We start from the raw sequence: 72089 nt of genomic DNA on the forward strand, positions 1-72089 counted from the left end.
CTATTGTTTACAGGAAACTCATTCAACAACTTTAGATGAAGTTTTGTGGAAAAAGGACTGGGGGGGCAAAATATATTTCTCACATGGGCAAAGAAATTCAAAAGAGGAGATGATATTAATTTACAGTAATTTTGATCCAAATGTGCAAATTGGCCAAATAGATCATCAAGGTAGATGGATTATTTTAAATATGTTATTGGACAATAAACAGATATGGCTTATTAACCTATACGGTCCAAATAATGATGATCCAAGCTTTTTTGAAAATATATATAAGAATTTATCAACTCTACAAGCAACACTAGACTCTATTATTATGGTGGGAGATTTTAATACGGTCTTAAATATCTTTAGTGGACCGGAAAGGAAATAACACTACAAACTATCACCCTTAGGGACTTAATGAAATCATGAATGTCATGGATATATTGGAATTAGTAGATATATGGAGGCTTAAATACCCTGACCTAGTGAAATATACATGGCAGAGGCTTAATCATGCTAGTGGTCTTGATTACTTTCTTATGTCATTCTCTCTGGCACCAAAAATTAAAAAGGGGTTGATAGGGGACAGAATGCGGTCAAATCATCACATAATTGGTATATATATTTCTCTTAAAGAATTTCCACGTGGGCGAGGATATTGGAAATTTAATCAAAGCCTACGTGATGACAACTTGTTTATAACTAGGACAGAAGAATTTATAACTGACTTTTCCCGACATTACATACGTACAGCAAATCCCCTTATTGTATGGGACACTTTTAAATGTGCCTTTAGAGGCCATGCAGTTCAGTACCCTTCTATAAAACAAAAGCAATTTAGATCAAAATAGTCCATATTAACAAAGGAAATTAATAACTCATGTACTGATTACCTCAATTACGTCCACTAACCTTCATTGACTCTGTACCGGTACCACCTGTTTGTAGTCTCGCTATTGTTATATTACTGCTGCTCTTTAATTACTTGTTCCTTTTATTTCTTATTATAATTCGTATTTTTTAAACTGCCTTGTTGGTTAGGGGCTTGTAAGTAAGCAGTTCACTGTAAGGTTGTATTCGACGCATGTGACTAATACAATTTGATTTGATCTATTGATCAAAAGAGGCGGCATTTTACGCCACCTGCCATGTACACCCGCTTGACCAGAAGCGGTTCAACTCGTGAATGTGCTGCCCTGCGCTCGCTTACCGACTGGAGTCTGGGGTATTCAGGACTGCTTTCTTTTCGTTTTCAAAAGCATCGGGAGGGAACTGCGTGTCCTTGAGTCCGTGATTGACGTGAGAAATCGTGAGGATAAGTTTATAATTTTTGTTAGGATCGACAGCAGCATTAGGCTTTTCATTCAGACTAGGGCAAGGATTCTACATTCACCACCGGACCATGACAGAGGATTTAAACATGTAAAATGCATTTAAACATTTAGAAAACGCCTGCTGGCAGACGACTGGTCCAAAACGGCACTATTCATCCCAAGCCGTGAGTCGGGACTTTTTGTCCGGAATGGAAATGTTTTATCGGAAAGCCTTGATGATCTGTGCTGAACTCACCCTATCCTATCCTTAAAACATGAAACATAAATGATGTTTAATATTGCTACAGATAGGGGAACGTCCAGGTCATTCTCTAATACTTTTGAGGATTTTGATTCCATACGCAGGGTGCTTCTATACAGGTCAGTATATTGATACATGCTATGCTATGGCAACGACGAAGGGAGTTGATATGAACATGTTTAGGTAAACTATTTGCACTTTCTTTGTCTTTCTTTTCGCATTCATTGCACTTTTGTTTGACTGTTGTTGCTTTGTCCAAAGCACTCTTAATGCCATATGGGATTTTAAAGGGATTTAAAGACCTCGTGCAGTTCGTGAGGATGGGGAGGGGGCGAACTAAACATAATTGGTGCTCCTGCCCATCTATTCAGAGTGAGATAGCGTGTTAAAATGTCGCAATATTTTTGATTTAGCTGCGTTTGTGATTTTATTAGATACTTTGCACATTTGAGATACATTTTTATCTCATATTTCCAGAGCGTTTCAGACAAATGTTTCGCTTAGTTTAGGCATAGTCAAGAAGAGGCACCTAACACTAGTTGACATTTTTGTTACTATTAACGTTGTTACACTGAAACATTTATTCAGTCAATCTTTTTTTATTGCACGCGTATTAGTGGCTAGACGGGGGCACGGGTGATTCTGTGTCCCTACTCCCTTGTCTGTTTTCTACCCTGCTAACGGAAAGCTTCCATGTTGTCAAGGAAACATGAACATCAGCCAACCACACTGAGACAATTTGCGTCACGTGGCATAGTTGAAGAGCCCGTATGCAGACAACATGGCGATAGACTGCCAATGCTCACAAAGTAGAAAGTAGCTCAAACGTATTAGCTTAATGTTTAGAGTTATGACCTGTATCATCTTGTCGAACATATTTAACGAATGGAATTATGACTACTAAAGATTATAGCGGGACGCTCGAGCCCCATGCAGATGCGCGTAAGCACCCGAGACGGGAGGGCGACGACAGGGAGGAACTGCATGACAACGGGAATGATAGTGAATCAACATCATCAAGTTACTGTCAGTCCGACTACTCGGAGTAAGATAACCCTGTACATTATTGCTTGTTGCTTCCAAAGAGAAACCCTATTTTTCAGAGGGCTATGGTATTGAAGGGCTGCCTGACTGTTTGCAAAATACAAATCATATCAAATTGTTTTGGTCACATACGCATGGTTAGCAGATGTTAATGCAAGTGTAGCGAAATGCTTGTGCTTCTAGTTCCGACAATGCAGTAATATCTAACAAGTAATCTAACAATTCCCCAACAACTACCTAATACACACAAATCTAAAGGGTTGAATGAGAATATGTACATATAAATATATGGATGAGCGATGGCCGAGCGGCGTAGGCAAGGTGCAGTAGATGGAATAAAGTACAGTATTTATATGTGATATGAGTAATGTAGGGTATGTAACATTATTAAAGTGGCATTGTTTAAAGTGACTAGTGATCCCTTTATTAAAGTGTCCAGTGAGTGGGTCTCAATGTAGGCAGCAGCCTCTAAGAGTTAGTGGTGGCTGTTTAACAGTCTGATGGCCTTGAGATAGAAGCTGTTTTTCAGTGTCAAGGTTCCAGCTTTGATGCACCTGTACTGACCTCGCCTTCTGGGTGGTAGCGGTGTGAACAGTGGCTCGGGTGGTTGTTGTCCTTGATGATCTTTTTGGCCTTCCTGTGACATCGGGTGCTGTAGATGTCATTGTGGGTAGGTAGTTTGCCCCCGGTGATGCGTTGTGCAGACCGCATCACTCTCTGGAGAGCCTTGCGGTTGAGGACGGTGCAGTTGCCGTACCAGGTTGTGATACAGCCCGACAGGATGCTCTCGATTGTGCATCTGTAAAAGTTTGTCAGGGTTTTGGGTGACAAGCCAAATTTCTTCAGCCTCCACCACACTGTCTGTGTGGGTGGACCATTTCAGTTTGTCTGTGATGTGTACGCCGAGGAACATAACTTTCCACCTTCTCCACTGCTGTACCTTCGATGTAGATAGGGGGTGCTCCCTCTGCTGTTTCCTGAAGTCGTCAATCCTCTTCTTTGTTTTGTTGACATTGAGTGAGAGGTGTTTTCCTGACACCACACTCCGAGTGCCCTCACCACCTCCCTGTAGGCTGTCTCGTCGTTGTTGGTAATCAAGCCCACTACTGTTGTGTTGTCTGCAAATGTAACCGATGTGAAATGGCTATCTAGTTAACGGTGGTGCGCGCTAATAGCGTTTTAATCGGTGACGTCACTCGCTTTGAGACCTTGAAGTAGTGGTTCCCCTTCCTCTGCAAGGGCCGCGGCTTTTGTGGAGCGATGGGTAACAATGCTTCGTGGGTGACTGTTGTTGATGTGTGCAGAGGGTCCCTGGTTCGCGCCCGGGTCGGGGTGAGGGAATGGACTAAAGTTAAACTGTTACATTGATGCTGTTGACCCGGATCACTGGTTGCTGCGGAAAAGGAGGAGGTCGAAAGGGGGGTGAGTGTAACCGATGTGAAATGGCTATCTAGTTAGCGGTGGTGCGCGCTAATAGCCTTTCAATCGGTGACGTCACTTGCTCTGAGACCTTGAAGTAGTGGTTCCCCTTGCTCTGCAAGGGCCGCGGCTTTTGTGGAGCGATGGGTAACGATGCTTCGTGGGTGACTGTTGTTGATGTGTGCAGAGGGTCCCTGGTTTGCGCCCGGGTCGGGGCGAGGGGACGGACTAAAGTTAAACTGTTACACAAACTTGATGATTGAGTTGGAGGCGTGCAGGGAGTACAGTAGGGGGCTGAGCACGCACCCTTGTGTGGCCCCAGTGTTGAGGGACAGCGAAGTGGAGTGTTGTTTCCTACGTTCACCACCTGAGGGGGGCCCGTCAGAATGTCCAGGACCCAATTGCACAGGGCGGGGTTGAGACCCAGGGCCTCCAGCTTGATGATGAGCTTGGAGGGTAATATGGTGTTGAATGCTGAGCTGTAGTCAATGAACAGCATTCTTACATAGGTATTCCTCTTGTCCAGATGGGATAGGGAAGGGTGCAGTGTGATGGCGATTGCATTGTCTGTGGACCTGTTGGGGCGGTATGCAAACTGAAGTGCTTCTAGGGTGGTTGGTAAGGTGGAGGTGATATGATCCTTGACTAGTCTCTCAAAGCACTTCATGATGACAGAAGTGAGTGCTATGGGGCGGTAGTCATTTAGTTCAGTTATCTTTGCCTTCTTGGGAACAGGAACAATGGTGGCCATCTTGAAGCATGTGGGGACTGCAGACTGGGATAGGGAATATGAATATGTCCGTAAACACACCAGCCAGCTGGTCTGCGCATGCTCTTAGGACACGGCTAGCGTTTAAATGTTTTACTCATGTCGGCCACAGAGAAGGGGGGGCAGTCCTTGTTTGCAACCTCAGCTGTCTAGCTGTCTAGTTATCTTTATCAGTTGCCACCTCAACTTTATAACTTGACAACCGAGGCAGCTCACTGGAAGCGACTTGACAGGTGAAGCAGGATGCACACCGACTGTAAAGTGGTCTAGAGGTGGCTTACTGGCTACTGTTATTCTTCACCAATGTGTGGACAGTGATCGATGCATGGCTTTGCAGTATCAACATCTGTTTCATTAAGCTCATGGCATACATTCTTATTATAAAGGCAAGGTAGGCCTTTGCTATGTTCACCTAACAAATTCTGTGTAGTGTATGGATTCTATGAGATTAGTTTAAAAGTTTATAATTATAATTTATTACATTTCTATAGCGCTTTCATAGAATCTTAATGTACTTCAAGAGCAAAAAACAAACAAGCAATATATCATGACAGATCAACCAATAGAGGCCAAGTCTTTGAAAGCTGCATGGTTGATGATGGTGATGGAGTCTGCTGTTGATCTTATAGCCACTGGACTTCTCTTCCACTCTGTGTAGCAGACACTTGATGCTTCATCAGGTCTGGGCGCCAGAAAGATCACCACTCACAGTTCAGAATAGTAGCCAGTCGTCCTCACTACGTGCCCTCTGCCTCAGCACTGCTGTAGTCCTCTATCTTACGCTTCAAGCGACTCTAGCAAACAAAAAGCTAGCCAAGCCAAAAAGTGCTAATTTGTCAGTCAATATGGAAATCCGGGGCTCAAAAACAGCAGATACTGTATATATACAATTAAAACTCTTATGTTATCAAAAACAAAAGAGCTGATTTCAAATTCTATAATTAAAAACACCTAAAAAATAACTAAATATGTAGCTACACTTTTACCAGAGTTCTGTGCTGAGGCTGCTACTAGGGCTCCATGGCAACTATATGTTATTATTTGTATGTTTTTATTGTTGTCTGGCCGTCTCATTGACTTGGCCATTGTTTGCCTCTAGTCTACCAATTCCAAGCAATCCAAATACAATCAGTTTAAATGTTGAGTTCACCGTATCCAAAGAGCCTCTCAGAGTATGAGTACTGATGTAGGATCAGTTTAGCCTTTTAGGTCATCGTGAATAACATTATATGGACTGGTTGGGACCTGATCCTAGATTAGTACTCCTACTCTGAGATGTTTTGAGGATAAGGGACTAGAGCTCTATCTGCACTGCTGCACTGGTATGGACAGATCATCAGTGTAGTTGCACTATTCTGGGCCTAGTATACTACTCTCCTCCTCTTTTCTATCAAAGTTTGGGGAAATGTATTTTTCCAGTTTGGAAACTTAACCTTCATAAATAATTATATGCTATTTACCATCCTTAGTGAATTTATGGATGTGTTTTCCAAGAGTCTACCAGAGGCAGCACAGCTTCATTTAGAGGGAGACCGACTGACAGAAAAAAATGCCTGGCAGAATTTTTTTGGTTTTCTTTTTTGCTGAGTTAGGGCATTTTCTCCCTCGGGGCGGTGATGTGGGTTTCCCTTTTTCTCGTCTCTGCCTGTCTCAAAAAATGCCATTTCTAGTCTTTCTCCAGGCGTGTTGTTTTCTTTTCCCCCAAATGCCACACGATAAATTAGAACAGAAATGCACTCCACTGGGAATGAGTAAGAGAGAAGATTAGGGGATAATAAAACATCTTGTAAATGTAGTTGTTTTGAAGTATTATTAAATTAAAACAACAATGTATGTCATACAACTTTACACCTGTAGCCTACATGGTGGTTGTCCTCTTACAAATGTGCCTTTCAGTCATCGCTCTCTCCTTGACTGGAGTTATTCACTGACCCAGAACACAATACAAGATGGGCTATCAGAGGTTCTGTCTGTTTGACGGAGTTTCACTTGTTACACAGTAGTATAATTGTGTTACTAACCCGTTTGAATAGCATCATACAAGACTCATACAAGACTCATGTTTAGATGGGGATTGAAGTCGACAAGGGCTAATCTGACATACTGTGATGAAAGCCAATGTGCTCTAAATTGATTAGAATATATGCACTTTTAATCCTCAAGCGAGCCTTACGCCTCTACACTGTAGTTCTTGCCAAATTAACCTGACAATCCCTATCAGATGGGTTCACTGGGGAGGCAAACCATCACTTTTGACTCTGCTCTCAAACAGTTTCACTCAGTCTATGCTTTTTGTCTGTTCATTCCTAGCGACCTAGAGCCAGAATGGCTGGACGATGTCCAGAAGAACGGCGAGCTCTTCTACCTGGAGCTGAGCGAGGGCGAGGAGGAGGCGGCATTAGCTCAGGCTGCCGCCAATAACGGCCTCTCCACCAATCACGTGCACTTCAGCGAGAAGGAGGCAGAGATCATCAGTGAGGAGTGCAGGAAGTGTCCTGATGGCACTCCAACCAAAGGAGAGCCCAAGCTGAAAAGACTGGCCAGGATACTACGGAGGAAGAGGCGGCCATCCCAGCGGAGTGGGCCCGACGGAGGAGCCAAAGACTCGTCATCGCTTCCGACGTCCATCTTGAAAAACCAGGCGGGGCAGAGGGCGGGGCTGGTGGTCCAGCAGCAGCAGCTGAAGGAGGTGTGTGTCTACCTGAACCCCAAACGGCTGGGCAGCTGCTCCCCTCCTCCCCCGGAGAGAGGGGGTCTACTGGAGGCTCTGCTGGGGGTGGTGCATCGCCCGTCCTGGGGCCAAGGAGACCCTGCAGGGGGGAGGGGGGAGAGGATCACTGTCCACGGCCTGGTGCCCAACAGCCCCGCCATCAAGTGTGCACAGATACTGATCGGTGAGTGTTCAAAACCTCACTGTGGGGATGTCCGAAATGGTACCCTATTCCCTATATAGCCAACTGATTTTGACCATAATCGCCCTGGTCAAAAGTAGTGCTCTTTTAAAGGGAATAAGGGTGCCATTTCAGACTCACCTAATGTGTCTGTCATATACACATTGCCAGACCTTTGGATGGGCACTGGCAGAAATCCCAGAAAGACTGCAAGACATTTTTTATTGACATAATTGACATGATATTAAGTACTTATAAAATTGTGTTTTACAGCAAATCGTTTCTTTTGTGGAGACTGACGTCGACACAGTTGCTTTGGGCAGACCAAGGAATGCAAAGAAACTCCACATGAGTTAGTGTTTAAAGCCATGCCTTTCATGTAGCCTACCACTCCATGCTAAAACAATTAGCCTAGACTCGTTAAATACTTGAAATAATTGAGGTGAAGTCTTTGTTAGGGAGATAGGAATGGATAGAGGTCTGCACAGGGGCAGGTGAAACTCCTTGATATACAAAAAGAAACAACAGCACGTTTGGCTATTTCTATATCCGTGGACTATATCTCCAGACTGCTCCTCTACTAAAACCGTACTATTTGGAAAACAGATGACACAATACTTTTTCGCCGTACCAACCAAAGTTGTTAGGAATTCGACTTAGTGCAGCTCATTTAAAACAGGGCCGAAAAGATACACGCATACATACAGTTGAAGTGGGAAGTTTACATGCACCTTAGCCAAATACATTTAAAATTTTTAATCAGAGTAAAAATTCCCTGTCTTTGGTCAGTTAGGATCACCACTTTATTTTAACAATGTGAAATGTCAGAATAATAGAACAGAGAATGATTTATTTCAGCTTTTTATTTTTTCCATTACATTCCCAGTTGGTCAGAAGTTTACATACACTCAATTAGTATTTGGTAGCATTGCGTTTAAATTGTTTAACTTGGGTCAAACATTTCAGGTAGCCTTCCACAAGCTTCCCACAATAAGTTGGGTGAATTTTGGCCCATTCCTCCTGACAGAGCTGGTGTAACTGAGTCAGGTTTGTAGGCCTCCTTGCTCGCTCACGCTTTTTCAGTTCTGCCCACAAATTTTCTATAGGATTGAGGTCAGGGCTTTGTGATGGCCACTCCAATACCTTGACTTTGTTGTCCTTAAGCCATTTTGCCACAACTTTGGAAGTATGCTTGGGGTCATTGTCCATTTGGAAGACACATTTGTGACCAAGCTTTAACGTCCTGACTGATGTCTTGAGATGTTGCTTCAATATGGGGCGGCAGCGTAGCCTAGTGGTTAGAGCATTGGGCTAGTAACTGGAAAGGTTGCAAGTTCAAATCCCCGAGCTGACAAGGTACAAATCTGTCATTCTGCCCCTGAACAAGGCAGTTAACCCACTGTTCCTAGGCCGTCATTGAAAATAAGAATTTGTTCTTAACTGACTTGCCTAGTTAAATAAAAAGATATATAAAAAAAAACCACATAATTTTCCTCCCTCATGATGCTATATATTTTGTGAAGTGCACCAGTCCCTCCTGCAGCAAAGCACCCCCACAACATGATGCTGCCACCCCAGTGCATCACAGATGGGATGGTGTTGGTCATAATGGCCAAATTGTTCTATTTTTGATTCATCAGACCAGCGGACATTTCTCCAAAAAGTACGATCTTTGTCCCGATGTGCAGTTGCAAACCGTAGCCTGGCTTTTTTTATGGTAGTTTTGGAGCAGTGGCTTCTTCCTTGCTGAGCGGCCTTTCAGGTTATGTCGATATAGGACTCGTTTTATTGTGGATATAGATACTTTTGGACCTGTTTCCTCCAGAATCTTCACAAGGTCCTTTGCTGTTGTTTTGGGATTGATTTGGACTTTTCGCACCAAAGTACGTTCATCTCTAGGAGACAGAACGCGTCTCCTTTCTGAGCGGTATGACGGCTGCGTGGTCCCATGGTGTTTATACTTGCGTACTATTGTTTGTACAGATGATCGTGGTACCTTCAGGCGTTTCATAACAGAACATGGCCAAGATGTTCAAATGTTCATAAATGACTAGCATGGTCAAATAATAATAATCACAGTAGTTGTCGAGGGTGCAACAGGTCAGCACCTCAGGAGTAAATGTCAGTTGGCTTTTCATAGCCGATCATTGTGAGTATCTCTATCGCTCCTGCTGTATGTGAACTTCTGACCCACTGGAATTGTGATACAGTGAATTATAAGTGAAATAATCTGTCTGTAAACAATTGTTGGAAAAATGACTTGTGTCAAGCATTAAGTAGATGTCCTAACCGACTTGCCAAAACTATAGTTTGTTAAAACAAGAAATGTGTGGAGTGGTTTGAAAACGAGTTTTAATGACTCCAACGTAAGTGTATGTAAACTTCAGACTTCAACTGTACATTCATTTGTATAGCCTACAGTACGGACTCGATAGAGTACGTTTGCAGAAATATCACTATTGACGCTTATTTTTGCTATCTATGTCAACATGCTGCTGTTATGCATTGACTTCCTCCTCCTCTTCCTCAGGTGATGACCTAGTAGCAGTGGACGATGTGGATGTTACCACAGAGAACATTGAGAGGGTTCTCTCCTGCATTCCTGGGCCTACACAGGTGTGTATGTGTGTTTCCAAGACCACTCACCCCACTCATTACTGCCGTATTAAAAGAACAGTAGTTAGAGGGAAGTATGCACTGTTGTGTTTGAGGTACATTTATTATTAGCTGTAATGCTGCTTTCACAATGCAAAAATATACCAAAGACCTTCAACAGATTAGATGTTTGTTGAGCTCTATTCACATGAATTGACCCTAGTGATCATGTATCTTTCTCAGCTCTTGGTTTTCTTCATGAATAGACCACATAAAACCTACACGTCTCTGTGTCCCAAATGGCACCCGGTGCAGATCAAAAGTATTGCCCTATGTAGGGATTAGGGTGCAATTTTAGGCGTAGCCTCTGCAACAGCCACCAAAGAAAGGGAAGTCCTCCACATGAACTCAATTAAAAACAAACACATTTTTTCAAACCACCACGTCTGCTCGAAAGTGTTAGAAGCTGGTTTCTACACACAAGGCAGAAACACACACACTAAGACGCAAGGTAGACACACATACAGACACGCAAGGCAGACCAAGAATGTGTGTCAGGATCATTCCACTGCCCCACACGTTAAGTGAGGGCTAGGATGTCACTGCAACATGTTGGCATAAACCCAATGGATGCTATACTGTAGCTCTGATCAAAGTCACACATTCATAAGGCTAGAATGCCTTGAGTTGGCCGAATTCAGAGCTGAGATAAGTGAGCTACATCATTAATTGACCTCAATGAGAGACGTGCTTGAAATTTCAAGATAAAGTGTGTGGATCTGAAGTACGAATACCAGATACTTATCTTGCTTTGCACAATGAATCAATGAACCAAACCAAGCTAAGTGTACAGTGCCTTCAGAAAGTATTCACACCCTTGGACTTTTTCCATATTTTGTTGTTACAGCCTGAGTTTAAAATGAATTAAATAGAGATGTTGTGTCACTGCCCTACACATGAATCACATTATTCAATAAATAAATGAACCAAACCCAGCTAAGTGTACAGTGCCGTCAGAAAGTATTCACACCCTTTGACTTTCTCCACATTTTGTTGTTACAGCCTGAGTTTAAAATATTGTGGTAAACCGTGGGGTGTTGGGTTGAGCGTGCAGAGATTGACACAGAGACGGGGAGGTTTTAGTCCGCAAAAACAACTTTAATAAGACAGAAAATAAACATAACAAAGAAAATCACTTAGGTTTGGCTCGGTCCTTCTCTACTGTGGCTTGGTGTCGGTCTCTCCCCGTTCTCTCTCACGGTTTGCCACCGTGCTCCTTTTATTTGGCCTCCACGGCTGGTTGGCACTTTCCTCTAATTACCTCCACTTAGAGCTGTCCGTGTCGGGGTGCCCAGCTCCCGTATTCCCAGCAGAGGGAGCCAACGTCGCCTCACCAACCTCCCCTCTATTACCATCCCCCGGGGTAGACCTCCTGGGATAGTCGGGCCTTTGTTAAGTCTGTGGGGAGAAGCTATTGCGGCAAAGTTAGGTACAAATCTACTGTAGTACCCTGCTAACCCCAGGACTGACTTCACCTGCCTCTTGGTTTGGGGGACCGGCTATCCCCTAATGGCAGCAATCTTTCTTTCTTTCTTGGGGTTTCACATTTCCCCTCCCGATCTGATAGCCCAGGTACTCCACCTTGGTGTAGCCCAGCTTGCCCTTGTGGGGGTTCGCGGTCAGACCTGCATCCCTTAGCGCATCCAGCACGGCCTGTAACCTACAAAGATGTTACTCCCAACTGTCACTGTGCACAATTATGTCTTCCAGATAAGCAGCGACGTACTCACTGTGCGGCTGCAGGACGCGGTCCATGAGTCGCAGAAAGGTCGCTGGTGCCCCGTGGAGCCCGGAAGGCAGAACTCGGTAGTGGTATAGCCCCCCCGGGATGAAGGCAGTCTTCTCCCGGGAGGCCGCTGCCAGTGGCACCTGCCAGTACCCCTTCGTCAGGTCCAAGGTGCTGACGTATCTCGCTATCCCCAAGCGGTCGATCAGTTCGTCCATCCGGGGCATGGGGTAGGCATCGAACTTACTGACCTCGTTCAGGCTGCGGAAGTCATTACAGAAGCGGGCGGTTCCGTCCGGTTTCGGAACCAGCACTATGGGGCTAGACCACTCACTGTGTGACTCCTCCAGTACCCCCATTTCTAGCATTGTCGCCACTTCCCGCTGAACCGCCACCCTCTGGGCTTCTGGTATCTGGAATGGCCGTTTACGCACTTTTTCTCCTGGATGGGTGTGAATATGATGTTCCACGAGATCCGTGCGCCCCGGCACCTCGGAGAACACGGCTGTATTCCGCTGGACCAACTCTCTGAGCGCTTGTCGTTGGGTCGGGCTGAGGTCTTCCCCCATTGCAACTTCGACCGAGGGCGGGCCCTGCTGTGGCCGGGTCCATGTTACGCACAGCGCCTCACGTCCGTGCCATTTCTTCAGTAAATTCAGCTGGAGGGGTTTTCTCCACCCCGGTTGGCAGACCTTATAGTTGACGTCGCCTACCCGCTCAACAATGTCGTAGGGCTCATGCCACGTAGCCAGGAATTTACTCTCTGTTGTAGGGATCATCACCAAGACCTTCTCACCTGGTTGGAACTCTCGTGGTTGGGCCCCCCGGTTGTAGACACGCTCCTGGGTACGTTGCGCCTGGGCCATGTGCTCTCTCACCACTGGCCAAATCACCGTCATCCTCTCCCTCATCTCCTCCACATGTTCTACTACACTGCGAAGGGGGGTCGGCTGCTATTCCCAGATCTCCTTGGCTAGGTCCAGCAGCCTGCGGGGCAGACGGCCATACAGGAGCTCAAAGGGGGAGAACCCCGTGGATGCTTGGGGTACCTCGTGCACTGAAAACATCAGGTGGGGCAGCAGCTGGTACTAGTTCCTCCCGTCTCTCTCGACCTCCCGTCTCTCTCGTGACCTTCAGCATCTGTTTTTGGGTCTTGTTGAAGCGTTCCACCAGCCCGGCCATTTGTGGATGGTACACACTGGTCCTCACCTGTTTTATTCGTAACAGATTGCAGACATCTTTCATCACCCGAGACATGAACGCGGTGCCCTGGTCCATCAGGATTTCCCGCGGAATACCCACCCGACTAAATAAATGGAAGGGCTCCCGTGCGATACCTTTTGCTGCTGCCGTGCGTAGCGGGATTGCCTCAGGATACTGGGTGGCGTAATCCACGATGACCAGGATGTATTGATGTCCCCTCGCGGTCTTCACTAACAGACCCACCAGATCCATTTCCACCCGCTCGAATGGCACTCCTATAATGGGCAAGGGAACCAAAGGGTTTCGATAATGCACCTTCGGAGCTGTGATCTGGCACTCCAGGCAACTATGGCAGTAGTCCTCCATGGCACGCTTGACTTCGGGCCAGTGGAACCGGTTCCCGATCCGCTCCCTGGTTTTCTCCATCCCCAGGTGTGCCCCAAGCAGGTGGGTGTAGGCAAGCTGCAACACAGTCCTAACATACTGGCTGGGTATAAGTAACAAGTCTTTTGTCTCCCCATTATGCTTTACTACCTGATACAATAAATGATGCTTGATTGTGAAGTGGGGGTAGGTAGCGCCAATCACTTACCCCAGGTAGTATGCCATCCACCGCAATCACCTGGCCCCTAGCGTTCTGGAGATTGGGGTCTTCTAACTGGGCCATCCCGAACTGACCCGTGAGGATTCCAGTGTCAGGAGGTCCATCTAGGGCCTCCACCTCCATAAAGGGAAGCCTGAGGTCTTCCTCGCATGGTGGCTCGCTTGCCGAAGCGGGGTCATCTCCCTCCTCCAGGTTCGACTCAGGCCCAGTGGACACATCTCGTGGCGGGGGTTGGGTTGCACAGTCTTTTCTTCCCACCTCCCGTGCTCGCCTCCCCTGGTCCCTCCTCCACAGGGCCTGGAAGAGAGGGCAGTCTCGACCGAGGAGAATGGACACGGGTAGGTTAGGGACAGCTCCCACGCACATCTGGCACTCCCCCGTTGTGGTGGTTATCCTCACTGGCACCGTTGGGTACCTCTGTCACCTCCTCGTCCACTGGTTCCTCCTTCCCCTCTCGTGTGAGCCACAGCGGGTGGGCCAGGGTCACCATGCTGCCGGAGTCCAGCAGAGCGCTGGTGTCGATGCCATTGATTCGTACAGGAACCATCGGAGGGGCCGTCTCGGTGTGCGCCCAACAGGAGGTGACGTAACTTGCCATCCGGGTTACCCCAGAGCTGGGGGATGCGGAGGGCATGGCCTCCTCCCGGCCGGGACAGTGCCACGCGAGGATCTGGGTCCAGCAGCAGCAGCAGCAGCAGCAGCCGTCGGTTTGGGTCACCCTCCCGCTTCACAGCCTCTGCTGGTTCCGTCCGGGCCCCCTTCAGCCCCTCGCCTCTCTCTGTGTTGTTCGTCCCCCTCACCGCATCTCCTCTCTGCTCGGGCCCCTCTCAGCAGGTCCTGGGTGTTCTGGTGAATTTCCACCGCAGTCAGCAATTCCTTCAGGCTCTGGGGGTTCTGCATGCTCACCGTCTTCTTCATCTTGTATGGCAGGGCCCGAAGGTATTTATCCAGGACGAGCTTGTCGAGCATTGGGAAGGATCGGTATTTCCGTCAGTAGCCAGCCCTTGGTCAGGTGCACCAGGTTGCTCATCTGAGCATGGGTGGAAAGGGTGGGGTCAAAGGCCCAGTTGTGGACCAGTTGTGCACAGCATGGAAGATTGAACCCGTAACGGCTCAGTATCTCCCGTTTGAGTCCCTCATAATTTGAGGCCTGGTCAGTGTTCGAATCAAAGTAGGCCTTCTGGGCCTTCCCAGAGAGGTAGGGTGCCAACAGGCTAGCCCACTTGGGCTTGGGCCATCCTTCCCTCTGGGCCGTCCTCTCGAAGGTGCACAAATACGACTCCACGTCATCTTCCTCCATTAACGGCTAACAGTCTGCGGTTTTGTTGGGGCTGCTCCTCCAGTGCTTGCTCCTGGAGAGCCTGTTGCTTCTGCTGGCTGAGGATGAACTGAGCCACCAGCTCCTCCATGGTAATCTCCGTACGCTCGACCCCACGGCACCCAAAGCTACTGAGATACCCGCATTCTCCACCATATGTGGTAAACCGTGCGGTGTTGGGTTGAGCGTGCAGAGATTGACTGAGAGACAGGGAGGTTTTAGTCGGCAAAAACAACTTTACTAAGACAGAAAATAAACATAAAGATAATCACTTAGGTTTGGCTCGGTCCTTCTCTACTGTGGCTTGGTGTCAGTCTCTCCCCGTTCTCTCTCGCGGTTTGCCACCGTGCTCCTTTTATTTGGCCTCCACGGCTGGTTGGCACTTTCCTCTAATTACCTCCACTTAGAGCTGTCCGTGTCGGGGTGCCCAGCTCCCGTATTCCCAGCAGAGGGAGCCAACGTCGCCTCACGTACCTCCCCTCTATTACCATCTCCCGGGGTAGACCTCCTGGGATAACACAATATATTAAAACAAGATTTTGTGTCACTGGTCTACACACAATACCCAATAATGTCAAAGTGGAATTATATTTTTTGAAATGTTAACAAATTATTTAAAAATTAAAAGCTGAAATGTCTTCAGTCAATAAGTATTCAACCCCTTTGTTATGGCAAGCCTAAATAAGTTCAGGAGTAAAAATGTGCTTAACAAGTCACATAATAAGTGGCATGGACTCATTCTGTGTGCAATAATAGTGTTTAACATGATTTTTGAATGACAAAAAAAAGCAGACATTGAATATCCCTTTGAGCATGGTGAAGTTATTAATTCCACTTTGGATGATGTATCAATACACCTAGTCACTACAAAGATAAAGGCGTCCTTCCTAACTCAGTTGCCGGAGAGGAAGGAAACTGTTCAGGGATTTGACCATGAGGCCAATGGTGACTTTAAAACAGTTAGAGTTTAATGGCTGTGATAGGAGAATACAGAGGATGGATCAACAACATTGTAGTCAGTCCACAATATTAACTTAAATGACAGCGTGAAAAGAAGGAAGCATGTAGAGAGATTTTTTTTCTCCCAAAACATGAATCTTGTTTGCAATGAGGCACTAAAGTAAAACTGCAAAATATGTGGCAAAGAAATGTACTTTATGTCCTGAATACAAAGTGTTATGTCTGGGGCAAATACAACACAACACAACACTGAGTACCACTATTCATATTTTCAAGCATGGTGGTGGCTGCATCAAGCTATGGGTATGCTTGTCACCGGCAAGGACTAGCGAGTTTTTTGGTATGAAAATAAATGGAATACAGCTAAGCACACGCAAAATCTCAGAGGAAAACCTGGTTCAGTCTGCTTTCCAACAGACACTGGGAGACAAATTCACCTTTCAGCAGGACATTAACCTGAAACACAAGGCCAAATATACACTAGAGTTGCTTACCAAGACGTCATTGAATGTACCTGAGTAGCCTAGTTACAGTTTTGACTTAAATCGGCTTGAAAATCTATGGCAAGGCTTGAAAATAGCTGTCTATTAATGGTCAACAACCAGCTTGACAGAGCTTGAAGAATACATTTATTTTTTTAGGTGAAAATATTGTACAATCCAGGTCTGCAAAGCTCTTAGAGACCTTCCCAGAAAGACTCACAGCTGTAATCGCTGCCAAAGGTGATTCTAGCATGTATTGACTCAGGTGGTTGAATACTTATCTAATCAAGCTATGTTAGTGTTTTATTTTTCATAAATTATAACATTTGTAAAGAAAATTATCTTCCACTTTGTCATTACAGAGTATTTTGTGTAGATTGTTGACAAAAAAAGGACAATTAAATCAATTTTAATCCCACCTTGTTACACAACAAAATGTGGGAAAAGTCTACAATCTCTGCGTGTGACTGTTTTAGGAATTTTATGTTTGTCCATATTTAATTGGCTCCCTTGATCAAGATCCAGATGTCTTTGTCTCTGTAAATCCATTGTAGGAGGAATGGTTGAGTAGAATGGCGCTCACCACATAGGAACGGTGGGTTAACTGCCTCGTTCAGGGGCAGAACGACAGATTTTTACCTTGTCAGCTCGGGGGATTCAATCTTGCAATCTTATAGTTAACTAGTCCAACGCTCTAACCACCTGATTACATTGCACTCCACGAGGAGCCTGCCTGTTACGCGAATGCAGTAGAAGCCAAGGTAAGTTGCTAGCTAGCATTAAACTTATCTTATAAAAAACAATCAATCAATCAATCATAATCACTAGTTAACTACACATGGTTGATGATATTACTAGTTTATCTAGCATGTCCTGCGTTGCATATAATCGATGCGGTGCGTATCGTTGCTCCAATGTGTACCTAACCATAAACATCAATGCCTTTCTTAAAATCAATACACAGAAGTATATATTTTTAAACCTGCATATTTAGCTAAAAGAAATCCAGGTTAGCAGGCAATATTAACCAGGTGAAATTGTGTCACTTCTCTTGCGTTCATTGCACGCAGAGTCAGTGTACATGCAACAGTTTGGGCCGCCTAATTTGCCAGAATTTTACGTAATTATGACATAACATTGAAGGTTGTGTAATGTAACAGGAATATTTAGACTTATGGATGCCACCCGTTAGATAAAATACGGAACTGTTCCGTATTTCACTGAAAGAATAAATGTCTTGTTTCGAGATGATAGTTTCCGGATTCGACCATATTAATGACCTAAGGCTCGTATTTCTGTGTGTTATTATGTTATAACTAAGTCTATGATTTGATAGAGCAGTCTGACTGAGCGGTGGTAGGCAGCAGCAGGCTCGGAGGCATTCATTCAAACAGCACTTTCCTGCGTTTTGCCAGAGGCTCTTCGCTGTGCTTCAAGCCTATCAACTCCTGAGATTAGGCATTTAACCGATGTGAAATGGCTAGCTAGTTAGCGGGGTGCGCACTAATAGCGTTTCAAACTTCACTCGCTCTGAGACTTGGAGTAGTTATTCCCCTTGCTCTGCATGGGTAACGCTTCTTCGAGGGTGGCTGTTGTCGTTGTGTTCCTGGTTCGAGCCCAGGTAGGAGCGAGGAGAGGGATGGAAGCTATACTGTTACACTGGCAAAAAAAATAAAAAAAAGTGCCTATAAGAACATCCAATAGTCAAAGGTTTATGAAATACAAATGGTATAGAGAGAAATATTCCTATAATAACTACAACCTAAAACGTCTTACCTGGGAATATTGAAGACTCATGTTAAAAGGAACCACCAGCTTTCTTTCATATGTTCTCATGTTCTGAGCAAGGAACTTAAATGTTAGCTTTCTTACATGACACATATTGCACTTTTACTTTCTTCTCCAACACTTTGTTTTTGCATAATTTAAACCAAATTGAACATGTTTCATTATATTTGAGGCAAAATTTATTTTATTGATGTATTATATTAAGTTAAAATAAGTGTTCATTCAGTATTGTTGTAATTGTCATTATTACGAATAATGACAATTATTCGAACGAATTGCAAAAATCTCTGAAGTTGGAGACTTTTATCTCCCTCAACAACTTTAAACATCTGCTATCTGAGCAGCTAACCGATCGCTGCAGCTGTACATAGTCCATCGGTATATAGCCCACCCAATTTACCTACCTCATCCCCATACTGTTTTTATTTATTTACTTTTCTGCTCTTTTGCACACCAGTATCTCTACTTGCACATGATCATCTGATGATTTATCACCCCAGTGTTAATCTGCTAAATTGTAATTATTCGCTCCTATGGCCTATTTATTGCCTACCTCCTCATGCCTTTTGCACACATTGTATATAGATTCTCTTTTTTTCCCCTACTATGTTATTGACTTGTTTATTGTTTACTCCATGTGTAACTTTGTGTTGTTGTCTGTTCACACTGCTATGCTTTATCTTGGCCAGGTCGCAGTTGCAAATGAGAACTTGTTCTCAACTAGCCTACCTGGTTAAATAAAGGTGAAATAAAAAAATAAAATTACAAATACATTTTTTAAATCGTCCGATTAATCGGTATCGACTTTTTTTGGTCATCCAATAATCGTTATCGGCATTGAAAAATCATAATCGGTCGACCTCTAATATAGTAGGTAACAATCTCCACTTTTTTACATGAGGAAAACTGTCCAATTCTGAGAAATGGTGCTTTGATCGCCATTCAGGAAACCGCTCAAGCTTTTTGCTCATTCGTCTCCTCACACAGTCAAAACAGGGCCTCCAAGAAGTAAGAATTTGTAAATGACAGAGTGTCTGGGGAGTGATGGCGTTTGCAAAGAGAGAGGGAGACAGAGGTAGAGAGAGCGAGAGAAGCCAGACTGCGGCGGGGGTTGTTTTGGATAACCACAGGAAAACGACCATTACGCTGTGGCCACTGAGAGAACAGCTGATTAGAAGACTCGGCCAGATAGAAAATTACACTGTAGAGAAGAGAGGAAGAGAATAGATGAGAGGAGAACAGAGGAGAAAAAACAACAAGGCCTCTCGTCGGTCCGTCGTGGCTTAGGACGGAGCTACTGTAGAACTGGCATACTCCGAGGAAACTTCAACTTTGGTGGTGGTGGTTCTCTCTGTGTGTGTTTTGTCTGTGTGTGTGTGGCTACATGTGCGGCTGGCCAGCTGTATGTATGTTGGCACTTTTGCGTGTGTGAACGTCTGCCCTCCCAGGTAGAGCATGGTAGACAGTAGCTATTACATGGGCGTAGCAGCAGTTTGTATAAAGGTTTGGACCACCATGCCCTCTGCCTACCCTCATAGAATAGTATAGTATCATCAGTGATACTTTACTGTCTCTCTCTATCAATTACATTCAAAGGGCTTTATTGGCATGGGAAACATACATTTACATTGCCACAGCAAGTGAAATAGACAATAAATAAAAGGGAAATATACAATCAGAAATGAATAGTAAACATTACTCACAAAAGTTTCAAAAGAATAGAGGCATTTCAAATGTTATATTATTGGCTATGTACAGTGTTGTAACAATGTGCAAATACAGTGCCTTCGGAAAGTATTCATACCCCATGACTTTTCCACATTTGGTTACGTTAGACTTATTCTAAAATTGAATAAATAAAAAAATCCTCATCAATCTACACACGATACCCCATAATGGCAAAGCAAAAACAGAAATACCTTATTTACATAAGTATTCAGAGCCCTTGCTATAAGACTCAAATTGGAGCTCAGGAGCATCCTGTTTCCATTGATTTTCCAGATCTGGGGAAGGGTGCTCAAAAAAAACTGCAGCGTTGAAGGTCCCCAAGAACACAGTGGCCTCCATAGTTCTTAAATGGAAGAAGTTTGGAACCACCAAGATTCTTCCTGGAGCTGGCCGCCCTGGCCAAACTGAGCAATCGCGGGAGAAGAGCTTTGGTCAGGGAGGTGACCAAGAATCCGATGGTCACTCTAACAGAGCTCTAGAGTTCCTCTGTGGAGATGGGAGAACCTTCCAGAAGGTCAACCATCTCTGCAGCACTCCACCAGTCAGGCCTTTATGTTAGTGGCCAGACGGAAGCCACTCCTCTGTAAAAGGCACATGACAGCCTGCTTGGAGTTTGCCAAAAGGCACCTAAAGACTCTCAAACCATGAGAAACAAGATTCTCTGGTCTTATGAAACCAAGATTGAACTCTTTGTCCTGAATGCCAAGTGTCACATCTTTTAGGAAACCTGGCACCATCCCTACGGTGAAGCATGGTGTTGGCAGCATCATGCTGTGGGGATGTTTTTCAGGGGCAGGGACTGGGGGACTAGTCAGGATCAAGGCAAAGATGAATGGAGCAAAGTACAGAGATCCTTGATGAAAACCTGCTCTCCAGCGCGTTCGGAACCTCAGACTGAGGCAAAGGTTCACCTTTCTACAGGACAATAACCTTAAGCACACAGCCAAGACGATGCAGGAGTGGCTTCGGGACAAGTCTCTGAATGTCCTTCAGTGGCCCAGCCAGAGCCCGGACTTGAACCCGATCGAACATATCTGGAGAGACCTGGAAATAGCTGTGCAGCAATGTTCCCCAGTGAACCTGACAAAGCTTGAGAGGATCTGCAGAGAAGAATGGGAGAAACTCCCCAAATACAGGTGTGACAAGCTTGTAGCATCATACCCAAGAAGACTCAATGCTGTAATCACTGCCAAAGGTGCTTCAACAAAGTACTGAGTAAAGGGTCTGAATACACATGTGAATTGATTTTTCCGTTTTTTTATTTTAAATATATTAGCAAAACATTTTAAAACCTGTTTTTGCTTTGTCATTATGGGGTATTGTGTGTACAGTCGTGGCCAAAAGTTTTGAGAATGACACAAATATAAATTTTCACAAAGTTTGCTGCTTCAGTGTCTTTAGATATTTTTGTCAGATGTTACTATGGAATACTGAGGTATAATTACAAGCATTTCATAAGTGTCAAAGGCTTTTATTGACAATTACATGAAGTTGATGCAAAGAGTCAATATTTGCAGTGTTGACCCTTCTTTTTCAAAACCTCTGCAATCCGCCCTGGCATGCTGTCAATTAACTTCTGGGCCACATCCTGACTGATGGCAGCCCATTCTTGCATAATCAATGCTTGGAGTTTGTCAGAATTTGTGGGTTTTTGTTTGTCCACCCGCCTCTTAAGGATTGACCACAAGTTCTCAATGGGATTAAGGTCTGGGGAGTTTCCTGGCCATGGACCCAAAATATCAATGTTTTGTTCCCCGAGCCACTTAGTTATCACTTTTGCCTTATGGCAAGGTGCTCCATCATGCTGGAAAATACATTGTACGTCACCAAACTGTGTTTGTACCATTCTTTATTCATGAATATTTTCTTAGGCAAAATTTTGAGTGAGCCCACTCCCTTGGCTGAGAAGCAACCCCACACATGAATGGTGTCAGGATGCTTTACTGTTGGCATGACACAGGACTGATGGTAGCGCTCACCTTGTCTTCTCCGGACAAGCTTTTTTCCAGATACCCCAAACAATCAGAAAGGGGATTCATCAAAGAAAATGACTTTACCCCAGTCCTCAGCAGTCCAATTCCTGTACCTTTTGCAGAATATCAGTCTGTCCCTGATGTTTTTCCTGGAGAGAAGTGGCTTCTTTGCTGCCCTTCTTGACACCAGGCCATCCTCCAAAAGTCTTCACTTCACTGTGCGTGCAGATGCACTCACACCTGCCTGCTCTCATTTTTGAGAAAGCTCTGTACTGGTGGTGCCACAATCCCTCAGCTGAACGCCCAGGCGCTTGCTGAACTTTCTTGGGCACCCTGAAGCCTTCTTCACAACAATTGAACCACTCTCCTTGAAGTTCTTGATGATCCAATAAATGGTTGATTTAGGTGCAATCTTAATGGCAAGCAATATCCTTGCCTGTGAAGCCATTTTTGTGCAAAGCAATGATGACAGCACGTGTTTCCTTGCAGGTAACCATGGTTGACAGAGGAAGAACAATGATTCCAAGCACCATCCTCATTTTGAAGCTTCCAGTCTAGTATTCGAACTCAATCAGCATGACCAAGTGATCTCCAGCCTTGTCCTCGTCAACACTCACACCTGTGTTAACGAGAGAATCACTGACATGATGTCAGCTGGTCCTTTTGTGGCAGGGCTGAAATGCAGTGGAAATGTTTTTTGGGCATTCAGATAATTTGCATGGCAAAGAGGGACTTTGCAATTAATTGCAATTCATCTGATCACTCTTCATAACATTCTGGAGTATATGCAAATTGCCATCATACAAACTGAGGCAGCAGACTTTGTGAAAATGTATATTTGTGTCATTCTCAAACCTTTTGGCCACGACTGTAGATTGATGAGGGGAAAAAACTATTTAATACATTTTTCGAATAAGGCTAAATGTGGAAAAAGTCAAGGTGTCTGAATCCTTTCTGAAGGCCCTGGAGTTGAAGTATGAAAGAGAATAAATAGACAGATAAATGTAGGTTGTATTTACAATGGTGTTTATGCTCCACTGGTTTCTTGTGGCACGGGTCACAAATCTTGCTGCTGAGGTGGCACACTGATAGTTCACCTAATAGATATGGGAGTTGATCAACATGTGATTCTTTGTGAGTGTGTATGTGAGGGAAATATGTGTGTCTATTATGGTCATACATTTGGCAGGTGGTTGGAAAGTGCGGTTCGGTTTCCACCTTGTTTTGTGGGCAGTGGCCATATAGCCTGTCTTCCCTTGAGAGCCAGATCTGCCTATGGCAGCCTCTTTCAATAGCAAGGCCATGCTCACTGAGTCTGTACTAGAGGTCGACCGATTATGATTTTTCAACACCGATACCGATTATTGGAGAACAAAAAAAGCCGATACCGATTAATCGGACGATTAAAAAAAATAAAATATATATATATATATATATATATATATGCCATTAATACAGGTAATGAGTGGAGGACAGAGGAGCCTCATAAAGAAGAAGTTACAGGTCTGTGAGAGCCAGAAATCTTGCTTGTTTGTAGGTGACCAAATACTTATTTTCCACCATAATTTGCAAATAAATTCATTAAAAATCCTACAATGTGATTTTCTGGAATTTTTTTTCTCATTTTGTCTGTCATAGTTGAAGTGTACCAATGATGAATATTACAGGCCTCTCTCATCTTTTTAAGTGGGAGAACTTGCACAATTGGTGGCTGACTAAATACTTTTTTGCCCCACTGTATATATATGTATTTATATATATGTATATATATCATACACACACACACATTTTTGTAATAATGACAATTGCAACAATACTGAATGAACAATGAATACTTTTATTTTAACTTAATATAATACATAAATAAAATAAATTTAGTCTCAAATAACATGAGAACATATGTTAAAACGAACCACCAGCTTTCATGGGTCTTCAATATTCCCAGTTAAGAAGTTTTAGGTTGTAGTGCAGAAAGCAGAGCTTGTCTGCATGGTCCCCTGTCAGTCTGCTCCTCCGCGAAACACAGACCTTATTTGAAGTAGATCAAGACATTCTCTATGGAAGACATGAACGGTAAAATAACGAAGGAATCCCTTTCAAGTTCAGCCGCAAGTTATTACAGGAATTATAACGCGTCGACTATTTCTCTCTAAACCATAACCCTTTGACTAATCCGGAAACTATCACCTCAAAAACAAAACGTTTATTCCGTTCCGTATTTTATCTAACGGGTGGCATCCATGAGTCTAAATATTCCTGTTACATTGCACAACCTTCAATGTGATGTCATAATTACGTAAAATTCTGGCAAATTAGTTCGCAAAGAGCCAGGCGGCCCAAACTGTTGCATATACCCTGACTCTGCGTGCAATGAACGCAAGAGAAATGACACAATTTCACCTGGTTAATATTGCCTGCTAACCTGGATTTCTTTTAGCTAAATATGCAGTTTTAAAAATATATACTTGTGTATTGATTTTAAGAAAGGCATTGATGTTTATGGTTAAGTACACATTGGAGCAATGACAGTCATTGATTGATTGTTTTTTATAAGATAAGGTTAATGCTAGCTAGCAACTTAGCTTACTGCATTCGCGTAACAGGCAGGCTCCTCGTGGAGTGCAATGTAATCAGGTGTTAGAGCATTGGACTGGTTAACTGTAAGGTTGCAAGAATGGATCCCCCGAGCTGACAAGGTTAAAAATCTGTCGTTCTGCCCCCGAGGCAGAACATTCCTAGGCCGTCATTGAAAATAAGAATGTGTTCTTAACTTACTTGCCTAGTTAAATAAAGATTAAATAAAGGTGTAAAAATAAAATAAATAATATTATTCGGCAAATCGGCACCCAAAAATACCGATTTCCGATTGTTATGAAAACTTGAAATCGGCCATTCCGATTAATCGGTCGACCTCTAGTCTGTACATAGTCAAAGCTTTTCAATGTTTGGGTCAGTCACAGTGATCAGGTATTCCGCTACTGTGTACTCTCTGTTTAGGGCCAAATAACATTTGTTAATTCTTTCCAATGTGTCAAGTAATTACCTTTTTTGTTTTCTCATGATTTGGTTGGTTCTAATTTGTGTTCCTGTCCTGGGGCTTTGTGGGGTCTGTTAGTGTTAATGAACAGAGCTCCCATACCAGCTGGCTAAAGGGACTCTTCTCTAGGTTCATCTCTCTGTAGGTGATGGCTTTGTTATTGAAGGTTGGAGAATCACTTCCTTTTAGATGCTTGTAGAATTGAATTGCTTTTTTCTGGATTTTGATCATTAGTGGGAATCATCATCCTAATTCTCCTCTACATGCATTATTATTTACGTTGTACACAAGGATGTTTTTGCAGAATTCTGCATGCAGTCTCTCAATTTGGTGTTTGTCCCATTTTGTGAATTCCTAGTTGGTAAGTGGACCCTGGACGTCAGCAATGGGTTCTATAACTGATTCAAGTATTTTTTGCCAGATCTTAATTGGGATGTAAAATGTTATGTTCCTTTTGATGGCATAGAAGGCCCTCTCAGATCGTTCACAGCTTTGTGGAATTTACCTGTGGTGCTGATGTTTAGGCCGAGGTAGGTATAGTTGTTTGAGTGCTCTAGGGAAACAGAGTCTAGGTGGAATTTGTATTTGTCGTCCTGGCAACTGGAGCTTTTTTGGAACACCATTATTTTTGGCTTACTGAGATTTACTGTCAGGGCCCAGGTCTGACATAATCTGTGCAGAAGATCTAGGTGCTGCTGTAGGCCCTCCTTGGTTGGGGACAGAAGCACCATATCATCAGCAAACAGTAGACATTTGACTTCATGGTGCACAAGACACGTCTGATTCGCACCTGATTCCGTTGTGGGGCTACAGGGATGGTACAGTTCATCACTCTAAAATGTGATACTGAAATTGTATATGGTTATATTATGTAAAGATAATGGTGCAACACTAATAAATCAAATATTATTTTATAACAAATGCGCTTTCTCCCGCGTTGGATACAGTCGCTGTCTGCGGTTCTGGAACAATCTTCAGTGCGCTGTAGAATTGGCACCTTTCCCTATGTTGCTATCCTGTTTGGGCTAGGCATCCCGCTGGCGGGACAACTTCCGTTGAAACTGGAGGGCGCGCAATTCAAATAAATAATCATAAACATTATGGATATTAAACATTTAGGTACATACAAGTGTCTTATATCGGTTGAAAGCTTAAATTCTTGTTAATTTAACTGCACGGTCCGATTTACAGTAGCCATTACAGCGAAAGCATGCCATGCGATTGTTTGAGGACGGCGCCCCATATCAAAATACCAACACAGGTTTCATAAATTCACAAATAGCGATTAAATATTCACTTACTTTTTGAAAATCTTCCTCTGATTTGTCATCCAAATGGTCCCAGCTATAACATGTAGTGTCGTTTTGTTAGATAAAATCCTTCTTTATATCCCAAAAAGTCTGTTTAGTTGGCGCCATCGATTTGAGTAATCCACTCGTTCAACATGGAGAGAAAGGAATCCGAAAATCTACCAGTAAACTTTGTTTCAACAAGTCAAACTATGTTTCTATTAACTCCTCAGATACCCTAAAATGTAATCAAACTATAATATTTCTTACGGAAAGAAGTATGTTCAATAGGAAACCGATTTTTAGCAGGTGCGTCTTGTCTTCATCGCTCGCCCAAACACAAATTTCCAAGACTGTGTCCGTGTACTAAAACTCATATTTCTTTATCGTTTTGGAAGTTACAAGCCTGAAACCTTGAACATAGACTGCTGACAGCCTGTGGAAGCCATAGGAATTGCATCATGGGAGCTAGAATTCAGTATGTGTCACGACTTCCACCGAAGGTGGCTCCTCTTCCTGTTCGGGCGGCGCTCGGCGGTCGTCGTCACCTGTCTACTAGCTGCCACCGATTCCCTTTTCTTTTTCTGTTGGTTATGTCTGTATTGGTTTCACCTGTTTCTTGTTTGGGGGTTGTTTCAGGGCTATGTAAGCCTTCTATGCCCGCCTGCTTTTGTGCGGACATGTTCTCTGTTCTGTTTGTGGATGGTTGTGTTTTTGTTCTTTTTCGGACTGTTTGGTGTCCTATTTGGGTCGGTCTTTATTGCGCCTGTTGTTTTTGGCGTGACCATTACTTACCAGAATAAATATGGTTTTCCATATACCTCTGCTCTCTGCGCCTGACTCCGCACCCACCACTCCTAGCTACGTGACAGTATGCCCCTATACTTTCCATTGTTAAGAGCTTGAGCTCTCAAAAGAAAAATTCTGGTTGATTTTTCTTTGGATTTTCTCCTAGCATATCTATTGTGTTATAGTCTCCTACATTATTTGAACCTTTCTACAAACTTCAAAGTGTTTTCTTTCCAATGGTACCAATTATGTGCATATCCTGGCTTCAGGGCGTGAGCAACAGGCAGCTTACTTTGGGCACGTCAGTCAGGCGGAAATTGAGGAAAAAAAGGGGCCTAGCCCTTGTTCTTAACTGACTTGCCAAGTTAAATAAAGGTTAAATAAAAAAATAGACATCCCTGTTTTTTGAGAAATGTCTGACTTTGACAGGTGTTGCCTACGGTTTGAGCAAGAAAACAATAACTGATTCGATAAATTGAACGAAGTTGCGCATAGTGCTATCGGAAAGTATTCAGACCCCTTGACTGACTTTGAAATTTTTGCAAATGTATTAAAAAATAAAAACAAATACCTTATTTAAATACAGTACCAGTCAAAAGTTTGGACACAGCTACTTATTCAAGGGTTTTTCTTTCTTTTTGTACTATTTTCTATATTGTAGAATAATAGTGAAGACATCAAAACTATGAAATAACACATATGGAATCATCTAGTAACCCAAAAAGTTTTTTTTACATTATTTTATATTTGAGATTCTTCAAAGTAGCCACCCTTTGCCTTGATGACAGCGTTGCACACGTGTGGCATTCTCTCAACTAGCCTCACAAGGTAGTCACCTGGAATGCATTTCAATTAACAGGTGTGTATTGTCAAAAGTTAATTTGTGGAATTTCTTTCCATCTTAATGCGTTTGAGCCAATCAGTTGTGTTGTGACAAGGTAGGGGTGATACACAGAAGATATCCCTATTTGGTAAAAGACCAAGTCCATATTATGGCAAGAACAGCTCAAATAAGCAAAGAGAAACGACAGTCCATCATTACTTGAGGACATGGTCATTCAGTCCGGAAAATTTCAAGAACTTTGAAAGATTCTTCAAGTGCAGTCGCAAAAACCATCAAGCGCTATGATGAAACTGGCTCTCATGAGGGCCGCCTCAGGAAAGGAAGACCCAGAGTTACCTGTACCAGCTGAGAGACAAGGATGACCTACTATGCTATACTATACTATACAATACTATGCATGCCTGTCTCTCTTGGCTAAGAGTCGAGGAAAGACTGACCGCATCGCTTCTTGTTTTCATAAGAAACATTTATGTTAGAAATTTCAAATTGTTTGCATAGTCAACTTACACACAGCACTGACACACACACACCCTACCAGACAGGCCACCAGGGGTCCTTTCACAGTCCCCAGGTCCAAAGCAAATTCAAGGAAACGTACAGTATTATACCGAGCCATGATTGCATGGAACTCCCTTCCATCTCATATAGCGCAAGCGAACAGCAAACCTGGTTTCAAAAAACAAATAAAGGAACACATCACGGCACAATGCCTTTCCCCCCAATGTGGCCTACTTTTTGTGTGTACGTCCTGACATGTACGTGTAACTGCTAGATGCACGCACACACACTACATGTTCATGTTTTTAAATGTATGTAAATTGTAAAGTATTTTGTCTGTGATGTATTTTCCCATTATGTGTCGGACCCCAGTAAGACTAGCTGTTGCCATTGGCGTCTGCTAAGGGGGATCCTAACAAAATGAAAAACTACGCAAATCAACAGCGTTGGATTGGTGTAAGAATGGACTTTCTACCATATTTCTGACACCAGTCCATTCATTTGTAATCCATTAGGGCAGTGAACAATTCTTGGAGAGATAGACAGACCGTTGCCAGTGTCACAGTGTTGAAGACGCATCCACACGCACGCACGCACACACACACACACACACACACACACACACACACACACACACACACACACACACACACACACACACACACACACACACACACACATCTGGTCTCTGGTCCTGATTTGTCTTGATTAAAGTCAACCAGAAATCCATAGCAGACCTCTCAAGTGGTGACAGGTTACTTCCCAGAGCCAGCCCGGTGCGTATGTGCATCTCGTGTGTGTGTGTGTGTGTCTACACAATTCTTTTCGGCATTTGTACAGTGTGTTTGAGTTTGAAGCTGCGCGTGTGCAGGCCATAGTATTTAGGGTCTGTTTTGAAATGTGAGAATGACCGACATTAATATTCATCTATTTTTATTTTTTATTTTTATTTCACCTTTATTTAACCAGGTAGGCTAGTTGAGAACAAGTTCTCATTTGCAACTGCGACCTGGCCAAGATAAAGCATAGTAGTGTGAACAGACAACACAGAGTTACACATGGAGTAAACAATAAACAAGTCAATAACATGGTAGAAAAAAAGAGAATCTATATACAATGTGTGCAAAAGGCATGAGGTAGGCAATAAATCGAATAATTACAATTTAGCAGATTAACACTGGAGTGATAAATCATCAGATGATCATGTGCAAGAAGAGATACTGGTACTGGTGTGCAAAAGAGCAGAAAAGTAAATAAATAAAAGCAGTATGGGGGGTGAGGTAGGTAAATTGGGTGGGTAGTTTACAGATGGACTATGTACAGCTGCAGCGATCGGTTAGCTGCTCGGATAGCAGATTTTTAAAGTTGTTGAGGGAGATAAAAGTCTCCAACTTCAGAGATTTTTGCAATTCGTTCCAGTCGCAGGCAGCAGAGAACTGGAAGGAAAGGCGTCCAAATGAGGTTTTAGCTTTAGGGATGATCAGTGAGATACACCTGCTGGAGCGCGTGCTGCGGGTGGGTGTAGCCATCGTGACCAGTGAACTGAGATAAGGCGGCACTTTACCTAGCATAGCCTTGTAGATGACCTGGAGCCAGTGGGTCTGACGACGAACATGTAGCGAGGGCCAGCCGACTAGGGCATACAGGTCGCAGTGGTGGGTCGTATAAGGTGCTTTAGTAACAAAACGAATGGCACTGTGATAAACTGCATCCAGTTTGCTGAGTAGAGTGTTGGAAGCTATTTTGTAGATGACATCGCCGAAGTCGAGGATCGGCAGGATAGTCAGTTTTACTAGGGTAAGTTTGGCGGCGTGAGTGAAGGAGGCTTTGTTGCGGAATAGAAAGCCGATTCTTGATTTGATTTTGGATTGGAGATGTTTGATATGAGTCTGGAAGGAGAGTTTGCAGTCTAGCCAGACACCTAGGTACTTATAGATGTCCACATATTCTAGGTCGGAACCGTCCAGGGTGGTGATGCTAGTCGGGCGTGCGGGTGCAGGCAGCGAACGGTTGAAAAGCATGCATTTGGTTTTACTAGCGTTTAAGAGCAGTTGGAGGCCACGGAAGGAGTGTTGTATGGCATTGAAGCTCGTTTGGAGGTTAGATAGCACAGTGTCCAAGGAAGGGCCGGAAGTATATAGAATGGTGTCGTCTGCGTAGAGGTGGATCAGGGAATCGCCCGCAGCAAGAGCAACATCATTGATGTATACAGAGAAAAGAGTCGGCCCGAGAATTGAACCCTGTGGTACCCCCATAGAGACTGCCAGAGGACTGGACAACATGCCCTCCGATTTGACACACTGAACTCTGTCTGCAAAGTAGTTGGTGAACCAGGCAAGGCAGTCATTAGAAAAACCGAGGCTACTGAGTCTGCCGATAAGAATATGGTGATTGACAGAGTCGAAAGCCTTGGCCAGGTCGATGAAGACGGCTGCACAGTAATGTCTTTTATCGATGGCGGTTATGATGTCGTTTAGTACCTTGAGCGTGGCTGAGGTGCACCCGTGACCGGCTCGGAAACCGGATTGCACAGCGGAGAAGGTACGGTGGGATTCGAGATGGTCAGTGATCTGTTTGTTGACTTGGCTTTCGAAGACCTTAGATAGGCAGGGCAGGATGGATATAGGTCTGTAACAGTTTGGGTCCAGGGTGTCTCCCCCTTTGAAGAGGGGGATGACCGCGGCAGCTTTCCAATCCTTGGGGATCTCAGATGATACGAAGGAGAGGTTGAACAGGCTGGTAATAGGGGGTGCGACAATGGCGGCGGACAGTTTCAGAAATAGGGGGTCCAGATTGTCAAGCCTATAGATTTGTCAAGCATGAATCTCTCCACCATACTGTTTCTGTATGTGTTTCCATTTGTGTGCCTGTCTGCCTGGGTTGGTTTGTAAAGTGTGTGTGTGTATGTGTTGTACAGTGTGGAATGAGCTCTGAGAATGACAGAGGGTTGTGCAGCTCTATGTTCTTCTGTCACTATTCTGGGGCGTGCCTTGTGGTGGAATCTGTTTCTGATTCACACACACACCCATGTCGCTTCACTTTCAGTGATCAGGAGGAATATAATCTCTCTCTGACAATCAACATTTTTCTGTTTACGCTCCTTCCTCTTTTCCTAAGTAAATCACATCACTGATGGCTCTGTATACGTGGTTTAACTGAACCCTTTCCTGTAGTGCCAGGCCAAACCATGAAATGGGGAGCACATGAGTTAAGCTGCAGCTCTAATGGACGGGATAAAATGCTGTTTATGACCATATTATGATCACAGTGTAGTTCCCATGCTGATTCTTGCCAACAGTGATTCTTCAGACTCGTACAAACTCACTGCCAGCTTATGTTCTGTGGCCAAACCCACAACGGGTCTTTTTTAAAGTGTTCAGAAAGGAAAAACTATGTAGAATGTGGTGGAAAGATGATGATCTCTTTGGATAGCTAACTTGCTTTGTCTCTCTCTCTCTCCCTTCCCTCTCTTTCTTTCTTTCTCCCTCCCTCTTTCTTTCTTTTCCTATTCCCCCCACCCTCTCTCTTCTCCCCCCTCCCGCCTGCCCAGGTGAAACTGACCCTGGTGACAGCCAGTCCAGGAGGACCAGGGGAGGGGGGTGTGGACGTGTCCTCTGCCCCCAGGCTCAGGCCCTCTCCCCCGGTCAGCCAGCTGGTGCGTCTGCTGTGGGGCGAGGACACGGTGGAGCTCCAGATGTCTATAGGACACATCCCTCACATCGTCATGTACCTGTCACTCAAACTGGACTCAGACTCCCCCCTGGAAGAGGTCAGTTCAGTTGGTCTCAGAAATGGCACCCTAAACGTATTGTGCCTCTAACTGCAGTTCAATGTTAGCTAAGTGCTTCCTTCAGACCCAGTGAAAAGCACCTCATGGATGCAGTTAATTTTTATACAGTCAATGAATGAGTACTTGACTGCATTAAGAGTCATTAAATGTTTAAAAAAATACCCATGTAGGAAATTCCTTGGCGCAGCACTTAAAAAGCTTGTTGGCACACAATGTTTTCTGACACAGAAGCTTTAGAGAACAGAACTACCACTCTGGTAGGCTTTCAGATCCAGGGCCTCTGGCTCTTTATAACAACATCCAAAATGTGTGTGCGCACACACACACACACACACACACAGTGGAAAAATAGAAACAGGAGAAAGGTGTGAAGAATAAAGTTAGTTCCTCTTGATAATATCTCCCCTGACGATACAAAACCATTACATCAGTAATGGGATAAATAAATGCCAATAATTGCACAAGGATTGAAGTGATTAACGTTAGTTTCACTGACTTCAATACAACAAATTAATTGGATTATATGACGCTTTTCCAAGTGCTCAAAGTGTTTTACATTGTAAGGGGTGAACTCACACCTCATAGATACATATTAACTATTTTATACTTTTTGGGCCAGTTTTCCCGCACACAGAACAAGACTTCTCGTGACATAAAAAGAATGCTCAATTGACACAGTCTAGCAATAAGCCTAAACCTAAACTGTGTCCGGGAAACTATCCCTTTAGTTGCTGGAGCAGACTCAGCAGGGGTCAGAGGACCTGTAGTGAAGGGCTTTGTTTTCTTGCTCTGTGGGAAAGTAAAGTACACTGAACAAAAATATAAACGCAGCATGTCAAGTGTTGGTCCTATGTTTCATGAGCTGAAATAAAAGATCCCAGAAATGTTCCATATGCACAGAAAGCTTATTTCCCTCAAATGTTGTGCACAAATGTGCTTGCATCCCTGTTAGTGAGCCATTTCTCTTTTGCCAAAATAATCCATCCGCCTGACTAGTGTGGCATATCAAGAAGCTGATTAAACAGCATGGTCATTACACAGGTGCACCTTGTGCTGGGGACAATAAAAGGCCACTCTTAAATGTGCAGTTTTGTTACACGTCACATCCACAGACAACGTGTATGGTGTTTTGTGGGCGAGCGGTTTGCAGATGTCAATGTTGTGAACAGAGTGCCCCGTGGTGGCGGTGGGGTTATGGTATGGGCAGGCATAAGCTACGGACAACTAACACGTGTATTTTATCGGTGGCAATTTGAATGCACAGAAATACTGTGATGAGATCCTGAGGCCCAATATTATTATTTTTTATAAGGTATCTGTGAGCAACAGATGCATATCTGTATTCCCAGTCATATCATGTATTTATTTAAATTGACTGATTTCCTCATACAGTGGCTTGTGAAAGTTTTCACCCCCCTTGGCATTTTTACTATTTTGTTTCCTTAAAACCTGGAATTTAAAATAGATTTTTGGGGGGTTTGTATCATTTCATTTACACAACATGCCTACCACTTTGAAGATGCAAAATATTTTTTATTGTGAAGCAAACAAGAAATAAGACAAAAAAACACAACTTGAGCGTGCATAACTATTCACCCCCCCAAAGTCAATACTTTGTAGAGCCACCTTTTGCAGCAATTACAGCTGCAAGTCTCTTGGGGTATGGTATGTCTCTTTATGCTTGGCACATCTAGCCACTGGGATTTTTGCCCATTCTTCAAGGCAAAACTGCTCCAGCTCCTTCAAGTTGGATGGCTTACGCTGGTGAACAGCAATCTTTAAGTCATACCACAGAATCTCAATTGGATTGAGGTCTGGGCTATGACAAGGCCATTCCAAGACATTTAAATGTTTCCCCTTAAACCGCTCGAGTGTTGCTTTGGTCATTGTCCTGTTGGAAGGTGAACCGCCGTTCCAGTCTCAAATCTCAGGAAGACAAACAGGTTTCCCTCAAGAATTTACCTGTATTTAGTGCCATCCATCATTCCTTCAATTCCAGTTTCCCAGTCCCTGCCGATGAAAAACATCCCACAGCATGATGCTGCCACCACCATGCTTCACTGTGGGATGGTGTTCTCGGGGTGATGAGAGGTGTTGGGTTTGTGCCAGACATAGCGTTTTCCTTGATGGCCAAAAAGCTCAATTTTAGTATCATCTGACCAGAGTACGTTCTTCCATATGTTTGGGGAGTCTCCCATATGCCTTTTGGCGAACCCCATATGTGTTTGCTTATTTTTTCCTTGACGCAATGGTTTTTTTCTGGCCACTCTTCCGTAAAGCCCAGCTCTGTGGAGTGTACGGCTTAAAAAGTGGTCCTTTGGACAGATACTCCAATCTCCGCTGTGGAGCATTGCAGCTCCATCAGGGTTATCTTTGGTCTCTTGGTTGCACCTCTGATTAATGCCCTCCTTGCCTGGTCTGTGAGTTTTGGTGGGCGTCCCTCTCTTGGCAGGTTTGTTGTGGTGCCAAATTCTTTCCATTTTTTAATAATGGATTTAATGATGCTGCGTGATATATTCAAAGTTTCTGATATTTTTGTATAACCCAACCTTGATTGTACTTCTCCCCAACTTTGTCCCTGACGTGTTTGGAGAGCTTCTTGGTCTTCATGGTGCCCCTTGCTTGGTGGTGTTGCAGACACTGGGGCCTTTCAGAACAGGTGTATATATACTGAGATCATGTGACAGATCATGTGACACTTAGATTGCACACAGGTGTACTTTATTTAACTAATTATGTGACTTCTGAAGGTAATTGATTGCACTAGATCTTATTTAGGGACTTCATAGCAAAGGGGTGAATACATAGGCACGCAACACTTTTCCGTTTTTTATTTTTTATAATTTTTTGAAACAAGTTATTTTTTTCATTTCCCTTCACCAATTTTGACTATTTTGTGTATGTTCATTACATGAAATCCAAATAAAAATCCATTTAAATTACAGGTTGTAATCCAACAAAATAGGAAAAACGCCAAGGGGGATGAATACTTTTGCAAGGCACTGTATGAATTGTAACTCAATAATTGCATTTATATTTTTGTTCAGTATAGTAGCTGCGCTTAATTTCAGACGCTTTCTCTCTTCTCTCTCTCTTAAAATTTTAATTCAAATTCAGATTGCTTTATTTGCATGAATTTGCAATTTTTAGGTATTGCCAAAGCAGTAGAGTGGTACAGCATTTCAGTAAATACAGAACACTGCAACGAGGATCATGAAATCCAGTTAATTTCAGTAGTAGTAATAATAGTACAGTTGAGGTTGGAAGTCGGAAGTTTACATGCACCTTAGCCAAATACATTTAAACTCAGTTTTTCACAATTCCTGACATTTAATCAGAGTAAAAAGTCCCTGTCTTAGGTCAGTTAGGATGACCACTTTATTTTAAGAATGTGAAATATCAGAATAATAGTACAGAGAATGATTTATTTCAGCTTTTATTTCTTTCATCACATTCCCAGTGGGTCAGAAGTTTACATACACGCAATTAGTATTTGGTAGCATTGCCTTTAAATTGGGATAACTTGGGTCAAACGTTTCGGGTAGCCTTCCACAAGATTCCCACAGTAAGTTGGGTGAATTTTGGCCCATTCCTCCTGACAGAGCTGGTTTATATGCCTCCTTGCTCGCACACGCTTTTTCCGTTCTGCCCACAAATTTTCTATAGGATTGAGGTCAGGGCTTTGCAATGGCCACTCCAATACCTTGACTTTGTTGTCCTTAAGCCATTTTTCCACAACTTTGGAAGTATGCTTGGGATCATTGTCCTTTTGGAAGACCCATTTGTGACCAAGCTTTAACTTCCTGACTGATGTCTTGAGATGTTGCTTCTATATATCCACATAATTTTCCTCCCTCATGATGCCATCTATTTTGTGAAGTGCACCAGTCCCTCTTGCAGCAAAGCACCCCCACAACATGATGCTGCCATCCCTGTGCTTCACGGTTGGGATGGTGTTCTTCGGCTTGCAAGCCTCCCCATTTTCCTCCAAACATAGAATGGTCATTATGGCCAAACAGTTCTATTTTTGTTTCATCAGACCAGAGGACATTTCTCCAAAAAGTACGATCTTTGTCCCCATGTGCAGTTGCAAACCTTAGTCTGGCTTTTTTATGGCGGTTTTGGAGCAGTGGCTTCTTCCTTGCTGAGCGGCCTTTCAGGTTATGTCGATATAGGACTCGTTTTACTGTGGATATAGATACTTTTGGACCTGTTTCCTCCAGAATCTTCACAAGGTCCTTTGTTGTTGTTCTGGGATTAATATGCACTTTTCTCATCAAAGTACATTCATCTCTAGGAGACAGAATGCGTCTCCTTCCTGAATGGTATGACGGCTGCGTGGTCCCATGGTGTTTATACTTGCGTACTATTGTTTGTACAGATGAACGTGGTACCTTCAGGCGTTTGGAAATTGCTCCCAAGGATGAACCAGATTGTGGAGGTCTACAATTTATTTTCTGAGGTCTTGGCTGATTTCTTTAGATTTTCCCATGATGTCAAGCAAAGAGGCACTGAGTTTGAAGGTAGGCCTTGAAATACATCCAGAGGTACACCTCAAATTGACTCAAATTATGTCAATTAGCCTATCAGAAGCTTCTAAAGCCATGACATAATTTTCTGGAATTTTCCAAGCTGTTTAAAGGCACAGTCAACTTAGTGTATGTGAACTTCTGACTCACTGGAATTGTGATACAGTGAGGTAAAAGTGAAATAATCTGTCTGTAAACAATTGTTGGAAAAATGACTTGTGTCATGCACAAAGTGGATGTCCTAACCGACTTGCCAAAACTATAGTTTGTTATCAAGAAATTTGTGGAGTGTTGAAAAACAAGTTTTAATGACTCCAACCTAAGTGTATGTAAACTTCCGACTTCAACTGTACATACTGTGTAATCATATATACATGTACAACACTACTGTTGTTGTATGGTGGAATCTTCGGTGGATACATTTAATTAAATGTTTTTAAAAATGGCTAGTAAATCAACAACAATGTGTAGCCTGTGTGTGTGCATTTTGAAATCTGTGTTTCTGTGGGTACACACACAGTGTGAGTGTTTCTATATTTATTTTCATGGAAAAAGGAGGACTTGACAGACTTGACAGGTGAAAGCGATATGGTGGAAGCTGATTGTTAGGTCAGAACATTAAGATGCATCTTGAAGACTGTGCTGGACAGAAATGTTTATTACTAGGAAGCCAATCATAGTTTCAGTGCCTGAAGTGTATACTACAAAGCAGGATCAAGGAGTTAGCCAGCTAACTTGCCTGAATATAACTTTGTCTGTGGTACGAGTGTTGGTGTTGTTGACCGAGAGGTGAATGTATGGCATTTTAAGGATTCTCCCAGCTTTTGTCCTTGTTTCCAGGGCTATGAGGTCCTACTCCTCATTCACCCCCCCCCCCCCCCCCCTCCCCTCAGCCCCTGTCCAAAGTGGTCGGCCCAAACTCACCCCGGCCCTCTCCTGAAGAGGTCGGCTCCACACCCTTCATAACAGACAGCATGTTGTGGAGAATACTAATATAACAGACAATACAGGGAACCTGCCCTGTGCTCTGTCTTCTCTAACAGACTGTCTGTCTGTGTACCTTCTCAGCAAGAGATCCTGTACCAGTACCCTGTTTCTGAGGCATCCAGCCAGCTGAAGGGAGTCAGAGGGATCTTCCTCACGCTGTGTGACATGCTGGAGAATGTCACCGGGGGACAGATAGTCAGGTAAACAAAGTCTGTACAATCATATACATATTGTGGGAGCTCGTTAAGTTTTGCAAGGAAATAAGAAAATGTCCACTTCCTGTTTGCCGTGGCCTCCAGAAGTACTGAAGAAGTTTATTGGGAACAGCAAATAGAGGGTTAGGTTAGTCATGTAAGACTGCCACGGAGGTAGTGAATATACAAAGCCCTAATTAAATATACAAACTACTAAAAATGGAAATTCCTGCCATGGTTATATTTCTTCACTATCTTTTCTCCTGCACCGGTTCTTCCTCCCGCTTTCCTCTCCTCCTCTCCCCCTCTTTTTTTCTGTGCTCTAACCTTCTGCCTTCTCCCCCTCCTCTCCTCTTCTGTCTTATTCCCCCTCTTTTTTTGTCTGCACTCTACCCGTCTTCTCTTCTTCTTTCTCCTCACCTCCATCCCCCTCTCCTCAGCTCGTCTCTCCTGCTCAGTAAACAGCTGGTCCATGTGGGCTACTGGAAGGAGAGCAACAACCTGCTGGTGATCGGCCTGCCTGCTGAGAGGTACCAACCAGTGGAGGCTGCAGAGGGGAGGACGGCTCATAATAATGTCTGGAATGGAGTCAATGGAATGGCATCAAACACATGGAAACCATGTGTTTGATGTATTTGATACCATTCCACTTATTCTGCTCCAGCCATTACCAAGAGCCGGTTCTCCCCAATTAAGGTGCCACCAACTTCCTGTGGTACCAACACATCCAATGTCAATCATAGCATCAAATACATACTTCCATATTCAATACACTGTCTCACTCAATCACATGTCAGCTAAATGTTATAGCTTTTCTTGACCATTGGCTCTAATAATTTGTTTGATGTCCTCCTCCTCGTTGACTGTGTGTTATGTTCTCTTGTTTCCTTCAGGGTTCCTCTGCTCTCTCTGCAGACGGTAGTGGGAGGTGTGGTCAGGACTCTCAACGTGATGTATGGCTCTCTGGGCAGGTCTGTTGACGGTCTCCAGTCCTGGTCATGGACTAGGGATGCATCCTAAATTTGACCAAAAGTAGTGCACTATGTTAGGAATAGGGTGCCATTTCGGACGCTGGTTTGATTTCCTGGTTCAAGCGGTTCCAGTCTTTATATTATATAATATTACATCAAACCTAAATAGGCTTCTTTCCCTCCACCTCTTCCCTTCCTCCATCCCTTCTTCCTCTCCTCCTCAGTGCGTTCTGCCAGGTGGACCACGCCCCCAGACTGGACCATTTCTTCTGCCTGTTCTTCCAGCAGCTGATCCACCCCTCCAGGTTGAGTGACAGCTCTGTGGCCACGCCCCCTGACATCTCGGAGACTCTCTTCCTGGACGGACTGCCGGCGGTCCGGTGGCTCACCCTGCCTCCTGAGATAAAGGTCTGCATGGGTCACAGCTTCGGGCCATGGATGTGATGAAGCACTTTTAGGAACTCCAGTTCATTTGTGTCTTCACCATTTGGTGTTTGTGCTTTCTCATGCTTTAACTACCTTTCTTGTCCTATGAAAAGTGTTTTAGACTCAGGTCAGTGATACGTTTAGGAATTTGCTCTTGCTATAATATGAATGTTTTTTTTTCAATCTTGATCAGGGATTAGCAACTCCAGTCCTCTGGGGCTGGAGTTGTCACTCTTTCCCCCCATCCCTAGCAAAACACAGCTGATTTAAACTATTTGCATTCTAAACTGAAGATCATGATTAGTTGATTATTGGAGTCAGGTGTGTTAGCTGGGACTGGAGCAAAAGTGTGACACCAATCAGGCCCTAAGGACTGGAGTTGCCCATCCATGATCTTGGATGTCTTTATTGATTTATGTCTCGTCTTTGCTGCCCTCTGCTGTCTGGCGGTAAAAATGACAAGTGATCCTGCCAACCAGTATACTGCTCAGACTCTGTTCCATTTCGAGATGCTCCAGACCATGGTTGACTCTGCAGCCATTGTTAGTGCAGAAATAAGTCACTACGTCTGTGATGTAGAATTACAATTGTATGTCAGAATTCTACTGATCGTCTCTGATCATCTGTCTATCCACAGATGGAGGTTGACACTGTTCTCTCAGACTTTGAATCATCAGATTTTGGAGAAATGGTAAGTCAAATCGTTACATAGGACTCTGGTCAAATCAGTGCACTTTATAGGGAGTATGGTGCCATTTCAGACGCACAGAAGGTCCAGTCCCCATCCCCATTAAACAGAGCCACCAGCTGTCTCCTTCCCTCTGTTGGGCCTTGTAGTGAGGAGAAGGTGAGTCTATTTCTGGACCTGCCTGTGGATATTTAATGAGCCAGTGAGTGAGTGAGAGAGCAGCAGGCTACTGAATCTTTCATGTCTGACCTTCTGAAACTGATAATGAAGATAGTCTTCTCTCTCTCAGTCAGAGGACTTCTATGGCATGAGGCGTCTCTACGTGACGCTGGGCTCCTGTCTGTTCTACAAGGTGGGTGTCACACACACACACACACACCTGTCTGCTGGAGCGCTGTCCTTTCCACACACACTTGACACCTGGGCCCACGGTGAAGCCCAACACCTCACAGACACCCTTGGATGGATAGGAAGAAAGAGCCAGTTAAATGTGATTATATAGATAGCATATCATCACCCAGGATAACACGCTGTACTTCTTCATTCCCTGGATGTCACACCATCAGCCTAACAACTAATGCTGACATATGAATGATGTGTAGAAGTAGGTCGTTCAGTAGACTCCAGTCTCCATCCCCATCACCTTAAGTGTAGAGAAGGTGTGGCTCTTTAATAAGATCAGGCAACCTGTGTTACTAAAAATATGAACACTATTTTATATTTATTGGGTTATCTGTGTGTGTGCGCGTGTGTGCGTTCTTTCGTTCCTGTGTGTGTGTTCTCTGTTTGTCTACTTGTGTGTGTGTTTGTTCCTGTGGGTGTGTGTTCTCTGTGTCTCTACAGGGCTACCTGATAGCCAACCACCTCCCCAAGGAGGACCTGCTGGATGTTTGTCTGTACTGCCAGCACTACTGTCTCCTCCCCCTGGCAGCAGAGCAGCGCGTGGGCCAGCTGGTCATCTGGAGAGAGGTGTTCCCACGACAGCGCACCCAGAACCCACAGACACAGACCAATAACAACCACTGTACCAGGCCAGGCTACTCTCAGCCACAGGGACGCTACTTCCTGCTCATAGTGGGACTGGTAAGATCGTAGTATTAAATAGAACACTACGAATGGACATTGGTATCCCGGCAACAGCACTAAAAGGACAGCCATCTTGGTCTGGAAAGCTTTCATTCTAGAAACACATTATTTTCTTCTGCATTACTAAAAATAAGAAATGCATCTTAATCCAGTTAGACTTGATCCCTGACCAAGATGGCTGCCATTATCAACTTAGACTCCTATCAATCTTTTCCATCTGTGAGTGAGTTGACCCTTTAACCCCCAGACACTTCCGTGAACCCACACATTCTCTCTCCTTCTCCCCCAGAGGCACTTCATGCAGTGCGTCCTCCTGGAGGCGGGGGGCTGTGCGTCCCCTGCCCTGGGGGCCCCGGGACCAGACTGTGTGTACGTGGACCAGGTCAAGGCCACCCTCCTGCAGCTGGAGGGGCTGGAAGTAGGAATGGAGGAACGCCTGGCCGCCCCGCCCACACCCTGCCTGTCTTGTGCTGACTGGTTCCTCCCCTCCTCTGCCCGTGACAGGTTAGTTTTAGTTTAATAGTTAAGTTTAGTTTTTTTTTATACTTTACAACAAATTAAACTTAGTTTAGTAGTAAAACACACATACACATTTAGGATCTTAATTTGAGCCAGTTTGCTACACCTGGAAAATAAGTTTGCAGCAACAGGAAATGTGAATTATAATTAATTGACATTTTTGTAGGGTTGATACCTTTTTTGTAAGGGAAAATCAAGTCTGAAATTTCAAAGTGGAAATTACAAACTTCAGAAGCCTTTTTAAACCTCAAATACAGTGCTTTCGGAAAGTATTCAGACCCCTTCACTTTTTCTACTTAGTTACATTAGAGCCTTATTCTAAAATTGATTAAATACTTTTTTTCCCTCATCAATCTACACACAATACCCTATAATGACAAAGTGAAAACTTGTTTTTAGACATTTTTGCAAATGTATTAAACTTAAAAAAACAGAAATACCTTATTTACATAGCTATTCAGACCCTTTGCTATGAGACTCAAAATTTGAGCACAGGTGCATCCTGTTTCCATTGATCATCCATGAGATGTTTCTACAACTTGATTGGAGTCCACCTGTGGTAAACCCACAGTTTGCAGTGCATGTCAGAGCAAAACCAAGCCATGAGGTCGAAATAGATCTGGGGAAGGGTACCAGAAAACACAGTGGCCTCCATCATTCTTAAATGGAAGAAGTTTGGAACCACCAAGAAACTGAGCCATCGGGGGAGAATGGCCTTGGTCAGGGAGGTGACCAAGAACCCGATGGTCACTCTGACAGCTCCAGAGTTCCTCTGAGGAGATGGGAGAATCTTCTAGAAGGACAACCATCTCTGCAGTACTCCACCAATCAGGCCTTAAAACCTCTTATGGCTGAGACGGGCTAAGATCCCGTTAACGGGATCGATTTGACAGCAAGCCAGTGAAAGTGCAGGGTGCCAAATTCAAACAACAGAAATCTCATAATTAAAATTCCTCAAACATACAAGTATTTCACACCATTTTAAAGATAAACTTGTTGTTAATCCCACCACAATGTCCGATTTCAAAAAGGCTTTACGACGAAAGCACACCAAACGATTATGTTAGGTCAGTACCTAGTCACAGAAAAACACAGCCATTTTTCCAGCCAAAGAGAGGAGTCACAAAAAGCAGAAATAGAGATAAAATGTATCACTAACCGTTGATGATCTTCATCAGATGACACTCATAGGACTTCATGTTACACAATACATGTATGTTTTGTTCGATAAAGTTCATATTTATATCCAAAAATCTCTGTTTACATTGGCGCGTTATGTTCAGTAGTTCCAAAACATCCGGTGATTTTGCAGAGAGCCACATCAATTTACAGAAATACTCATAATAAACAAAAATAAAAGATACAACTGTTATGCATGGAATTTTAGATCCACTTCTCCTTAATGCAACTGCTGTGTCAGATTTCAAAAAAACTTTACGGAAAAAGCACACCATGCAATAATCTGAGTACCGCGCTCAGACGACAAAACAAGCCATACAGATATCCGCCATGTTGTGGAGTCAACAGAAGTCAGAAACAGCATTATAAATATTCACTTACCTCTGATGATCTTCATCAGAATGCACTCCCAGGAATCCCAGTTCCCCAATAAATGTTTGATTTGTTCGATAAAGTCCATAATTTATGTCCAAATACCTCCTTTTTGTTTGCGCGTTTAGTACACAATCCAAACTCACGACGCGCGGGCAAGTCCAGGCGAAAGTTCAGACGAGAAGTCATATTACAGTTCGTAAAAACATGTCAAACGAAGTATAGAATCAATCTTTAGGATGTTTTTATCATAAATCTTCAATAATGTTTCAACCGGAGAATTCCTTTGTCTGTAGGAATACAATGGAACAGAGCTAACTCTCATGTGAGCACACGTGAGCACGCGTGATCAGCTCATGCCACTCTGGCAGACCCATGACTCATTCAGCTCTCATTCCCCCCTCCTTCACAGTAGAAGCGTCAAACAAGGTTCTAAAGACTGTTGACATCTAGTGGAAGCCTTAGGAAGTGCAATATGACCCCATAGACACTGTATATTGGATAGGCAAACCTACAAACCTCAGATTTCCCACTTCCTGGTTGGATTTTTTCTCAGGTTTTTGCAAGTTCTGTTATACTCACAGACATCATTCAAACAGTTTTAGAAACTTCAGAGTGTTTTCTATCCAACTCTACTAATAATATGCATATATTAGCAACTGGGCCTGAGTAGCAGGCAGTCTACTCTGGGCACCTTATTCATCCAAGCTACTCAATACTGCCCCCAGCCATAAGAAGTTAATGGTAGAGTGGCCAGACAGTAGCCACTCTGCAGTGAAAGGTACATGACAGCCTGCTTGGAGTTTGCCAGAAGGCACCTAAAGGACTCTGACCATGAGAAAAAAGATTATCTGGTTGATGAAACCAAGATTGAACTCTTTGGCCTGAATTCCAAGTGTCATGTCTGGAGGAAAACAGGTACCGCTTATCACCTGGCCAATACCACCCCTATGGTGAAACATTGTGGTGGCAGCATCATGCTGTGGGAATGTTTTTCAGCAGCAGGGACTGGGAGACTAGTCAGGAATGAGGGAAAGATGAATGGAGCCAATTACAGAGAGATCCTTGATGAAACCCTGCTCCAAAGCGCTCAGGACCTCAGACTGGGGCGGAGGTTCACCTTCCAACAGGACAACGACCCTAAGCACACAGCCAAGCCAACGCAGGAGTGGCTTCGGGACAACGCTGAATGTCATTGAGTGGCCCAGCCAGAGCCTGGACTTAAACCCGATCGAACATCTCTGGAGAGACCTGAAAATAGCTGTGCAGCGACGCTCCCCATCCAACCTGACAGAGCTTGAGAGGATCTGCAGAGAGGAATGGGAGAAACTCCCCAAATACAGGTGTGCCAAGCTTGTAGCATCATACCCAAGAAGATTTGAGGCTGTAATCGCTGCCATAGGTGCTTCAACAAAGTACTGAGTAAAGGGTCTGAATACTTATGTAAATGAGATATTTCATTTTTTTTTGCAAAAAAAATCCCCAAAAGTTTTTTTTGATTTGTCATTATCGAGTATTGTTTTTAGAAAAAAATATATTTAATACATTTTAGAATAAGGCTGTAACGTAACAAAATGTGAAAAAAGTGAATGGGTCCGAATACTTTCCAAATGCACTGTACACTACAAGTTTTACATTTCCTGCATTGTAAGGAAGTTATCCTGCGAAAGGGTGATCAAATTAAGATCCGACATTGGTATAAAATCCTCCAGGATGAGACAAAAAGGTCAGAATACTTACTTCCATTGTGGTCCTCAGGTTGGACCTCATGGCTGCATCGTCCCCTGTCCTCAGTAAGCTGGCTGGGGCTGTGAAGCCACCGTCCTCCACCCAGGGAGGGGGGAAGGGAGTGGGCAGGAGCCTCTTCGGAGGGGGTGCCCGGAGACCTAGCCCCCAGAGGAGTCAGTCAGACAGTGGGAGCGAGGGACAGCCGGAGGGGGGTGTAGGAGGGCAGACAGGGCTCAGTCCACACTCCACCCCGGACTCAGCCCGGAAGCTGGACGGGCGGAGAGACTCGCTGGGTTCTGGTGGATCTGATGGGAGTGGAGCCAGTGGAAGTATATTCAAGGTATCGTCATAACCTTCCCCCTTGCTAAGGTTCCATCAGCTGTATTGACTTTGATACATTACATTTGGTAGACACGCATACACAACTAGGAGAAAGTTGAGTTTTTAGTGAGCACAGTATGCATGGGAATCTATGGCTTTTGTCATTTACCAATGGATCTTTTGTTGTATATTTGTCCCCCTAGATTCCCAAGATGAAGCACCCTAACCCATTCTACCTGGGCACCCTGAAGAAGAGTCTGACAGAGAGAGAGACAGAGGAGATGTACCACACCATTAAGTGAGTGAAACAGGCCAACAATGTTATAAGTTAGTTTATCCTTGTTGTAATAATGGTCTAACGCCCCATTCCATCTCATTCAATTCCATTCCATCATTTTTTTATTACATTCCATCCATTCTCTATCATTCCATTCCATTATTTTCTATTCCATCCATTCTATTCCATTCGTTTCTATTCCATCCATTCTCTCTCTCTGTGCTGTGTTCCCAGGTTGACATCTGGGGCAGAGAACACTTTGTTCCACTATGTGCTGATGGAGACAGTACAGGGTATCTTCATAGCTCCGACACACAGGGAGCTGGCCAAGCTCAGCGGCTCCATCCACCCTCAGCTCATACGTAACTTCCACCACTGCTGCCTCTCCATACGGGCCACCTTCCAGCAGAGTCTACCGTCCAGGGTGAGATACAAAACACACACACGGGTGTGTATATGCACATGCACGCACATACCCAGACACACTCGTGCGCATGCTCTCTCACACACACACACACACACACACACACACACACACACACACACACACACACACACACACACACACACACACACACACACACACACACACACACACACACACACACACACACACACACACTCTTTCTCTCTCTCTCTCTCTCACACACACACACACACACACACACACACACACACACACACAACACATCCTCATATGTAACAATGTGTCTGAGTTGTAATAGCCTCGTCGCGAACTAGGCTTCCCTAAAATGGGAAGCCTGGGGAAGTTCCATGACAGAAATCATCTAGAGAGGGGTCGGAACCCGTTGTAAATCAGTGACGCCTCGCAACACATCAAACCAATCAAATTAGTGACGTAGGGACAACATTTCTCTGTTATTTCGAGATGAGCTAAAGCTGCAGCAAGAGGGGAGAAATGGCCTACAATGCTGACCATATCAATATTTTAAATGTTGATGCATTTGGCTGGAAAGCATGAGGGACAATAAATAGCTAGCCACAATGCGGTTCGTGTTGATAAGTCAGCTAACCTTGTAAGCTACCTAGGTATAACTAACTAGCTAGTTACATTTCTCTCACGATTATAAAGCCTACACATTTTTTATAAAAACAGCATATTATTGACCTAAAAGGTTAGCTGTGTTAGCCCAGTCGCTAGCTTATACAGGGTCAGTGATACATAGAGCTACCATGTGCTGTCTATCTATGGGAACAACTGCAATCATTTTGCATGTAACATTGCTAAAATGAATGAATGACCGCAGTGCTGAGGCGCCACTACAGCCTGGTGTTTGATCCCAGGCTGTTTCACAACCGGCTGTGACCAGGAGCCCCATAGGATGGCCCAGCGCAGTCCGGGGCAGGGGAGGGTTTCGCCGGTGGGGCTTTTCTTGGCACATCGTGCTCTAGCGACTCCTTGTGACTGGGCCGGGCGCCTGCAACCTGACCCCGGACGTCAGTCGAACGGTGTTTCCTCCGACACATTGTTGCGGCTGTAGGCTAACTCAACTGAGCTGCTATCTAGTTAACTTTTCACACTGTTAAACTATATTCATTCAATGTCATCAGCTAGCTAACTTTCTATTAGATCGCTGCAGGTTAAGCGAGCAGTGTGATAAGAAGTAGCGGAACACACCTGTTCAGGGCCTGATTAGTACTGGGATGGGAGACCGCCTGGGAATACCAGGTGCCGTAAGCTAAAAATATATATTAAAATGTTTTAAATACAATGTTACCTGTAATGCTCATCCCCTATACCAGCGGTGGCCAACCTTGCTCCACTGATCCCTAATCTATTGGGTGAGCAGACTTCTATTCGAACCCAGCAATAGCACACTTGATTATCAACTCATTAGATTTGATATGTAGAATCAGGTGTGTTATTGCTGGGCTGAAACAGAACCCTGCACACCCAGCAGACCTCTAGCAGGATTGGCCTGCTCCAATTCTAATAGGTTTATACATTGTGTGTGATTTCTAACTGTATTTTTGTATACAACATTTGCTAACATATAGGATATACCCTTAGTCTCTTGGGATATTCATTGGAACTCTATTCATCTGCAAACATGCTTTCACAGCTTTCCATATCTGTGGACAGAAAACATAACAAAGAAACAGGCTTCAGAATACTCATATTAGACAATACTGAATATTATGTTGCTATTATCTCTCTCTCCTCAAAGTTGTACTCTCTAGGGACTGGAACAGGAGAATATTTTCCTGCCACAAAATTACCTGCCCTATCCAGTAGCCTTTACTGACAGCTGGAGCTGCAATTTCACCCTCTCCCATGGCTGTTATCTACAAATGCATTTGGAGACTGTTTTTAATTTACAATGATTACATCAAGATAGCGATCTAATAGGAATTTAGCTAGCTGATGACATTTAATTAACTTCGCTAAACAGTGTGAAAAGTTAGCTAGATAGCAGCTCAGTCGAGTTAGCCTGCAAAGTGGCCTACTGTAGCCAGCTAGCTAGCTAATAATACATTGTTTTTAACATTTAAAAAATGGATTTACTTACTTGAATATGTTCTCCCGTTGCATCTGTTTTTTTGGTCCTTACAAAAACAAAATAATGGACAATCTTTACGATATTTTTGGTGGTAGCACGCTGCGGTCTAAGCCACTGCATCTCAGTGCTAGAGGCGTCACTACAGACCCTGGTTCGATCCCGGTTTAGAACGTGCTAGGACGTTTGACTTTACCAGCGTAATCCACTCTCAATTTCAATATATATAAATCACAGACTGTCGGCCACACTTGATAACTTTAAAAATAGCACTTGAAACTAGCATAGGGAACAACTACCCAGACGGGAAACAGTGACACACAGAACACATCCTTCTATGGGTGTGTGGGGGAGGGTTCTTGAAATCTAACATCCTATCAAAATCTTGCAGTTGAGGAATAACGGGGCATTGTCTGTGTCATATTTTGATGATTGTTAAATTGTAAAAAAAAGAAATGCCAATAAATATATTCTACCCCAAAAAATATTATCTTGCAGTTGGGAGACAGCAAACAATTCAAACTGTTTTTGCAATACAAAATTCTCCTTGGAGGTATGATAACGATGATTTTTGGGATGTATGGCAATGCGAGACTAGAGTTGTAATAACAAAGGTAGTGTTTATGTATAAAATCATAGACTTCTCTCTCTATATAAATGTGTGTTTATCTCTGTTAGCAGGGTAGGCGGGGTACAGACAGACCCCAGAGGACCCATGGGCTGGGCCCAGTGAAGGAACACGGGGTTCTGTTCCAGTGTAAACCTGAGAACTGGACCGACCAGAGGAAGCCTGCTCCCACCATGACCTACTGGGTGATAGGGTATATGACAGTACAAAATACTAAATGGTACCCTGTTCCCTATGTAGTGCACTATTTAAAATGTGTGAGGAGTCAATACTGCCATCTCAAATGGCATCCTATTCTATATAGTGCACACTAGGGCGCTCCGCTCATATGTAGTGTACAGTAAATGGTGAATAGTGTACGTGAGAGAACAAAGTGTTTCTAGTCAGATCTTAAATGGCACCCTATTCCCTATGTAGTGCACAATTTAGAGACCTAGCCAATATACTATATGAGGAAACACTTTGTCTTCTCACGTACACTATTCTCCATATGCTGTAGACTAGATTTGACCAGAGCGGCTCAGTGTACTATATGGGGAATAGGGTGCCAATTAAGACAAAGCCAACTGTGTCTGTGCTTACATAGTGTGACAGCCCACCCAACGCCACTGTATATGATTGAGTCTCCCATTATGATATTTATTTAGCCTCTGTTGCTATACAGGGTCAGTGTTATGGATTTGTGTGTGTTGGCAGCATTATGAGTGATGTCTGTATGAATGAATGTAGGGTTTGTAGTGTAGGGATGGTGGTCTGTCCTTGTAGAAATGACTGATAGCACTTTGGTTCTGTCTCGGGCTGTTGATTTTGGACGTGCTCCTGGGTTTGGGAGGGCTGTGTGTGTGTGTGTGTGTGTGTGTGTGTGTGGTGTGTGGTGTGTGTGAGAGACTACAGGTGGCCCTCAGGGAGAGAGGTCTATCTGAGTGGTAAAGAAGGGAAGTAAAACTGTCTGGGTGGTAGAGTAAAGAAGGGAAGTAAAACACTGGAGTTAACTTTGAGTGAGAGGCTTGGAGTAGCAGTTAGAGTTAGACACAGTTGCAGTTAGACACATACTGGGCAGAGAGATCTTCATTTATCAAGGTGGTCCTGTAATGCCTACTCTCCTGACCTCTAGTGCTTTTTGTTAGATTTTTTTAATCACTTAACAATTATATGTCCTGCCTACCTATGCTCCTCTACCTTGGGTGCGGCTCAATGATATCTCCTTCCTCCTGAAGTGTTCACTATTCCCCACAAAATGAAAAGCATTGGATTGGTGGAGGCATGGGCTAGAGGGTGTTTCCATATACCAGTCAATTCCTTTAAAATCCATGAAGGGAAGTGAACAGGTGCACACTTCAGGAGAATGTAGATATTATTAGGATGCCCCAGAAACCCACTCTGCCATTTTCCTCCTCTTTCTCACTTTGAAGCTCTGTTTTCTCTCTGTGTTCCAGCCGGATGCTTCTAGAACCCGTCCCTCAGGAATTCTATGTGTGTTTTCATGACTCCGTGGCAGAGGTTCCCGTTGAGATGGCCTTCCGCCTATCTTTCGGCCTGGCCTTGTGACGAGCCGTCTGCCAACAGTCTCTTAATGAACTCTGATAACACTACTACCTACAGACAGCGGTGCACAACCCTGGGTTCTTTTCATTAGGCATCAAATGGGAGAAAACTGATAGAAACAGGGAGGGGCTACCTGAACTCCAATAAGAACCGCTTGTTTGTTTCCCGTCACAAAATATTTTACAACAGTACACCCTAATGAACACGACCCTGGTATTCAACATTTCATAGTCGACCTCAACGCCTGCTTACTGTCTGTCTGAGATATTGCGGGAACTAAGACTTGTCTTGTTCCAGACAGACAATGATCACCTGACAGCAGATAAAAGGAAAGACCAAGGTTGTTCTCTGTTAGACTTGGACCAGCTCCAGTGGAACAGCAGGGCTGCGTTCAGCAGGGCACAACGCTGTGGAACATTCAGATAGAAATATATTAAATAGAAAAAACACACCTCTGATATGTAGAATATTATTGTAAGGAATCACGTCAGCTCTATTCATGGCATTTCTATCTGTAACGTCCCACTACACTTGCCTACTGAACGAAGCCCTGGGTTTACTGGATGCAACAATTTTCTGTCCGAAATGGCACCCTACTCCGTATTGAGTGCACAGCTTTTGAATCTGGTCAAAAGTAGTGCACTTTGTAGGGAATAGTGTGCCATGAATGTGGAAGGTAGGACAAGCCACTAAACTCAATAATACCTCAGAAAACAGGCTGATGTGACTGCAGCGAAAGCATTTTGCTTCTGCTCTGACCGTAGAAATAGAATCTCATTCTAGTTCAGTGATTCTGACATTGCTGTTCACTTAAAGGTGCTACACATAGGATTTTTATTTCTGCATTTTAATTTCTGAAAATGTCCATATTATATCTGCAGTAATAGTGGAATGAGTGTTTCACAGTACTACTTACCCGCCAGTGTTGTGATTGGCTGTGATATTCATCTATTGATTTTGACCCGCCAGAGCAGCATCTGTTGTCAAAGTGAGAAAGCTGTTCTGACTTTGGCTGTGTTATCTAGTGGAAATCGCTCTGTCATTTCCTGGTTGCAAAAATTCTACACTGTTCGCTCAATTCCAGTTTGTGTGAAAACAAGCACTGGATAGTGTAGGGAATCATTGTACAATCTAAATTGCTGTGAAATACCTTGCAAGTCACCTAGCATTAGGCTGCATTCCAAACAAAACTCCCCCTCATCCCATTTCCCCGTAACATGGCGGAGACTTGCACTTGAGCCTTTACTTTGGGTTTTGGTCCACCAGCTTCAAACAGCTGACAGCTGAAATTGCAGTGCAAAAATCCTGTGTAGCACCTTTAAGTATGCCTGACCAAATAATGTGACTGTTCTTGCCTGCTAGCCTCTCCACATTGGTATGGCAACCGCCTTAAGTGGAGTTAAATTCCTATATGTTGTTGATTGTGGGGAGGGTATTGTATTTAAGATGTACAGTATTTTGTATAGAAGTCAAATAATTTGTGATACAAATGCACCTTTGAGTCTGTTAATTAAAATAAAAACCTGTTTTGGTTTCCTGGTGTAATTTTCTCCATTTATCAAACAGTGTGTAACATGTTAACATGACGCTATACAGTGCTTTACGGCTTCCTAAATGAATACAAAACCATTAACGATATATTTACACAAATGAAAGTCCTTCATGATCAACAGGCAAAAGAGCACTTTGTAATTTTAGGAAAAAGCTGGTTTACTTCAGCTGATTCATTTCACAGAACAAGGTTACCTTGTTAAATTCTTATACAATCTACATCACGTGGACTACCACAAACAGGATCTAGAAATGAAATACAAACTGGCTAATGGGGCTGTAGCCTCCATTATAATGATGCGTCTTATCAGGGCTACATTTGACTGATGCATTGATTTGAACAACATTCATCTCTTTTGTAAGTACACATAATTATGTCATTAGTTTGCCACCAGAAATGCAGAGGAAATGACCAATTACTGGACACGTCAACAACAAAAAAATGCATTTTTATAATCTGCTAAATAAAAAATATCCACCTTGTCCTTTGATTTAGCCCTAGAGTCTGTACGGCCAGCAAGCCGAAACCTTCCAAAGAGGTCAAGTTCAAATGGCGCTCTCCACAACAAGGACCAGATTCTTCTTGTAGCACTCCAGACTACAGAGAGGGATCCCTGTCTTGGAACACGAGTACCTCTTCAGATTACTGCACCCGTTTACTCCGCACCCTACCGGTGCCGGTGGAGGGGGGCACAGGGGAGCAGAGGTGGGGGCTAGCACCCCCTTGGGAAAGGAAATCCCCATTCCCTGGGCCGAGTCGCAGTAGCGGACCATGGGACACTGGGCCTGCTTGGACTTACGTTCCCTCATGCTCTTGATCTTGGCCTTCGAGGTCTTGGTGAGCCTCTCAATGGTCTGGTTCTTGTTCTCCTCTGCCTTCTTGGCAGCCTGCAGGCGCCTCTTGCGGGCGCGCTCCTCCCTCTTCTGCATCATCTCAGCGGTCATCTCCTTCTCCTTGTAGCCCATGGGCAGCTCCAGGAGAGGCTGGTTCTGTTGCTTGTGCAGGAGGGCTTTCTGTAAGGCAGAAGCACACACACACAAATACACAGTCAGGTACAGTAGGATGTAGACCTAAATCTATAAGGTTAGATCATTTCTGTAACCTTCCAAGTTTTTAACCACTAGCAATTTCGCAGGTCATATCGTAACCTTAAATCACATGGTGGAGGAAAAACTCAGAACTCTACATGTCAGACTAGCCTAGGCCTGTCCGGACGGACCCTGTTACCTGTCTGGCTGTGAGCAGTGACTCATCGACCTCCTTCTTCAGCTCTCCGTTGTCGTCGAGCTCTCCTTTCTCCAGGGCGTCCAGCCACTTCTCCTCCTCGTCCACCGGCCCCCCCAGTCCTCCCAGGGAGTCAGAGTCCATGTCTGGCAGAGGAGACGGGTCCAGGTTACTGTCCTCATCTAGAGACAAGAAACAGAAAGAAAAGTGCATGGTCAAGATATTAGAATGACATGGCTGCGATCCAAATGTTTACACAAATAAAGCTGAAATGTCTTCAGTCAATAAGTATTCAACTCCTTTGTTAAAGCAAGCCTAAATAAGTTCAGAAGTAAAAATGTGCTTAAAAAGTATCACAATAAGTTGCATGGACTCACTCTGTGTGCAATAACAGTGTTTAACATGATTTTTGAATGACTACCTCATCTCTACCCCACACATAGAATTATCTGTAAGGTCCCTCAGTCCAGCAGAGAATTTCAAACAGATTCAACGACAAAGACCAGGGAGGTTTTCAATGCCTCGCTTAGAAGGGCACCCATTGGTAGATGGGTAAAAAAAAAAAAAAATCTAAGCAGACATTGAATATCCCTTTGAGCATGGCGAAGTTATTCATTATACTTTGGATGGTGTATCAATACACCCAGTCAATACAAATATACAGGTGTCCTTCCTAACTGAGTTGCCAGAAAGGAAGGAAACCACTCAGGGAATTCACCTTGAGGCCAATGGTTAATTTAAAACAGTTACAGAGTTTAATGGCTGTGATAGGAGAAAACTGAGGCTGGATCAACAATGTTGTAATTACTCCACAATACTAACCTAATTGACAGAATGAAAAGAAGGAAGCCTGTACAGAATAAAGAATATTCCAAAACATGCATCTTGTTTGCAAAAAGGTAATACTGAAAAAAATGTGGCAAAGCAAGTAACTTTTTGACCTGAATGCAATATTATGTTTTTGGGCAAATCCAATACAACAAATTACTGAGTACCACTCTCCATATTTTCTAGCATAGTGGTGGTTGCATCATGTTATGGATATGCTTGTAATCTCTAAGGAAGGGGGAGTTTTACAGGATAAAAAAAGAAATGGAATGGAGCTAAGTACAGGCAAAATCCTATAGGAAAACCTGGTTCAGTTTGCTTTCCACCAGACACTGGGAGATGAATTCACCTTTTAGAAGGACAATAACCTAAAACACAAGGCCAAATCTACACTAGAGTGCTTACCAAGTAGACAGTGAATGTTTCTGAGTGGTCGAGTTAGTTTTGACTTAAATCTGCTTGAAAATCTATGGCAAGACCTGAAAATGGTTGTCTAGCAATGATCAACAACCAATTTGAGCTTGAAGAATTCAGAAAATAATAAATTGGCAAATGTTGCACAATCCAGGTGTAGAAAGCTCTTAGACACTTACCCAGAAAGACTCACAGCTGTAATCACTGCCAAATGTGTTTCTAATATGTATTGACTCAGGGGTGTGAATACTTATGTAAATACGATATTTCTGTATTTAATTTTCAATAAATTTGCAAACATTTCTAAAAACATGTTTTCACTTTGTCATTATTGGGTAGATGGGTGAGATTTTTTTTTATTTAATCCATTTTGAATTCAGGCTGTAACACAACAAAATGTGGAATAAGTCAAGGGGTATGAATACTTTCTAACGGCACTGTGTATAGTAAATCAATCAGTTTAAACAGGAAATTACATTTATATTGATTGGACATGATGAGAGTAAGAGACAGACCTTGGCACTCACCAAGCCAGGCCCGGTACTGCTCGAGTGGGACGCCCTCAGAAGGCTCCTCATCGTCATCATCATCCGAGTCGTCATCATCGTCCACGATCATCAGAGGAGACGGGGAGCGGGCTACACCAGGGACCACACTGAATGTTGGCACACTGGTTCATTAAAACAAAAGGAGAGATAATGAGAATGGGGTTAGAATTTCAGGTCACGTGAACGCTGGACCTATATTTTGTATCAGAAGTCAATAAGAACTGATTAGGGCCACGGTGAGTTTCTCCAAAATATAAAGATTATCTTTAGCACTAAGACCATGTTAAAACCATTGGTAGACAATGGGCAAACCACGATCTTTATGTTTTCTGAGAAACTCACCCGTGTTAAGCTCAGTGGTCTCTGTGTCACTCTTAAAGTAGAAGCCAGCGAGGTCTCACCTTTTGGTCCCCAGCGTTTGGCCTCCCAGTTTGATCTTGAGTCGGAGCTGCGTGGGGGGCTTGAGTCGGAGCTGTGTGGGGGGCTTGAGTCGGAGCTGCGTCGGGGGCTTGAGTCGGAGCTGTGTGGGGGGCTTGACCAGGATGCCAGAAGATGACTCCAGGGCCTCGGAGTAGGAGCTGTGCCCGTCGTCACGGTGATGCTTCTTCTTGTGCTTCTTATGCTTCTTGTGTTTCCTCCTATGGAGGCTGTGTAACCCCAGGTGGTCTCCATCACCTGTAGTCACAAATAACCAATAAAGATGTAGACAAAATAGATAGAAAGACAATCAAGCCTATTTAGAATTGTTGTTCACAGGTTGGTGGCATCTTAATTGGGGAGGACGGGCTCGAGGTAATGGCTCGAGCAGAAAAGGTGGAATGGTTTCACTCCGTTCCAGCCATTATTAGGAACCGTCCTCCCCTCAGCAGCCTCTACTGGTGTTACGGGCTAGGTTGGTAGAGCATGGCGCTTGCAAAACCAAGGATCGTGGGTTTGATTTCTGCTGGGGACACCCATCAGAAAAATGTATGCATGGTTGTCCACGATAAAAAAAGAAAAAAAAGAGTGCTCTGTTCTTTAGACCAAACTGGTCGTAATTTTAAAACATGTATTTTTTTCATATATAGACACACACCATGTGTATGAATAAATCAACTATATGCACTGAGCTTGTCTGATGCTATAAGCGCAGTGTATGATGAAATAACTAAGACACACAAATGACTCAAGGGGTAGCCCAATGGCAAAAAATACCTCATTTGTTTAGGAACATCATTTCCTATTCCCTCAACCCCTTCTCTCTTTATGTGAAACATGTATGCATTGCATGCACTTGACTAATAGGGTCTGACCTATCTAATAGGACCTATCATAATCACATCAATAAATTGGTTATAACCAACTCCAAACACCGTAACACACCACGGGTACCAAACAGGTGCTTTTAGATCACAATATGATGCAGAGCTGTTGTGAAGGAAGTGAGTTTGTGTTGATACCTCCCCGCAATTGCGTCACACCATCAATATGGCGCCTCCGGCCACATTTTCGGATCAAGCATACATTTTCTCTTAGAGTGATGGACTGTGCCATCCCCATGACCTCCGCAATGGATTAGTCCACTGAGACAGGCGCTAATCAGACAGGTGTTTTGTGCACCATGGATTGTTTTGCGACTGCTTGACTAAGGACATATCGGGCGACCAACAGCCTATTGACCAGTCGACTAAACAGTGTCTGCTAAATGGCATATATTATTATTATAATGCCACGTATGACTCAAAATAATGACTAGTGGCTTCTGGACAGTTCCTAATGGCTTCTTATGGCAAGTGAATATGATGGTGTCAAATCTTCAATTCACAAACAACCAACCAGGCATTTGTATCCAGATGATTACAGGTTAGATCAGTAACAGAGAGAGGGGGTGGGGACTAAAAGAAAAACAGCCATGCTTGCGTCATGGGAGCATAACATCAACAGTAAAAAAAACTCACCTAAAAGAAACCTTGGGTGGATCATGTCTTTCCTTTTCCCCATTAAAACGACTATATGTAAATCAAAACAAGCAAAGGCGTTCTGCAAGTTTACATCACAGCAAGGTCGTTGGCCTTGATCTAGCTATATGCGGAAAAGTCGTGTTATCAAACGCGATAGCTTCTCGACACACGAGCAACCTACTCGAGATTTTTCACACGATTTGATAGCCTGGTAAATTGCAAATATTCTACTTTGCTAGCTAACGCAGTTGCAAGCACATTTGATGTGACAAATAAAAACTGACTAGCTAGTTGGAATGATTAGCTATCTACTGTAGCTAACATTAGCCTTTAGATAAATTAGTTGCTCACAAATCAATGATTCACGGTGCGGATGCAGCTGCTTTCCTTCGGTTAAGTTGCTAGTTATTTGTACAAACGGGACAGTAATGACTGAGTTATTATTTGAAAATACACAAGCCCGAGAAATCAAAACAAATAGCTAGCTAGCTACGTGCTAGCAGCAAGGGAATATTTCCCTCGCGGGTTTCAATACGATTATTTACGTGTATTCGGGTCCGCTGCCGCCACCCACCGGTGCGGCGGTGGAAGTACTGTCTAGCCTTGACTGTTACGTTCAGTATTAAATTATCGGAGATCATTTGTTACGATTTTATTATCAGGGATTTTTTTAATTTTTTCCCCATCATGCAGTTAGTTGATTTACGTATAATTACTTGTACAGTAATCTCAAAATGATATTATTATTTTGACCCCTGGGTAATGTAGGGCTTGTAAGTAAGCATTTCACTGTAAGATCTACACCTGTTGTATTCAGGGCATGTGACAAATAACATTTGATTAGGGTTGATTTGTAGTCCAAACACTCCAGTGGACTATTGCAGTGAAAATTACATTATCCAGTGGCCACTGTACGTTTAAGTGTAAAATGCTTAAGGTCAGTCATGAAACAAACGTGGTTGTATACATAAACCGGTTGTTCGTTTGCTCAAATGTATTTATATGATACGATTTTTGTGCACTGTATTTCAGGTTTAATCCGTGCATTATGTTCTTTATTTTAATTTTATTTATATATTTTTTTGTTTGTTGGGGGGGTAGTTCAGCTTTAATATTGCAGATAGGTTGTGGCTTCAATCAATTTAATGGTCTGCATCATTTCCAATCCCCCATATATATTTTTTGTAAATATACAGCATATATATTTTTTTAAATATATTTTCCTTTATTATTTCCCCTAACCCTACCATCCCTCCCCTAATTGGAGTAAACTAATAGTGAGCAACTCTTAGGCTTCTACTTCCAGTTTATACATACTATATACATTTTACAGACACATTATATTTTAAATAGATATCTTCTGTTTGTTTAAAGTCCCATCCTTCAGCTCCACTCAACCCCTTCCATCTATCTCTGAACACCATCCAGTTTATATTTCTATTTGCCATATATTTTTCAACTGTCCTGTGATGTTTCACAAAAGTGCTGAACCTTTCTATTCTCATAGTTTCTACAAATTGTAAATTAAATATACATTTTTTAAAGAGTTGTCTTATATTATTGATCGATTGACTATGACTTTTCAAAACACCCAGCAGTGCTATTTGCAGAGTTAGCTCCAAATAAATGTAGCAATTCTTCAGCCATTCCCGAACTTGTGACCAAAAACAAGCTACATATGGACAGTACCAAAACAAATGATCTAATGATTCTGTCTCTTCGCAGCAAAATCTGCAGAGCTGGGATTGTTGTATCCCCATATATATAACATTATATATATATATATATATAATATATATATATAACATTCCTAAAACCCGGAAATAAGTTACATCTGGTTCGTTCAGCCATTCCTATGTCAAAAATGAATGGGAAAGGAAAAGGGTTTTGGGATAAATGCTGAAAATAAAGTCTGAGGTTAACACAGGTTTAGGAGATTTTATATGTTTTCTTCTATGAGATAATATCAGTCAGTTAACATGACCTTTATGAATTATGAAGTCTTTGTGCTTTCTGTGTCTTTTTATTATTACATAAATTCTAGTGTTGTTTGCTGATGAAGATGATCTCATCAGTGAAGGCTCCTCAGAGGAGGAAGGGGAGGACCATCCTCCTCAGTGAATTTCATAAAAATTGAAATTGTCAAACATTTTAAAGTTATCCTTTTTCGATAAAACTATACTAAATATATTCACATGTCACCAAATAACTGATTGAAACACACTATTTTGCAAAGACCGTCTACAGTAGCGTCAACAGCACTCTGTAGGGTAGCACCATGGTGTAGCCAGAGGACAGCTAGCTTCCATCCTCCTCTGGGTACATTGACTTCAATACAAAACCTAGGAGGCTCATGATTCTCACCCCCTTCCATAGACTTACATAGTAATTATGACAACTTCCGGAGGACGTCCTCCAGCCTGTCAGAGCTCTTGCAGCACGAACTGACATGTTGCCCACCCAATCAAGGGATCAGATAATTAATCTAGTACAGAAAGCATAAACTACAGCTAGCTAACACTGCGGTGTATAAAATGTGGTGAATAGTTGACTCAAAGAGAGAGAAAGACAATTGTTCAACAGTTTTGAGCAAATGAATTTCTTCCAAAATGAAGGACAAGCAAGAGAGAAAGAGATTTCGTATTTTTTTCTTCACTTTCAGTTTCACTTACTTAGCTAGCAAATGCAGCTAGCTAGTTTAGCCTACTGAAACACCCTACTCAAACACAGGGATGGTATGTTAGCTAGCTGGCTATGACTTACCAACACAACACTGGAACTCTTCCAAGTCAAGGTAAGCTTTTGGTATTACTAATTTATTGCCACCGGGGCCAGCCGGTGTACCTGCTTATTGACAGTACACTAACATTACTGCATGATTGTAGGGGTTTACCAACGCGTTAGTTATATTAGCTATGCTGACTATGAGGTTACTTGAGCTAATATGGTGACAACATGTAAGCTGTTTGTAGAGGTTTGGCTTGGAAAGGTTTTCTCGCCTGGTCACTTGCAGCTGATTTGTTGTGCATTGAAGTCCACAAGCAGCATAAGATGAGGGACAGACAAACCAGCCTGCATATGTCCTCTATTATTATTGTTCAGCGTTTGGTTATTTTGACCCTTGATTATTGTTCTTACTGTTGTCCCGTTGACAACACAGATTTTTATAATTTTTATAATATTAATATTGCAAATCTCCAAAGTAAGCTTTGGCAATATGTAAATTGTTACGTCATGCCAATAAAGCGAATTGAATTGAATTGAATACAACGTTGCTGTTATGAGAGTGAACTCTGTTTACCCGCGATCGGGTGTATTCATTTAGCAGATTCTGTTGAAAAACGTTTCTTAAACGGAAGCAAATGGAACAAAACGGGGATAAACATGCCTGTTTGCAACTGTTGGACTAATGATTACACCGTATATCAGCTAGATGCAGGCAAGAGTGCCTTACAGTTGTCTCTCGGCCTGTGTGCGCCTACATTGTAAACTTTCATTCATAGGCTAGGTTGCAGCAACCTCATGGTGGATATAGGGAAAATTCGAGTATCATGTAGTAGCCTAAACCTATCGCTGTTACATTGAACTGGGTGAATGAAATATGAATGAGAGTCATCCGATGTGCTGCAATATAAATAAAACCAGGCTCATGAAAAGAAAATGGTCCTCTAACTGTATCTCACAGAACAAAACGTATAAACTCTCCTAAGCCTGTGTCTGCCACGAAGCAAATGGAACAAAACGGGGATAAACATGCCTGTTTGCAACTGTTGGACTAATGATTACACCGTATATCAGCTAGATGCAGGCAAGAGTGCCTTACAGTTGTCTCTCGGCCTGTGTGCGCCTACATTGTAAACTTTCATTCATAGGCTAGGTTGCAGCAACCTCATGGTGGATATAGGGAAAATTCGAGTATCATGTAGTAGCCTAAACCTATCGCTGTTACATTGAACTGGGTGAATGAAATATGAATGAGAGTCATCCGATGTGCTGCAATATAAATAAAACCAGGCTCATGAAAAGAAAATGGTCCTCTAACTGTATCTCACAGAACAAAACGTATAAACTCTCCTAAGCCTGTGTCTGCCACAGACCTTATTTCTGGCGTTTATCGAAAACCCCTACAAAAACGCCATTCAATTTCCCATAGGCTTTGCCCAACAAACCATGGCAGAGTTAGTGCCTACAAAAGACTCCATTACTATTGAGCTCTATTCGCGCTGCCTTTATTGAGAGATAATCCACTCCAGTGTTGCTGTATGCAGGAGCAGGACAACATAGTAACCTTACTATTTAGGAGTTTAGTTCGCAACCTACTACTGTACTTGTCTTGCCAGTAACATAGAAGGTACTTTATCAACGTTCCAAGGATATCACACTCAAACTAAACATAGTATAATACATCTCATCATTATACCATGATCAAGTTTTTCTGAAGATGATTCACATGGGATGGGTGAACAGTATTTACATGTCTTGTTGTAACTTGACCCAACAATCAACATTAGTAGACAGAATGTATATACCCTATCTGTCCATATGTCCCTACCTCTTCAAACAGTATCTTAGATAGTTATCCTCCTCACGTCGACATGCCCGCCCCCCCTCCCAGCTACGTTAATGAGGAAAATGTACTTTATTTGCCTGTGATATGTGGTTGTCCCAGCTAGCTATCTTAAGATGAATGCACTAACTGTAAGTCGCTCTAGATAAGAGCGTCTGCTAAATGACTAAAATCTAAATGATGTAAAATGTGTCATCATGCAGCATGATGTCATGTGTTGCTGTTATCAATCGTACACTGTCACATTGTATATCTCTATTCCTCAGGAGTGTTGACATACCACAGGAAAGCCTGCTCTGTCAGTGTCAATTGTTAGAAACCTACCTGTGTTGATTTTACAGGAGCCATGAACTACGCTCGGTTTTTGACAGCTGTAAGTGCAGCTCGGAAGCCCTCCTTCATCCGAATGTTGAGTAAGTCATGGTTCTTTGTCAGTTTTCAGGTTTGATCCATAGTTCAATTTATTTAATTTTATTCAGTTCCTAAAGTGTTGGGGTAAAATAATTTGGTTCAGTGTAAGCCACAATACAATTTCATTATATGAGACTTGAGAAACCAACCTGTCTTTCCCTCTTCCACCCCTAAGCTGAGCTCCAGCAGAGGTCTCTCCCTCCATGATCTCCCTGGCCGGAGGGGCTCCCAACACCTTCCCCTTCCAGTCCTGCTCCATCCAGGTGAAGAATGGGGACAGAATGGGGACACGATCACTTTCGACGAGACCATGATGAAGAGGGCTCTACAGTACTCTGCCTCCAGCGGGTGGGAAACACTGAAATATGAAATAACACCTAATTCCCTATATGCTGCACTACTTTTGACCAGGATATTGTTTATTATGATTTATAAACTGGGTGGTTCGAGCCTTGAATGCTGATTGGCTGAAAGCCGTGGTATATTAGACCATATACCACGGGTATGACGAAACATTTATTTTTGATGCTCTGATTACGGTGACCAGTTTATAATAGCAATAAGGCATCTCAGGGGTTTATACCTAAGAACAGCCCTTAGCCGTGGTATATTGGCCATATACCACACCCCCCTTAAGTATTTTAGCCCACGAAAGGGCTAGTCTTCTAAAAGTTCCTGGAAGCTTCTTCAGAGCATGATATTGTAACGACCTTAACCCAACACCTAGTGACCTCGTCAAGAGGTTCGGATCTCTTGGCGTAACGGCTAAGGTGTTGGGTTGACAGTTACTGGTTCGTGTCCTGGTCAGGGCTACCCTCGTATTGCTAAAATATAGGAGAGTCAACAAGAACATAGCTTCCAAAATCTCCCCTTGACACAAACAGAGTAATATATAGTACATGGCTAGTTCTAACACACAATTCATATGGTCAGGAATTGGCTAAGTTTACAATGTAAAATCATTGGCCTGTTTAAACTTTTGACCTGTCACAGTGCTGTTCAACATTGAAAAGGTTAGGACAACATGACACCTATACGAGTCAATGGCAGTGTTAGAAGGGAGGTTATCTCTCTAATGGCTCCTTATCTAGCTTTACAACTATCTGTGTAAATAGTGTCTCATATTGGTCTATAGCTCTCTCAACCTGTGTGTGTGTGTGTGTGTGTGTGTGTGTGTGTGTGTGTGTGTGTGTGTGTGTGTGTGTGTGTGTGTGTGTGTGTGTGTGTGTGTGTGTGTGTGTGTGTGTGTGTGTGTGTGTGTGTGTGTGTGTGTGTGTGTGTGTGTGTGTGTGTGTGTGTGTGTGTGTGTGTGTGTGTGGTCTGCATTGGTTCAATCACAGCTGATAAGAGATGCCGGGACAATAAAGCCAAGGCTGCGTCTCAAATGGCATCCCATTACGCACCACAGTATCCAATACACACATCAAATACTGAATATGTTATTAATACATACCATGGCTGCTATTCAAATGTAATTATTAATGATTAGGCCAATTTCTTGTTTTAAAAAAAGATAAGAGAATTGGGTGAGGTTGGGTGAGGAACTGTAGGTTATTCTGTATGGGGCGAATCCTAACCTCCAATTTCACGTCTTTTACTTCGCCTCTCATTGACTTAAATTAAAATTCAACTAAACGTAGGATTCTCCCCTATGAATGGAAAGGTTAAAGTAACTGTCCAGTGAAAATCTGACTTTTGAAAGTGTATATTCTGTTAACTCATACCCAAGTAATGTTGTTGACTCGTCTTATACTCGCATTTGTGGCTAAAGCATAAATTGGAGAAAAAACACTTCAGACTGTTCAAAAAATGCTTGCTATTTCCTCATATGGGATGATGTCATTCTCCTATATTCTTGTCCCCAGCACAAGGTGCACCTGTTTAATGATCATGCTGTTTAATCAGCTTCTTGATATGCCACACCTGTCAGATGGATGGATTATCTTGGCAAATGAGAAATGCTCACTAACAGGGATGTAAATCAATTTGTGCACATAATTTGAACGAAATAAGCTTTTTGTGTGTATGGAACATTTCTGGGATCTTTTATTTCAGCTCAGGAAACATGGGACCAACACTTTACATGCTGCTTTTATATTTGCGTTCAGTATACTTTTGTCTATGTTGAAGGGAATGTTTTGATTCTGGGTACGGGATAATTTTTTTCCTTATTTTGGTAGGTTTTTGAAATGCTTGTCAATCCTGGAGACGTTTTACTCCTCGCATCTACCTACTCTGGAACTCTCGCTGCAGTAAGAAGCACTTCTCTTTCTCTCTCTCTCTTTCACCCTCCCTCCCTCCGGTGACCAGCACGGTATGATCCTGGGAGGCCTGAAGGAGGTGCTGTCCCGCTGTGACCTGGCAGACGTCCACAAGCCACACAGCACCATACCCAGGGTCCTCTACACCATCCCCAATGGAGGAAACCCCACTGGGGCCTCCTTGACCACCCAGAGGGAGATTTACAAGGTACAGTCCAGTCTGCAGACCCATACACTCTCAGAAAAAAAGAGTGCTATGTAACACCATTTGTCCCTGTATTTAACCTTTATTTAGTTAAGCAAGTCAGTTAAGAACACATTTTTATTTACAATGACGGCCTACACAGGCCAAACCCGGACGACGCTGGGCCAATTGTGCGCCGCCCTCTGGGACTCCCAATCACGGCCGGTTGTGATACAGCCTGGATTCAAACCAGGGTGTCTGTATTGACGCCTCTAGCACTGAGATGCAGTGCCTTAGACCGCTGCGCCACTCGGGAGCCCTTTAGGAGAACCCCCTGAAAATAGGCTCCCTTTTTCAGGTCAGAGAGAACCCTTTTATGTTCTAAATAGAACCTGGGTTTCAAATAGAATCTGTTAAAGGGTGCTATTTGGAACCAGAAAGAGTTCTATCTGATCTTAAATGGTTTTATCTGGAGCTTTTTTTCAGAGGGTTTCCCTATGAGGACAAGTGGTGCCAGATATCACTCTTTTTCTGAGAATATAGGCCTTGTTCAAATACTTGAAAATGCATCCTTCCTTTCTACCTTCCTTCCTTGAAGTCATCACAGATTTGAATTGGTTGAATTGGTGAAAGTAAGAGGTTGGTAACCTTGCTTTCACCTATTGAATCAGTTATAGATCAGTGCTTACCTCAAGGAAACAAGGAAGGAAGGATTTATTAAATATTTAAACAGGGCTATGCATTAGCCAAGGAAAGAGAGGGAACCAATCTGAATCCATTGTTCTAGTTCTCATTAATGATTTCCCTAACAGTCTGATTCATGTTGACCAGCCTATGACTAGGACCTGGAGTTTGACACGGTCCTGGTCAGGTCACAGGGCCAGTAAAAACTACTGACCCTAAAACAATTACTTATGCAAATGGCAGCGAAATGATTGTGCTTGTTCTTTTCTGACCTGAGTGGAAAATTGATTTCCCTAAAGGTCTACTTCACCAGAACTAATCAGCTTTTGTTCTCGTTTTGACAGCTTGTCAGACAGAATGACCTCCTTATTATCGAGGATGACCCCTATTACTTCCTACAGTGAAAAGGTAAAAATGGTGTCATTGTTTCATGTATTTTGACTTTGTGTGTTTTATTGGGACACAGCACTGGCATCACCCCTACTGTATATCATAAACGGGCTGCTCATGTGTTTCTGTCTCTCGCTCTCTGTCTGTCTGTCTGTCTGTCGCTCGCCCTGAGCTCCCACGTGTCTCTCCATGGACGTTGACGGGCGGATCATCAGGACAGACTCCTTCTCAAAGATCCTGTCATCATGGTGAGGCACACTGTCAGATCGCCAAAGCAACCATGTGGGGTTAGCGGTCAGGGAGGAAGTAGGAAGTAAACTGTTTTAATTTAACCTTTATTAATGCAGGTTAATCTCATTGAGATAATAATCTATTTGGCAAGAGAGACCTGTTCAGTAGTCTGGGGTGGTCTAGCGGTCTATGCTGCTGCCTCTGGAGCAGAGGTCGGTTGTACCACTGCCAGAATGGATTCGAATCCGGCCCACTGCTCTTTCAGCACTCTCTCTCCTACCTTTCACCTCTATCCAATAAACATACAAAGACATACAAATACTTTTTTTTTTGTTTCAGTTATTACACTATTACTAGTTATATCAGTGTAATGTTGTAGTAGTCTCTCTCCCTCTGAGTACAGAGTGTTCAATGAGACACGTTGGCAACGTGGTTGTCTATTTACACATCTGAACTTGTTTACAGAGAGATTAAGTCAGAATGTGTGTAAACAGCTGGTTAGTGGCACCTTGATATTCCAGTTCATGTTGGACAATTTAATTACACACACACACACACACACACGGACACACAACACACACAGGATGCATATGCAGAGAGTATTCCCTTCATTATTAGTCAATATGGACCACAGGGACTCTTGGGGGGTGACTGTCTGTGTGTGTGTTTGTTTGTTTGTTTGTTTGTTTGTTTGTTTGTAGGCTGAGAATAGGCTTTGTGGGCACAAGCCGCTGGTGGACAGAGTGGTACTACACATCCAGGCTTCTACGATGCACACCAGCACCTTCACACAGGTGAATGAACCTCTACTTCTAACCCCAACAGCCCCTTTAAAATGCATCACACTCCCCTTTAAAATACATGTCATAATAAATTACCCCACCTTCCCCTTTAAAAGTAGGCCTAGTAGTAAACTACCCCAACATCACCTTTAAAATAAATGTAGAAATAAACAAGTAACTACTATTATGTACATGTAGCATGCATGTCTTAGTAAACTTTCATACCACCCCCCTTTAAAATGCATGGTAGGTAGTAATAAAAACTTCAGCCATCTTTAATTTCATGTGATTGTATTTTCTACTTTGTGTCTAGTCTCTAGTCACTTTTTAAATCCCATAAGAGGCTTCTTTCCTGTGACTGTAATAAGAGCAAAACTGGAAAGCTCCTGGGTGATATTCATTAGTGCACACCGTCGCAACATGTTTCGCAAAAGAAAACGAGAACAAGTTGGACAAGTTTAGGTAGTCCCTCACCATTTTGGTCTGTTTGCTTCCCTTTGGTTCCTAGTGAATAGCACCATGATTAAAAAACCTTTTAAAGTGCTTTTCCCAGAAGAGACAGTTGGGCTGGGTTTTATAATGAGACAAATGCAATCATCGAGAGAGAGAGATTTAAAAAGTGTTCTATTTAATTGTGTGAATGTACTGTAACATTCTCAGTATAGATTAGTGACATAATTGTCTAATTACCTCCCAAATGGCACCCTACTCCCTATATAGTGTACTACTTTTGACCAGGGTGGTCAAAGGTAGTGCACTATGTAGGGAATAGGGTGCCAATAGGGGGACACCCCCGTGTTTCCCTGTAGATGAGAGTAGACAGAAAGTGTTGGTAGTTTAATGACTGTCATCACCGAGATTAACACAATGCTAATTCATCTTTCATGAGCTGGCTGGAAGAGCCAGTCCCACTCAGTCACTGCCTGCTCTTTGTAGACCAACGTCATGTCATCGTGACACCTGTGGGTTATTCTGTCACACGCAGGAGGAAGTTAGGGAATAGATAAATGAGGATGTGTGATTAAAGAACAAGCACACTGTCTAGCGCCCTAGAATAGATGGAATTACATCGGTTGGTCTGATCGTCACTTCAGTTTTTCCTCAGTAAATGTAGATGATACAGAAGTATGGAATGTTATAGACAATATGGAATATAGAAAGAGTTCATTCCATTTGTTTACAATGTGAGAGAAGAAAATACAAAAAAAATACAGTCATGACATAGCTATACTGTATATTCCTTTTCCATGGTCAAGTTCTCAAAGGTTGGTAGTACCTTACATTATTGCTCAGTGGGGGCTGGTGAGAAGTCTCGCATGACTACCAAAACATTAAAATGTAGCTGGCCAGCGTGCGCCAACGAGATTTGGTTATCGGTGTCGAGATTGTGGTGACTTCTACCTTTGACTACTACACCCTGGCCTGGTTCTCAGTCTCCTCTCTCAATCTCTCCCTTTCTCTCTCTCCCTTTCGCTCTATCTCTCTCTCCCTTTCTCTCCATCTCTCCCTTTCTCTCCCTCCATCTCTCCCTCTCCCTTTCTCTCCCTCCATCACTCCCTCTCCCTCTCTCCATCTCTCTCCATCTCCCCCTCTCCAGCTCATTGTGTCCCAACTGCTGCATGGCTGAGGTCAGGAAGGTGTCCTCAACAACATAGATGGGTAGGTCAAAGGTCGTACCAATGTCACCTGAATAAACAACACACCTACAGATGTAGGGTCTTAATTTGATCACCCTGTTGTTGCAGAAAATTCACACAAGCATTGATATTTAACCCTTTCTCCTATGCTGAGTCTCCTCCTACACATCTGAACAGACAATACCTCTCTGTTGCTAGACAGAACCTTAGTGATATCTGTTCTTCCTCACTTCATCTGACTTGACCTCTGCCCCAAAGTGCTCACTCCTCCCCAACTCACGGCTGTCATGGTGACTGGTACCAGGCTGTGTCTCTTCTCCTCCCAGAGGATCCCTCCTATAGGATCCCTGACGGCTAACAACAACATATCCCGACGTAATGTAAACGTTATACAATACCCTTTCTCCCTCAGTGACATGAATAAGTATATTTCATTTTCTCAGAACCCAACATTGCTAAACGTTGTATCTGTATTGCTAGGCAGGAAACTAAGTGATATGGGCCATAAAATTTTCTTTCTCCTTTAACGTGACCTGACCTGAACTCGACCCCCTTCATCATTAATCCATGGCTCTCTCCCCTAATCAATGTCTGCCACGTGATCGCTTTTCCTACTCTCAGGACCTTCCCCCTACAGATAACCCTTCACCTCTGGTGTAGCCCCTCGGCTATGGCACCCCTCAGGTCTCTATTACAACTAATGATTAATAACATTTAAAGTTCAGAAGTCCAAACCCATCAAAGCCTAACATTATTATAAAGCCATCACATAACACAGTGCTGGGAGCTTGTTAAAAGGTTATAACAAAAAAAGTCTATAGAGGAATTAGCATTTTGCTAAAGGCATAATACAAGTAACAATCCCTGCACCAAACAATACCCAGACCCAACCATTCTGTTTCTCTTTCCTGTGTGTCTGTGTGTGTGTGTGTGTGTGTGTGTGTGTGTGTGTGTGTAGATGTGACAGAGTGGCGTGATCCAGCTGCAGGCATGTTCCTGTGGATCAAGCTGAAGGACATCGCAGACACCCAGCAGCTGATCATGGAGAAAGCTCTGGAGGAGAAGGTACACACACACACACAAACAAACACGCACACACACCTTACCTCAGGCTCACCACAGCTGACACATACACTGACTAAACTAATACAGCCTGTTTGACTGAATGAGATTATGTTTGGGGTTCTAAAATAGTCCACTTATACTGAAGTCATGCATCTTTGAGAGGTTCCTGTCATTAACATTATCTATATTTGGGATATTAAGGACAGGTTGACTACAGGTAACCCTACTGTGTGTCTTGTGTTATTTGGTTGTCTAGGTTTCTAGTCCTACTCATGCATCATGATCAGCAGCAGGAGGTTTGCAGGGCGGGGCTAGTGTTGTCAGGAATAGGATGTGGGATAGGATGGAAAACAGCCAGTATTCACCAAGGCAAACGGATTTAAAAACCCACCATTTCCCCTCCCACACGAGAACACTCCAAATCCACGCTGATTGGTCTGTTTCTATGTGAAAATAGCAGGGAACACTTTCAGATTTTATTTTATAATCTAACATGGGGGATTTTCCCTCACAGCACTAAACAATTGAAGCCTTTTGCAGTAGATTATTAGGCTTGTTATGTGCAGAGTGGGACTGGAAGAGGAAGAAACAAAGAGTAACTCTAATATCAGCACACAGAATCTCTAAGCAGCAGTTTTATGACACATAATTCTGAGCTTCAAGATAAGAGTGTTTGTGTGTTTGTGTGTGTGCGTGTGCGTACGTGCGTGAGAGAGAGCAAATGGAATCACCGGGCTATGACATAAGTTTATAACCACACCACACCACCACCACAGTTTTGGCTCTGTCATGAGATTTGGTATGTAGGTCCTGGTTTGTTGAATATTGTCTGTTGTCCTACGTGCTGCTTGTCCCTAGAGGTGTATTCATGATCAACAGCTTAGACCCTTGTCCTTATGTCAGAGCGGCCTTCTCCCTCTCCACACCGCAACAGATCGATGAGGTGAAGAAACAGACACACACACACACACACACACACACACACACACACACACACACACACACACACACACACACACACACACACACTTGAAGTCAATAAATGAGTAATAAATATACCTTCTCTCTCTTTTTACACTGGCTTTCAAGAGGCTCTGCACTCATCAAGGAAGCTTTGTAAGGAGTACTTCAGATAACAAAAATATTAACTATTTTCATTGACAGAGATATATATATATTTCAAATACTGTACACTAATTCACACTTGAATCACAGAGATGCTAACTTACCCCGGACAAGATACGCATTTTGCCTTGGAGATAACTGTAAATGTAACCACCATGTGGCAGTCATCGGCCTAGTTTAGTAGCTAGCACTGTGTAACTCTGTTAACATCTTTACAACTAAGCATTACTTGAGCCAAGCATTTCTGAACAAAAAAATATTCATTGTTTTTAACTGTTTTTGTAACTTGAGAGGCACCTAGGCAGCCGGCCACGTGTCTGTGTTTCATCTGAAGCAACCCCTATGTCTCACTCCTGCTTAGAATTGAATTTGCAGTTCATTGAAACTCTGCTGTTGTGTATATTTATTGGTAAATAACACTCTTTCCACAATATCAACACTTGCTAATGCGAGATAGCTAGGGTTATGGATTAATGAATTGAGTCTTTTAATAGCACGTGTCCATTTCAGAGATTGATTCATGCTTTTAAAGCACCGACAAGGTTGTCAATAATCCACTCCGGAAGGCAGATATGACCTACTTGGTTTGAGCCAAACAGTTTGTTCTTTTTACCTGAACTTTATACACTCTTTTGACTACAACAGTTTGTGTGTGAGTGTGTGGAGAGAGAATGTGTGAAGAGAATGTGTGAAAAGAGTGTGCCTGCAATGTATACAGTAAGCTACTGATAGCATTGATTTAATTTGTTTGTATCCTAGTTATTTTGCCTATTCAAATTAGTCGTGTTCTGAATACAACTCATCTCATTGGTCATTTATATATACAAAGGGAAGTCCGAGGATTAAATAGAACCACAACATTAACTGCCCTGGCATTTGGCCTCTTCATCAGTCTTCAGTACTGTAGTTACATCCATCAGATTGAACAATGCAGTGGTTGATGATGGCAAACTGCCTGGACCTCAGAGAGAGTGAGACAGTGGCCTCTGTTTACTGTCTGGAGAACTGTATGTTAATGTGTAGACTTCATAGAAAGAAAAATGGCAGACACAAAGCAGTAAGCCCTAAATGTAGCCTACAGTTTAGTTCATAAATGCACTTCATTCATTCATGAAAAAACGACATGTTTTAGTTGCTATGTGTTTTAGTTCTTGGAAGAAGCTTGGGCTCCCGAGTGGCGCAACAGTCTAAAGCACTGCATCTCAGTGCTAGAGGTGTCACTACAGACCCTGGTTCGATTCCAGGCTGTAGGCGGTGCACAATTGGCACAGTGTCTGGGTTTGGCTGGGGAATTTGTTCTTAACAGGCTTGCCTAGTTAAATAAAAATAAATAAAATACAAAGAAGTGATGATGTTCTTTTCAATTATTGCAACAAAAAAAAGAAAACATTTAATATCGTATTTTTCTAGCTACATTTAAATCCACTAATTACACATTCATGATTGCCATGTGCACGTGTGGACCCCTTCAGGTCGGATCAAATAAAGTTGGTGCGTGGCCAATGACCGACCTAGTTTTCTTGCTGCTTGCTTGTAATTTGACTAGGGTAGGGAAGCTGAACGCTGCAGCGAACGAATGTTGTGTCAAGCCGCCAGCTGAGCAAAAGACAAGCGATTTGAGGATGTGGAATAAATAGCGCAACGCAGCGGTGTCCGAAAGACAGACGGCGATCTCCTTCTTCACCGCATAACGATAAAACATCTTTAGTAGCTAGCTAAGCAAACATAACAGTGGACGACTATCGTGTAAGTATGCAATCAGATGTTGGAAAACGTTATTAATCGAGATAGCGTTATCGCTAGCTATGATGATGGTTAGCTACTAACGTTAGCAGTCATCATTCCCTGTACCTAGTAACGTTACTAACTACAGTAACCGTTGATTATGTTTCTGTTAGTTAGCTAACGTT

At 43.2% G+C, this 72089-nt stretch overlaps 2 protein-coding genes, 1 long non-coding RNA gene and 1 pseudogene across 6 annotated transcripts; 2 read left to right on the forward strand and 2 right to left on the reverse strand.

The window, feature by feature from the left end:
* The first annotated feature begins 2330 nt into the window (after positions 1-2330).
* Positions 2331-51870, forward strand: LOC139561842 (protein inturned-like). 3 transcript variants are annotated; one of them, XM_071379150.1, is made up of 17 exons: positions 2331-2605; positions 7103-7686; positions 10214-10299; positions 32128-32346; positions 37965-38083; positions 38518-38607; positions 38971-39048; positions 39273-39456; positions 40112-40165; positions 40452-40514; positions 41006-41245; positions 41538-41752; positions 45077-45386; positions 45571-45665; positions 45879-46068; positions 48842-48984; positions 50228-51870. In XM_071379150.1, exons 1-17 carry the CDS (start codon positions 2454-2456, stop codon positions 50337-50339), a joined length of 2934 nt encoding a protein of 977 aa, XP_071235251.1. In that variant the 5' UTR covers positions 2331-2453; the 3' UTR covers positions 50340-51870. The 3 variants fall into 3 exon arrangements, with proteins under 3 accessions (XP_071235251.1, XP_071235252.1, XP_071235250.1); XM_071379151.1 differs by having other exon boundaries at positions 48845-48984; XM_071379149.1 differs by lacking the exons at positions 48842-48984; positions 50228-51870 and having other exon boundaries at positions 45879-48182.
* Positions 39556-48311, reverse strand: LOC139561851 (uncharacterized). The gene is made up of 6 exons (XR_011672229.1): positions 48176-48311; positions 47886-47951; positions 47671-47738; positions 45059-46056; positions 40542-40619; positions 39556-40343 (listed from the first exon to the last, which is right to left on the reverse strand). It is a non-coding gene; the product is annotated as an uncharacterized lncRNA (long non-coding RNA).
* On the reverse strand, positions 51869-57395 carry LOC139561845 (INO80 complex subunit B-like). 2 transcript variants are annotated; one of them, XM_071379160.1, is made up of 5 exons: positions 56840-57395; positions 55304-55577; positions 54870-55024; positions 53116-53294; positions 51869-52901 (listed from the first exon to the last, which is right to left on the reverse strand). In XM_071379160.1, exons 1-5 carry the CDS (start codon positions 56880-56882, stop codon positions 52434-52436), a joined length of 1119 nt encoding a protein of 372 aa, XP_071235261.1. In that variant the 5' UTR covers positions 56883-57395; the 3' UTR covers positions 51869-52433. The 2 variants fall into 2 exon arrangements, with proteins under 2 accessions (XP_071235261.1, XP_071235262.1); XM_071379161.1 differs by having other exon boundaries at positions 54882-55024; positions 56840-57394.
* A 14275-nt stretch (positions 57396-71670) lies between these two features.
* LOC139561844 (microfibrillar-associated protein 3-like) overlaps positions 71671-72089 on the forward strand; it is a 10441-nt pseudogene continuing 10022 nt past the window's right edge.

The sequence above is a fragment of the Salvelinus alpinus genome, chromosome 31 (genome assembly GCF_045679555.1).
Source record: "Salvelinus alpinus chromosome 31, SLU_Salpinus.1, whole genome shotgun sequence".
In the NCBI taxonomy this organism is placed as follows: Eukaryota; Metazoa; Chordata; class Actinopteri; order Salmoniformes; family Salmonidae; genus Salvelinus; species Salvelinus alpinus.

Excerpts from the sequence above, each read along its gene's own strand:
- LOC139561845 (XM_071379160.1), bottom strand. The coding sequence starts at position 56,882 with ATGGGGAAAAGGAAAGACATGATCCACCCAAGGTTTCTTTTAG. Across the intron at positions 55,578-56,839 it reads CCACCCAAGGTTTCTTTTAG|GTGATGGAGACCACCTGGGG; the intron begins GTGAGTTTTTTT and ends TTGTGACTACAG. Across the intron at positions 52,902-53,115 it reads CACTGCTCACAGCCAGACAG|AAAGCCCTCCTGCACAAGCA; the intron begins GTAACAGGGTCC and ends TCTGCCTTACAG.
- LOC139561842 (XM_071379149.1), top strand. The coding sequence starts at position 2,454 with ATGACTACTAAAGATTATAGCGGGACGCTCGAGCCCCATGCAGATGCG. Across the intron at positions 39,049-39,272 it reads ATGTATGGCTCTCTGGGCAG|TGCGTTCTGCCAGGTGGACC; the intron begins GTCTGTTGACGG and ends TCTCCTCCTCAG. Across the intron at positions 41,753-45,076 it reads CCCTCCTCTGCCCGTGACAG|GTTGGACCTCATGGCTGCAT; the intron begins GTTAGTTTTAGT and ends TGTGGTCCTCAG.